This window comes from Pan paniscus, chromosome 2 (genome assembly GCF_029289425.2).
Source record: "Pan paniscus chromosome 2, NHGRI_mPanPan1-v2.0_pri, whole genome shotgun sequence".
Classification (NCBI taxonomy): domain Eukaryota; kingdom Metazoa; phylum Chordata; class Mammalia; order Primates; family Hominidae; genus Pan; species Pan paniscus.
Window position 1 is genome coordinate 75,352,069 of NC_085926.1, and position 71,622 is coordinate 75,423,690.

General features: G+C 48.5%; 2 pseudogenes; one reads left to right on the forward strand and one right to left on the reverse strand.

Annotated features, from left to right (window-relative positions):
* The first annotated feature begins 20,547 nt into the window (after positions 1–20,547).
* On the forward strand, positions 20,548–22,999 carry LOC134729923 (putative glycosyltransferase ALG1-like; annotated as a pseudogene).
* Positions 22,332–35,962, reverse strand: LOC117979691 (protein-lysine N-methyltransferase EEF2KMT-like; annotated as a pseudogene).
* Between the last annotated feature and the right edge of the window lie 35,660 nt (positions 35,963–71,622).

Sequence of the window (71,622 nt, forward strand, 5' to 3'; positions counted from 1 at the left end):
ATCGCACCATTGCACTCCAGCCTGGGTGACAAGAGCAAGACTCCATCTCAGAAAAAAAAAAAAAAAAAAAGAAAGAAACATAATAAAACGGAAATGTTTTATACAGCATCATGCTATGTGGGGAATGCAGGGATGAGATATTCCCAAGGAGGGAGCCTCTTTTCTCCTACGACTGACTCTGGAACAGTGAGGAGCTGCTGGATTCTATCAGCAGTTCGACAATGCCCTATATAACCAGCTCTCAACTCACTCACCCCCAGCTGTTTGGTCTATGGATGACAATTTCAAGGTGAACAAACAACATCCTGTTTGGAGGGCTGCTACCCTGGCTAAAGATGGTAAAAATCAGTCAGCTCAGTGAGTTGAATTGCATGCTGTTTTCCTTGCTGCTGATTTATACTAGAATGATGTCAATAACTGATTTTCAAAGAATCATGATATGTGTTCCAAAGTGTTCTACAGGAGTGTGATATTGTGAAATATATATTTGATCAGTTGAACAGTGGTAGAAACCCCGTGTTTGGGTTTTTACTGACTCCTGGGCAGTGACCAGTGTCTTGGCTGTACACTCAGGCAAGAGGGCAATAGCCACCTGGCTTATTAACGGGATATCCATATGGGGCACAGCCCTGTGGAGATGGGAAAGATGCCTTGAAGTAGAACAGGTTCATGCCCATCAGAAAAACTCCCTTCCAGGCTCAGGAGGTGGCTGGAGTCACCAAGTGAGTTTTTTTTGTGTGTGCTTCTGTGAGGTGGTCACCTGGGTCCATGAAATGAGTGAACAAGGCGGTTCTGCAGCAGCGCAGAGATGGGCTGAATCTAGCCATGACCCTCAGGCTCAAAATGCCAATAACTATTCTGTCGCTGGGTACAGTGGCTCAAGCCGGTAGTTCCAGCACTTTGGGAGGCCAAGGTGGGTGGATCACCTGAGGTTGGGAGTTCGAGACCAGCCTGACCAACATGGAGAAACCCTATCTCTACTAAAAATACACAATTACTGGGGCATGGTGGTGCATGCCTATAATCCCAGCTGAGGCAGGAGAATTGCTTGTACCCAGGAGGTGGAGGTTGCGGTGAGCCGAGATGACGCCATTGGACTCTGGCCTGGGCAACAAAAGTGGAACAACGTCTCAAAAAAAAAAAAAAAAAAAAGAACTGTTCTGTCTGCCAGCAAGAGAAAAGAGACTGCCCATGGCTGTGAGGCACATTCCCTGGTGGAAAAGCTCTTAGTATAACTGGCAAGTGAGATGGATGCTGGCAGCCCTGGGGGGCTACATCTAGGTCTTGACAGGAATAGACACTGTCTCTGGACTGGGCTTTGTTTGCATGGTAGAAGATGCAAATACTCAGAGTGCCATTAAAAAAAAAAAAAAAGGCCAGGCACGGTGGCTCATGCCTGTAATCCCAACACTTTGGGAGGCTGAGGCGGACAGATCACCTGAGGTCAGGAGTTCAAGAGCAGCCTGGCAAACATGATGACACCCTGTCACTACAAAAATAGAAAAAAAGTAGCCAATCCCAGCTACTCGGGAGGCTGAGGTGGAAGAATCACCTGAACCCAGGAGGCGGAGGTTGCAGTGAGCAGAGATTGTGCCATTGCACTCCAGCCTGGGAGACAGAGGGAGACTCTGTCTCAAAAAAAAAAAAAAAAAAAAAAAAAAGAAAAAAGAAAAAAAAAAAGAAAAGAAAAGGGGGAAAAAATACAGAACAGGAGATACTGTATGAATCTTGATGGCCAACGTAATTGCTTCAGAAAAAGGAGCACTCTGTACAGCCCATAATGTCCAACAATGGGCAGAGAGGCATCCTCTTCAGAGTCATAATTTGGCACAGAAGTGGAAGAGGCAATTCAAATGCTGGTTGTCTAAAACGGGGGAGGTGAAAGCAGGAGGGCTAGTGATAGAGTTTGGATCTGTATCTCCGCCCAATTGTTTGTTGAATTGTAATCCCCAGTGTTGGAGCTGGGCCCTGGTGGGAGGCAATTGGATCATGAGGGCAGGTTTCCCATGAATGGTTTAGCACTATTCTCTTTGGTATTGTACTCACGATAGTGAGTGAGTTCTCATGAGATCTGGTGGTTTAAAAGTGTGTGGGGCCGGGCGTGGTGGCTCACGCCTGTAATCCCAGCACTTTGAAAGGTTGAGGTGGGTGGATCACCTGAGGTCAGGAGTTCAAGACCAGCCTGGCCAACATGGCAAAACCCAGTCTCTCGTAAAAATACAAAAAGTAGCCAGCGTGGTGGCGAGTGCCTGTAATCCCAGCTACTTGGGAGGCTGAGGCAGGAGAATCACTTGAGCTCAGGAGGCAGAGGATGCAGTGAGCCAAGATCACACCATTGCACTGCAGCATGGATGACAGAACAAGACTCTGTCTCAGAAAAAAAAAAAAGTGCACGGCACCTCCCCCAGTCATTGTCTCTGGCTCCTGCTCCTGCCCTGTAAGAGGACTGCTCCTCATTCATCTTCTGCCATGATTGGAAGCTTCCTGAGACCTCACCAGAAGCAGAAGCTGCTATGCTTCCCATAGAGTCTGCAGAAGAGTGAGCCAATTCAACCTCTTTCCTTATAAATTACCCAATCCCATTGCTTCTCAGCCTTTTGGCTAAGATCAGGTATAAATTACCCAGTCTCAGATATTTCTTTATAGCAATGCAAGAATGAACTAATATAGCTGGCTTGCACGCTTTGTGAGTGTGCACTCATACTTAGCATTAGTGGTCTAAAGGAGTGGCCTTCCAGATTTTTCTCCATTTTTTTGGTTGATCTGGGGAAGGGGGGGTGGGGAGGATGCTGACATTACCATGCAATTTTTTTTTTTTTTCCCGAGATGGAGTCTTGCTCTGTCACCCAGGCTGGAGTGCAGTGGTGCAATCTCAGCTCACTGAAACCTCTGCCTCCCAGGTTCAAGCAATTCTCCTGTCAGCCTCCTGAGTAGCTGGGATTACAGGTACATGCCATCAGTCCCAGCTAATTTTTGTATTTTTAGTAGAGGTGGGGTTTCACCATGTTGGCCAGGTTGGTCTCAAACTCCTGACCTCATGATCCACCTGCCTCAGCCTCCCAAAGTGTTGGGATTACAGTTGTGAACCACTGCACCCAGCCCAATGAACAGTTCTTGAATGAATGACACAGTGAAGAAGACTACCAGAACAAGAGCAGATCAAAGGTGAATAAGTGAGTAGTAGCTTCTGATTAATCCTCATCAGCAACCAACATAACCCAGGGCTTATAGATTTCTCTATGTAATATGCTACACACATGTCTACGGAAAGAGAGAGAGAAGCACATCAGTCAACCAATTTTAAAAAGTTACTCTAAATGTGCTGTGTTGATCTTGTATACAATCTTTAGATTACACTATTATCTTATTTCAAACAGGACTGGTAGAAACTTCTTCATGCCTTTTCAACCAAAGACCTTCAATACGGTGAAACCCCTAAAAATACAAAAAAATTAGCCGGGTGTGGTGGCGGGTGCCCATAGTCCCAGCTACTTGGGAGGCTGAGGCAGGAGAATGGCATGAACCCGGGAGGCGCATCTTGCAGTGAGCCGAAATTGCGCCACTGCACTCGGGTCTGGGCGACAGAGCGAGACTCCGTCTCAAAAAAAAAAAAAAAAAAAAATTCACACTTTGTTCTTTGACCAAGTACCAACCTTAGAAAGTTATACAGTGAACACCATCTGACTTAGATTAATTGAAAAGTAACTGGACCAATCCCCCTTTACCCCAAGCTTCTAAACGGAACAATTTTCTTTTCTTTTCTTCGGGATGCAGCGTAATCCTCAAACTGCAGAGCCACTTGGCGATGAAGCCAGGATCACAGCGCATTTGATAACTTAATGCAACTTTTTACTAGCACTTAAAACTCAGATATGAAATCTATACTTGATCTTTTCTGCTTGGAATTGGCCAGATTAGTGGTTCTGCCCCGGCATACAACAAAAGGCTCTCAGAAACACTCAGGGTCGCTAACCAATCAGAAGGACCAACAGAGCTCGACAAACAGACAGGAGGGTGGAAGTGCACTGCCTTCCATCCCACCCACTTAGACAGCCTTGCAACTCTGCCCATTTTGAGGATGTGTAGGATGATCAAGGTAAGCATGATACCTATCTTAACTTCAAGGTAGAAATTAAGGCTTAAGGGCACTTATTTGGTGCCTTATTCATTTAATTGGAAGATTATATGGTAATTTCACTGCTCATAATAATTAAACTTTTTTTTTTTCACTTTAGGGATGATAATGACATTTGGAGAGTAGCATTATAAACCTCAAACATCTATTTTGAAGATGACTGGATTTAGGAGCAGGACAGGTTTGCTGTACACTTGACTGAACATGCTTTGTTCCCCAAAGCAGCAAAAAAGCCAGAGTCTGGAAGTTTCTAAAACTTGAAGCAGATGCAAGTGGCAAATCCAAAAAGCTGTGCCTAGAGAACAACAGGACAGTTGACCGGCTGTATCTATTCCAGGCTCCCCAGTGGCTCGGTGGAGGATTTCGGACAGGTCTCAGTTTTCCCTCCTTTGGTTTCAACTTAGAGTGAGGGGAAGTCACAGCATTTCTTCCTTTGTATTTCACAGAAACACAGGAGGCTGGATTGACAGTCAGCAACTGTAAAGAAATGCAGGCGCCCACGCGGCACTTATGCTGGCCTGGCCTCAAGCTTCATATTCATCCTTAATTGATTCCCTGGCACACTCGCCAGTGAACTGGCTCCACTTCACCGAATGGACCCAAGGGCCCACACTTTCTTAATTCTCCTGTAGACCCTTTATTCACTCCCCCTCATCCTTCCTTTGCTGACGGTGGTCGCTTCTGACTGCCCCAATCTTTTTTTTTTTTTTTTTTGAGATGTAGTCTCGCTCTGTTGCCCAGGCTGGAATGCTGTGGTGAGACCTCAGCTCACTGCAACCTCCGCCTCCCCAGTTCAAGTGATTCTCCTGCCTTGGCCTCCCGAGTAGCTGGGATTACAGGCATGTGCCACCACACCTGGTTAATTTTTTTTGTATTTTTAGTAGAGACGGAGTTTCACCATGTTGGCCAGGCTGGTCTCTAACTCCCAACCTCAGATGATCCACCTGCCTTGGCCTCCCAAAGTGCTGGGATTACAGGCATGAGCTACCGAGCCTGGCCTCAATCTTATGCTTACTATTCTTAATCTGTTGCCTCATTTTATAGCCACAGCTCAGGTGGCAGCTGAGGGATTACATTCATCTGTCTCTGAGCCTCTGAGACTTCTATTTTCTTCACCACCCTCCAGGAATCCTTTTTTCTAGCTCTTGGGTGCTGGCCATCTCCTGGACGGTTAAGTTGAAAATCTGACCTCCAGTTCATTGGTGCGTCTACAATCAATCCTCATTACCTGCAGATTCCGTAGCTGCAAATTCACCTACTTGATAATGTTTACTTATAGCCCCTAAATCAATCCCAGTGGGGCTTTTCTGGATGTGCGCAGGGTGGTGAAGAGGTTGAATGGCTGATAAGCATGATCCCAGCAGAGTTCCATCGAGGAACCACTGCCTTTTTGTTTCCGCTCTTATACCATAAATGAATGCCCTTTTCTTGGTCGTTTTGGGGTTTTTTTTGAGACAGAGTCTCACTCTGTCACCCAAGCTGGAGTGCAGTGGTGTGATTGCAACCTCTGCCTCTCAGGTTCAAGTGATTCTCCTGCCTCAGCCTCCCGAGTAGCTGGGACTACAGGCATGTGCCACCACACACAGCTAATTTTTGTTTTTTAGTAGAGATAGGGTTTCACCATATTGGCCAGGCTGTTCTCAAACTCCTGACCTCAAGTAATCCACCTGCCCTGGCCTTTCAAAGTGCTGGGATTACAGGTGTGAGCCACAATGCCCAGCCTGGGTCCTCTTAAATGTAATGGAAACAGGTGAATTGGAATGGTCGAGAGAGAGAACTAGGACCCTGCATGAATGAATCAAGTTGACTTGGAGAGAAACTGTATTTATAGTAAAGTTAAAGTTCTGAGTTTGGAGGCCAAGCAGGGTGGGGGTGAGCAAAGCCGTGGGAAGGAAAGCAGGGCTTCAAAAAACAGCTGCTCCTTCCTGATAGATGCAGGGAGGAAACAGGAAAGACCGGGGGCCGTGCGGTGTTATTTGTAGCACTTGAATAGCTTGGCTCTTAGAGTCCCAAGGCCTCCAGCTAGTGATCCACAGATGCCATTAGAGGGCAAAAGTGCTCGCTGCTCTCTCATTTGTCAACAAGAAGACCCAGTATGGCCCTGGCCTTAAGGACAAGTTTGTCAATTGCTTATTGTACGTCACGAGATGAATGCTGGGAGAGAGGAAACACAGGGTGTGTAAGGAGTGGGCAAAAACGGCTACATCTGACCCACCCCAGAGATGGGGAAGGCTTCCAAGTGGGAGGTGACACCAGGAGGTAACCAGGTGGAAATCACCCTCAAGTAGCAGAGACAGGTGTGCAAAGGGTCACAGGGAGCTTCTCCAGGATCAGCAGAGCTCGATTGTAGGGTGTGAGGCTGTCACAGAGGCTGGAGAAATAAGCAGTGCCTTGCTAAGAAGTCTGAATTTTAACCTGAAGGGACATGGGAGCTACTGCAGGCTGGTAAGCAGGGGGGTGATGCTAGTTGGATTGCAATGCAGAGAAACCCTGGGTTGGTCTGTGTCTGATAGACTGGAGAGACCCTTGAAGAAATCAGGGTACAGGCAGTCCTCTGGAGTAGAAATGAGGAAGGTGTCAACTGAGACCACAGCAGTGGGGAAGAGTGTGAGAGGGATGGAAATTGAGATGAATTCATAGGTGTTTGGCCTGTGCAGTCACACAGGGCCCCATGCTGAGAGGGACCTCAAGCTTGGCTTAATGCTCTGCTGTCACTGTCTTAAAATTCCTCCTCATTTTATGTTTGAATGTATGTTTTGTTTTGTTTTGAGAAAGAGTCTCACTCTGTCGCCCAGGCTGGAGTGCACTGGCACCATCTCGGCTCACTGCGACCTCCACCTCCCAGGCTCAAGTGATTCTCCTGCCTCAGCCTCCCAAGTAGCTGGGACTACAGCCACCTGCCACCATGCCCGGCTAATTTTTGTATTTTCAGTAGAGAGTGCATTTCATCATATTGGCCAGGCTGGTCTTGAACTCCTGATCTCAAGTGATCTGCCCACCTCAGCCTCCCAAAGTGCTGGGATTACAGGCATGAGCCACTGCACCCAGTCTGAATCTATGTTTTATCAGTGAAATCCAACGGGGCAATAGAACATGTGCGTGGGCAGATGAGACACCAACAATATGAGTTACCCCCATCCCTTGCCACCGCACTCCCCATGACATGTCTGCCGTGCCCTGATCATAGAATCTTGGGGGGTCCGCAGTGCATGGGAGCCCAGGAAGGCTCCAAGTGAGCATAAGGGAAGCCTACTATGTCCACAGTGGAGTCTGCGAGAGATGCTGACAGCACCAAGAGGTCGCACTTTCTCTTATTATAGAATCAGAATTGAAAACCAAGTCAATGGCATTCTAAGAAACAGGAACAAACAAGGAACCCTCTTCCAGCCTTTTCTACTCAAATGATTCCCTGTAGTAGCCGACCACTTCCACTGGAAATGATGACATAGGAGAGGGAAAGATAGCAGAGTCATAGTTATTTTTCCTTTCAATTCTTCCTTACACATCAGTAAGCCAAAGGTAGAGTGGTGGTAGGTTGTATAGGTGTGAAAAAGTAAAATAAAAACAGCTGAATGGCCGGGTGTGGTGGTTCATGTCTGTAATCCCAGCATTTTGGGGGGCCGAGGTGGGTGGATCACAAGGTCAGGAGTTCGAGACCAGCCTGGCCAACATGGCAAAACCCCGTCTCTATTAAAAATACAAAAATTAGGCGGGTGTGGTGGCAGGCTCCTGTAATCCCAGCTACTCAGGAGACTAAGGCACGAGAATTGCCTGAACCCAGGAGGTAGAGGTTGCAGTGAGCCGAGATCTCACCACTGCACTCCAGCCTGGGCAAGAGAGCAAGACTCTGTCTCGGGAAAAAAACAAAAACAAAAACAAACAAACAAACAAACAAACAAAAACAGCTGAATTAGTTTCCTGCAACGTCTCACTCTTTCTGTGAGGCAAAAAAATCCCACATGCAAAGTACAAATTATGTCATTTATGTGATTCCACATTTGAGTCCAATGTTCCTATTTAAATCTGGCATTGCACAATGTAAAGAGGAACAGTATAATCTATGCTAGTAATTTAAAATGTTAATTTTTTTTTTTTACTTAGAAGGACATTAAATAACAAATGAAGGCATCATGATGAATTGAGACACAGAGACCACAGAAGAAAGAAAATGCTTTATATGTTAATACTTCAGCAGTGCTTTTCCTCTGATTTTTGAATAAGGGGGTCCATGCTTTCATCTTGCACTGGGTCTTGCAAATTCTGCAGCTGGTCCTGACTGTCAAGAGAGGGATTTAGCCATAAAATCAGCAAAGGCTGGTCATGGGGATGTGGGGTACAGGAAGATAGAGGATTTAGGCATGGCTGCAGGGTTTTAAGCTGGTGGTACTGTTTGCTGGGAAATCTAGGAAATCCAGCATTGAAGGACCAGCTTTGTGAATCTGTTGTGGATGGGCTTAGCCTGTAGTGGCCATGGGGCATCCTGCCTGGGAGGAGGGCGAGCAGCAATTCATCAGCACAGGTGGTGACTGAGGCTCAGGAGGGGCTACCGAGGCAGGAACTGTGGGCAGGGATGCTGGGGAAGGCAGACATTTAGGAGATGGGACAACAGCTGTGTATGGTGGCTCACACCTGTAATCCCAGCTACTCAGGCTGAGACAGTAGGATAACTCGAGGCCAGGAGCTCAAGATCAGCCTTCACGACATAGCGAGACCCCATTTCCCCCCCGACAAAAAAAATTAATAAAAAGTAAAAATACAAAGAAGAGATGGGATAGCAAAGAAGGCCTCATAAAGGAGATGGAGAGGAAGGGGACAGGAAGAAAGGGGAGAAGGAAGGTGACAGCCAGAAGCAGGCATGAGACGTTCCCTAGAGTGGGGTTTTATTATCTCAAGTGACCATGAGCATATTACTGAACCTGTCTGTGCTGCAGACATCATGGATAAAACGAAGATGAAATGAAGACAATAACAACAGCACTTATGGGAGGGGCAGTTGTGGTGAAGATTAAATGAAGAGTTTATATGGGAAGGGCTCAGAATGCTGCTGTATTAAATGTCTCAGGCTGCTATAACAAGGTACCACAAGCTGGATGGCTTAGAACTGCAGAAATGCATCGTCTCACACCTGCAGGCCAGAAGGCTGAGATGAAGGCATTGTCAGGGCCACGATCACTCTGAAGATGCTAGGGAAGGATCTCCCTCCCAGCTTCCGCCAGCTCCTTAGCTTGTGGCAGCAGAAGTCCAATCTTCACGTGGCCTTCTCCCTGTGTGCATCTGTGTCCAAAATTTCCCCTTTCCATATATCTATATCTATGTCTATATCTACACACAAATATACACATATATGTAGTGTGTGTGTATATATATAGATATATATAATTTTATTTATTTATTTATTTAGAGACAGAATCCTGCTCTGTCACCCAGGCTGGAGTGCAGTGGTGCAATCTTGGCTCACTGCCACTTCCGCCTCCCGGGTTCAAGCAATTATCCTGCCTCAGCCTCCCGAGTAGCTGGGATTACAGTTGCCCACCACTGTGCCCAGCTAATTTTTTTGTATTTTTTGTAGAGACAGATTTCACTATGTTGGCCAGGCTGGTCTTGAACTCCTGACCTCAAGTGATCCACTCGCCTCGGCCTCCCAAACTGCTAAGGTTACAGGCGTGAGCCACCGTGCCTGGCCTCTTTTATTATTTTTTAATAGAGATGGGGGTCTTGCTATGTTGGCCAGGTTTTTCTTGAACCTTGGCCTCAAGTGATCCTCCTGCCTCAGTCTCCCAAAGTACTAGGATTACAGGCATGAGTCACTGTGCCTGGCCTATTTTATTTATTATCTTTTTAATAGAGATAGGAGTCTCCCTATGTTGGCCAGGTTGGTCTTGAACCTTGGCCTCAAGTGATCCTCTTGCCTCAGCCTCCCAAAGTGCTAGGATTACAGGCATGAGCCACTGCACCTGGCCAATTTCCCCTTTCCATAAGGACACCCATTATACTGGATAAAGTCCACTCTATCAACCTGATTTTAACTTGACTACCTTTGTAATGACTATCTCCAAATATGTCACATTTTGAGTTACTGGGTGTCAGGACTCCAAGAAGTCTTTTGCGGGAGAGGGGATGCAATTCAACCCACAACAGTGCCCTGCTCTGTGAAATGTTCACCTTTATGAATAAGACGACCTCCACGAGTTGTTTTCTTCAAAGGTATGAGGAAGAGACCAGTGAGGGACAACCTGAGGGTGGGGAACCTAAATTTGTTGTGGCCACAATCTCCGCAACGACCCGATGTTTCTCCCGCAGCACTTAGCAGCCCAGGTGAAGGTAAATACAAGAAGGAGAGGGAACAAAGATGAGGGAGTGACACATCCTGATAATGTGCCAAAGACAACCACAGGCAGAAATACTGATGGCAGTGAGGCAGACGGGGAACACTGCTCATTGCTCTGCCTGCCTCACTTTTGTTCAGGGGCCACCAGGAGGCCTGAGGTCCCAGATGGACAGAAATCACCACGATCCCCTCTTGGCCCCAACCAACATACGCACAGGAGGCAAACCAACTTTTGATCATTTATTAAAACAAATAAGAGGTTAATCTGTGGGTAAAAAGGCCTTGTTTGCCGGCAGCTCAGGGGATGCCTTCAAGCTAACAGGTGCTAGTGCACTTTGAAGTAGGAAGCATCAAATGGGTTCTGGAGATAAGCAATAGATAAACAACGGGAGTTACCAGAAGTGTCAAGCCAGGCATCATCTTAACAGAAATTATTCCTGGGGCTAATGTGGAAGTCATTAATCCCAAGAGAAAAGACAGAGGTAGGCATGGTGGCTCATGCCTGTCATCTCAACACTTTGGGAGGCTGAGGCAGGAGGATCCCTTGAAGCCAAGAGTCCAAGATCAGCCTGGGCAACAAAGTGAGACCCCGTCTCTACAATAACTAAACTAAATAAAATAAATTAGCCAGGTGCAGTGGTGCACACCTGTAGTCCCAGCTACCCAAGAGGCTAAGACAGGAGGATTGCTTGAGCCCAGGAGGTCAAGGCTGCAGTGACCTATGATCACATCACTGCACTCCTGCCTCGGCAACAGAGCAAGGCCCTGTCTCTAAAAATAAGAGAAGAGAAGACAGATGAAGCAAAGTGGGCCAAAACTTAGAAAAAGGGAATTTCTCTGTTTTAGATGAAGGATTGTGAAACAAAATTTTCAAGAGCAGCAATGAAAGACCTGTCTACCACAGTGTAGCCCTCAGCAAAACCACAAGTGGGCAGACTCTGACTCTCCCACATCCCTCTGGCTAACCCCTAACCCCTTCTAGATAGAATGTTCTCCTTCCTCTTCATCCTAATGCCAGGAGCAACTTTGGTGGTGCCTTCCCCACACCTGCCCACTTTGCCAAAGCTCCAGGTTCCAGAGCCTTCCTTTCTTTCTTCTCTTCTGCTTTAAGGCTTGCTTACCCTGAGTTCAAGACCCTTACAGCCTTGTTAGATAAATGGCTACGTAAGATGATCGGTTAATCAGAGCGAGTATGGCTGATGATGGCTTCTGCAATATAATGCAATGAACCTGTGCCCACCTTCACTGAACGATCAACATTCACTTTGGTGTAATGGGGTAAACCATCAACATGTCCCTCCTGATGCAAAGCACAGAGAACATGACACCATTGCTGTGATAGTCCCACCCCAAATGCATAAGAATATCACCGCCAAGAAACATCAGCCAAATCCAAAGTAAGGGACATTCTATCAAATAACCGTCTTGCGTTCTTCAAGAATGCCAATACCATGAAAGATAAAGAAAAACTCAGGATCTGTTCCAGGCTAAAAGGGACCTACAGAGACACAACAACTGAAAATAATGCATGATCTTGGATGATCGTTTGCTCCAATGTACATCATTGGGTTAACTGGCAAAATCTGAATGAGGTCCACACATTAGAAAACCGTATTGTAGCAGGGTTAGTTTCCTGATTTTGATCATTGCCTTGGTTATATAAGAGAAAGTCCTTGTTATTAAGGAATGCACAGGAATATTTAGGGGTAAAGGATAACTCATCTGCCACTTGGAAAATAATAAAGCAAATGGGGTAAAATGGTAGCACTGAGGAATCACAGCGAAGGGTATAAAGGATGTCTTTGTACTATTCTTGCAACACTTCCGTGTCTGGAAAAATAATAATAAATATTACATATTTAATAACTAAATGAATGAAAAAGTGTGCAATGTTTCTGCAGATGTCGACCTTGGCAATGCAATAAGATCATCTCAGAAGCTCTGCATGAATATCAGTGCCCAGGCCCCAACCCAGAGATTCATAGTCAGTTAGCTGGGGGTGAAACTCCAGACTTTGGCATGTGTAAAACACACCCCAAGGTCATTCTAGTGTGAATCCAGAAGAATAAGCAGCCAGCTTAGCCTTTAGTGTCATTGGGTTGACAGGAAAGTTCTAGGCTGGGGACTTTCTGAGCCCCCATGTCTGCTTGTTTTAAGATCTGATCTTGGGGGCCGCATGGTGACTCAAAACAGGAGCAGGAGCACAGTTGTGGGTCCAGTCTTGGTCCTTCCACTAATAAGATGGGAGACATTGTGTCAGATCCCTTGCCTGTGCCAAGCCTGGGTTTTCTCAGCTGTGGAATGAGGTTAACCAGGAAGTGCCTCAGTGGCCAATATGCATTCAAGGAAGAAGATGCCCAGCTCAGTAAGTGATATGGTGTGGCTGTGTCCCCACCAAAATCTCTAATTGTAGTTCCCATAATCACCACATCCTGTGGGAGGGACCTAGTGGGAGGTAACTAAATCATGGAGTGGGTCTTTCCCCTGCTGTTCCCATGACATTGAATAAGTCTCACAAGATCTAATTCTTTTTTTCTTTTTTTGAGACCGAGTCTCACTCTGTTGCCCAGGCTGGAGTGCAGTGGCGTGATCTCAGCTCACTGCAACCTCTGCCTCCTGGATTTAAGCAATTTTCATGCCTTGGCCTCCCAAGAATCTGGGAAAACAGGCATGAGCCATTACGCCTGGCTAATTTTTGTATTTTTATTAGAAATGGGGTTTCAACATTTTGGCCAGGCTGGTCTCAAACTCCTGATCTCAGGTGATCCACCAACCTTGGCTTCCCAAAGTGCTGTGATTAGAGATGTGAGTCACTGTTCCCTGCCTGATCTAATGGTTTTATAAAGGGGAGCTCCCCCTGCACAACTCTCTTGCCTGCTACCATGTAAGATGTGACTTTGCTCCTCCTCCACCTTCTGCCATAATCATGAGGCCTCCCCTGTCATGTGGCTCTGTGAGTCCATTAAACCTCTTTTTCTTTATAAATTACCCAGCCTCAGGTATGTCTTTATTAGCAGAGTGAGAATGGACTAATACAGTAACCCTTACATCCCCAGACCCCAAAATGGAGTTGTCACAGCATGGCAGTCTGAAATCCTTGTGATGTCCAGCTGGCAGAAAGGAATTTGGATGAGTAGGGCTGGCCAACTTCTGGTATTGCTGGTGGGTCCTGTCATTGTGTGGGTGACTCCTTGCACCCCTGGCCCTTCATAGGACTAAATTCTTGGCGGATTCTTGGGAAAGGGGCTAGAGAAGGCAAGAGGACACTAATCTTCTTCCAGGCAGTAGGAGGGCAAGCTGGAGAGGCCAAGCTCCCAAGTAAACTGAGGCACCTCCACTGGTCCATTTGTGAGGCACGCTTGACCTGGGTTTTATGGAAAGAAAATGCCCTCACCAAAGGGTGCTAAACAAGGCCCCAGGCTCCACACCTGATCCCAGGTGCCCCCCTCTGCCCTGCCCTAGACTCACCTAAAGCTGTACTGCCCAGAGTCATGGCCTCAGGCCACACGTGGCTACTGGGCACTTGAGATGTGGCCATCTCAATTGAGATATGCTGTTAGTGTAAAATATACACTAGATTTCCAAGCCTTCATAAGCAAAAAAAAAAAAAAAAAGAACATAAAAGATCCATTAAGAATTTTTAATGGATAATAATTAAATTTAATTCAAAATAATAATATTTTGAATATATTGGTTAAAGTTTACTAGGAGAATTCATTTCACCCCTTTTACTTTTTCTAATGTGGTGACTAAATTATTTAATATTACACATGTGGATTACATTATGTTTCTATTGGACAGCTCTGTTCTAAAGTCTGCACATTGTTCTTTTGTGGCTTATTTCCTTGATAATTTTATTAAAATTAAATTGAAGGGCCAGGTGCAGTGACTAACACCTGTAATCTCAGCATTTCGGGAGGCCGAGCCAGGTGGATCACCTGAGGTCAGGAGTTCGATACCAGCCCAGCTAACATGGTGAAACCCTGTCTCTACTTAAAAATACAAAAATTAGCCAGGCTTATGGATGCGTGACTATAATCCCAGCTACGCGGGAGGCTGAGGTAGGAGAATCGCTTGATTCCTAGAGGCAGAAGTAGCAGTGAGCCGAGATCATGCCACTGCACTCCAGCCTGGGGGACAAGAGTGAAAATCCATCTCTAAATAAATAAATAGAAAAACAAACTGAGGGCCTGGCACGGTGGCTTATGCCTGTAATCTCAGCATTTTGGGAGGCCGAGGCAGGAGGATTACCTGAGGTCAGCAGTTCGAGACCAGCCTGGCCAACATGGTGAAATCCCGTCTCTACTAAAAATACAAAAATTAGCTGGGCTTTGTGGTGGGTGCCTGAAATCCCAGCTACTCCGGAGGCTGAGGCAGGAGAATCACTTGAACCCGGGAGGCGAGGTTGCAGTGAGCTGAGATTGCACCAAGGCGCTCCAGCCTGGGCGACAGAGGGAGACCCTGTCTCAATAAATAAAGAAAGAAATACAAATAAATTGAGGAAGGATTTAGCATGCAAAATAGAATCAGCTTTGGACACTGAATACCCTGCAGTGAGAATTCCCCTGTGGTTCTCAGGCTTCTGTAATTCCAGCAAATACACTCTTCCTTCAGGTTCACTAAAATTCAGATATTGTGAGATAATGCTCATTTCTCACAGCTTGCTTAAATAATAATGATCATCATAGTAATTTACAACTTAATAGTCAACACTGCCTTTTTAACCCAGTCTGTGAGACTGAATCGTAAACGTGACATTCTTTGAAGTAAAGTTCTCTATTAATATACCAGACTGCATAAACTCTAATAACTTACCTTTCCACAGAAAGATAATATGTGGGTATTCTCTTTGAAGACAAATGGTGGAGAGTAGACTCTCATCAAAGACCCTCTGGCAGTAATGAGTTGCATTCCAGAAGGTTCCAGAAGGTTCTGTGGAAGGCTGCAGTTTGGGATTGGTTCTCAGGTGTCTTTCTAACTGCTTTCTAAGGATGAGGACTCCTGGTTCGTGCTTTAGCTACACCCACAGGAGCAACAGACTAAGACATTCCTCCACATAATAACAGACCCAGGCAGTGCAGAGGCATGTGGGTCTTATCTGTCCTGTTGTCCACAGTCTGGTTTTATCTTAGATCTAGCCTGGTGCAATCCATGTTGTGTATTGGCACTCCACTTAAGTTTCCTGTTTGTAAAAAGCCCCTTTCATTTGGTGATTCCTCAGGTCTTTAGGGGAAATTTCTGGAAACCAGGAAGAAGGAAATAAAGGTTGTTTTGCTGAGGATGGGTGACGTTGGGCGCGGAACCCAAATGAGTGGTTTGAACAGAAAGTAGCCTCCACATTGGACTAATGCAATAGCCCTGCCATGATTTCATTGCAGGGCTGTGACCGACTACGACAAGCCGGCATGTTTCTTTAAAGAGGCACCTCTGGACCTGCAGCACCAGCTCTTCATGAAGCTGGGCAGCACGAACTCTCCGTTCAGGGCCCGGTAGGCCTCCCACCCTCGGCTGCCTTCTCTCCTGCTCGCCACTGCCCTGGCCTCTCCTCTTCTCACTGCAGACCTGGGAACCCACTCATCCAGGGATTGGCAAACTAAGGCTACAGGCCAGTCTCCTGCTTTTGTAAATCAAGTTTCATTGGGACACAACACACTCATTAACTTCTGAGTTGTCTATAGCCACCTTTGAGCTACAATAGCAGAATTGCGTTTTGCAACAGAGAACCTGTGGCCCACAAAGCCTGAAGTATTTACTCTCTGACCCTTTAAGGAATGTTTGTTGACCCCTGCACTGTCTTACTCTCCTGCCAATGGGTTCCCAGGCCTGTGGCAGGATCTGTGGACCTGTGTGTCCCCTGGGGTGTCTCATGGGGCTAAGGAAGGGACTTTTGTGCAGGTCCACATACCCTGAGGTGTGCCCCTGGGTAAGCTGGGGTGGTGTGGGAGGGCGTCCTAGCACCCTCATCTTGAGTCCAGGGGATGACAAGACAGTGAGTCCCATGGAGAAAAGGAATTAGTCAGTCTTGTTTGCTGTTGTAACCTTAGCACCCAGCAACAATATTAGAGAAAGCAAGCCCAGGCCTCGATTGGCAGGGGTGGCCTGGTGCTGCTGATGCGGCCGGGCACCCCAACCGTTGGGAGCCTGCAGGCCTCACCATGGCAGGAGATGCCCGTTCTGGGTCCTGGGCCTGCTCTGTGGCCTCTCACAGGGTTTTCTTCTGCTCCTTCAGCTCAGAACTTGAGGACCCAGACACAGAGCGGTCGGCCTTCACGGAGCGGGATGCTGGGAGCAGGCTGGTGATGCGTCTCCACGAGCGGCCAGCCCTGCTGGTCAGCAGCACAAGCTGGACAGGTCTGCACGACCCCTGGGGCACTTGGGGTTGGTGTGAAGGGCACCTGGCCAACCTGTATTCTCCTCACCCCTGCCAGTCCTGCATGCCCCCACCCCGCCACGGTCTCAATGAGAAGGGGAGGGCGTGTGAGCTGGAAGAGTGCTGTCTAGAAACAGGCCCCTGACATTCAATTCTCTTCTCATAGAGGACGAAGACTTCTCTATCTTGCTGGCAGCTTTAGAAAGTAGGTGTGTGGCTGCGGTGAGGAGCTCTGGACTTGTCAGGGCCACTTAGCTGTGAGCTGCTTGCCTGGTCTGCAGCATGTTCCGGTCCTGGGCTACTGGGTGGGGCAGCCTGGGGACAGTAGGGGTGGTGGAGGTGGGCCGCCCTGAATCCCCATTTGGGTCATTGAGTGACCAGGCCCTCAGGCTGAAATGCCCCCTCCAGGAGAGTATCTCACAGAGGCTGGGAGACTCCCTGCCAGAGCAGTGCACTTTCTCCACCTGACCAGGGGACTCTGGCTACTGTTTATTTAAAAATTTTTTTCTGAATGGGCATGGTGGTTCACACCTGTAATCCTAGAACTCTGGGAGGCCGAGGCAAGCAGATCACCTGAGGTCAGGAGTTCGAGACCAACCTGGCCAACATGGCGAAACCTGTCTCTACTAAAAATACAAAAATTAGCTAGGTATGGTGGTGGGCGCTTGTAATCCCGACTACTTGGGAGGCTGATGCACGAGAATTACTTGATCCTGGGAGGCAGAGGTTGCAGTGAGCTGAGATCACGCCATTGCATTCCAGCCTGGGTGACACAGCGAGAGTCTGTCAGAAAAAAAAAAAAAAAAAAAAAAAAAAAAAAAAAAATTCTATCAGAAATTCCGTGTACAATTGTTTCTTTTTTTAAACACAGGGTTTGAACAACTGACTCTTGACGGACAGAACCTTCCTTCTGTCGTCTGTGTGATAACAGGTACCGCCTGGGACCCTGGGTGTCTGGTTGGGGGATGGTGGAGGGGGAGGGGCACACAGCCTTTACCCTGTGCTTCCCACGATCTTGTCTCCTTAATCCTCACTGCAGCTCTCTGCCATAGGGTCTTACACTACTTGACATGCGGGAAACTGAGGCTCAGAGGGTTTCACAGCAGGGCAGGGAGCCCAGATTTGAATCTGTAGATACCAGGCTTTCTACTTTTTCAGTAGTTTCTAAGCATCTTTTTTTTGTTGTTACGTCATTGGTGTCTTTTTATTTTATTTTATTTTATTTTGAGACAAAGTCTCTGTCGCCCAGGCTGGGATGCAGTAGTGCAATCTCAGCTCACTGCAACCTCCGCCTGTCACATTCAAGCAATTCTCATGCCTCAGCCTCCCGAGTAGCTGGGACTAAAAGTGCCCATCACACACAGCTTATTTTTGTATTTTTAGTAGAAACAGGGTTTCACCATGTTGGCCAGGCTAGTCTTGAACTCCTGACCTCAGGTGATCCACCCGCCTTGGCCTCCCAATATGCTGAAATTATAGATATGAACCACTGTGCCCGGCCATGTCATTGGTGCCTTAACCAAGCCTCTTTTAATTTTTCAAACAGAAGAGCCCCTGTCCCACAGTTACTGCTGCTGAGCCCTTTCAAGATGACTCAGTGAAGAGGGAGAAAAGCGGAAGCAATGTGGGAAGAGGCGGGGTCTGGGCCAGCTGCTGGTCCTGCTCTCCTCCCTCCTCTGGCCTCTAGGCTCCCAGGAGTGGTTTGGAACCCGCGCCATGTGCTCTGGAGGCTGTGGCAGGGCAGGCGCGGCTTGGAACCCGCGCCATGTGCTCTGGGGGCTGTGGCAGGGCAGGGGGAGTCCTCTTGTCCCCTGTGCACAACACAGACAGAAGGCTGGGTCCACCCAGTGGGCGGTCGCGTGCCAGGCCAGTGCTTATCCCGCCTTGTTTGCAGCCCGAGGCCAGCTGGTTGCAGGTGCAGGGCTATGCGTCAGGGGTCAGGGTGCACACACCCCTGCAGGTCTTGGGGCTCCTGAGTTGCTTCTGGAAGGGCCCAGATAGGGCCTGACTGGAGCTGCCGAGGGGTGGAGCTTCTGGGAAAAGGATCCCTCCTAGGGGGGAGTGTCTTGGGCCTGGGGCCATGTGGCAGGGACAGAGACGGGTTCATGGCAGTGTCTGCTCTTCTCTGTGAAGGCAAAGGGCCTCTGAGGGAGTATTACAGCCGCCTCATCCACCAGAAGCATTTCCAGCACATCCAGGTCTGCACCCCCTGGCTGGAGGGTGGAGGACTACCCCTGCTTCTAGGTGAGAGGCCAGCAGGAGGCTCAGGGAGGAGGCGGGGCCTTATGCAGGGGTAAGAGGGGTGGGCGGGGTGTACTTTTTCTGAAAAGGTGGCTCTGGAGGCCACTTGGGGACAGGACCTGGGCTTTGGCTGAACTCCCGGGAGAAGGCTACTTCCTGGTGTGCCAGCCCCTCCCTGCCAGGTGGCCCCAGAGGCCCTTTACCAAGGGGTTTGAGGAAGCCACGTCCTTTCAGCCTGCCACGCCTTCCATTCAGTCCTCTTCCTTCCTGCAAGAGGGCTGGGCCTGGGGTTGGGGCCACTGTTGCCCAGGTGTGGGAGGGCAGTGGCTTTGGGAGGTACAGGGACGATGAGTCAAACAGCGTCGCCTCCCCACTGAGATGGTTCTCCTTTGCCTCCATCTCTTTCCCCGTTGATTTCTCCAAGTGGGGAGTAGTGGCTTCTTCCTGATGCGTCTCTAGAGCCACATCTTCCAGCTTCGAGTGAGCAGAGCTGTTGGAGGCTGAGGGCCTTTTCCTGGCAGGATTCTCCAGCTAGTCTTTGTTTTAGACAGTCTTGCTCCATTGCCTAGGTTGGAGTGCATGATCTCAGTTCATGCAACCTCTGCCTCCTGGGTTCAAGCCATTTTCCCACCTCAGCCTCCCGAGTAGATTACAGGGTTACAGGAGCTCTCCACAACACCTGGCTTATTTTTGTATTTTTAGTAGAGACAGGGTTTCACCATGTTGGCCAGGCTGGTCTTGAACTCCTGACCTCAAGTGATCCTCTCGCCTTGGCCTCCCTAAGTGTGGGATTCCAGGTGTGACCCATCATGCCTGGCCCCAGCTAGTCTTTACAAATGTTTAGCTATTTGGCTTTATTTTCACACTGACAGCTGGTTTGTGGTTGGGTGTGCTGTGGTTTATTATTATTATTATTATTATTATTATTATTATTATTATTATTTTGAGACAGAGTTTCGCTCTTGTAGCACAGGCTGGAGTGCAATGGCGCGATCTTGGCTCACTGCAACCTCTTCTTTCCCAGGTTCAAGCGATTCTCCTGCCTCAGCCTCCTGAGTAGCGGGGATTACAGGCACCTGCCACGACGCTTCGCTAATTTTGCATTTTTTTTTTAGCAGAGATGGGGTTTCACCATGTTGACCAGGCTGGTCTTGAACTCCTGACCTCAGGTGATCCACATGCCTTGGCCTCCCAAAATGCTGGTATTACAGGCGGGAGGTGAACCTGGGAGGTGGAGGTTGCAGTGAGCTGAGATTGTGCCACTGCACTCCAGCCTGAGTGACAGAGTGAGACTCTGTCTCAAAACAAAACAAAACAAAACAACAACAAAAAAATCAAATTGTGGTTACGTAGAAAAAGTGTCAACTTACATTTTCAGATGTCCCAGCCAGGCCATGTGGCTGCTTGGTTAGCTTAAGCCACTTGTGGTTGGGGATGTCGGGGGCCTTATCCAATTTTCACTCCCCTCGGGGGATGTTGCCTCACTGTGCTGGGAGGATTTGTGTTCCCAGGGCACAGATCAGCGCTCTGACCCACCCCTCTTGCCTAGCAGGGTCGGTGGACCTGGATGTCTGTCTGGACACGTCCTCCAGTGGCCTGGACCTGCCCATGAAGGTGGTGGACATGTTCAGGTGCTGTTTGCCTGCGTGTGCCGTGAACTTCAAGTGGTAGGAGCAGAACCCGAATCTTTCTGGGGATAGCTTCACAGATCCACCGCTGAGGGGGAAGCAGTGCAGAGGGAGCTGCCCACAGTGAGGCCCTGCCCCTCGGTCAGTCTAGCACACACTGGAGGCCATGAGGAGGAGCCCTGCAGTTACTGTGGCTGGGCTGAGCCTCACTGAAGTAGTTGCTTCCATTTAGAGCTCGTTATATTTAGGTTGGTACAAAAGTAATCACGGTTTTTGCCATTAAAAATGGCAATCAATTTGCACCAACCCAGTATGAAAAAAAAGCACCTTAAATACCAGAACTCCACTCGGGGCTTTTGCTCCTAGAGTAGAATTGGCGGGAATTGCCTGCAGGCTTACATGGTTTTCTTTCTTTCTCTCCCACCATGTCCCTTTTGGTCAAGCTCACGTGCTGGGTTTGAATCAGTTAAATGAGTGTCATGTTGTGGCCTCACTCCACCCAGCATAGATGGGTGTTTGGAAGGGTGGAGTTAGAGGAGATTCTAGAAGCGGTAGCCCCAGCAAAAGTTGAGCCCTTGGCCCCTGCTCAGGAGCCGGCCCCTGGATGGGATTCAGGGATGCGAGCCTCTCGTGTGAGCTGAGCTCAGGGAATGTCGGGATCAAATCTGGTGTCCTAGAAAAGTCATCTTTTATGTGCTGAACCAGTCCCCAGGGGGCTGCCTTTACTTTTTCCATGGCCATGAAATTAAGAAAAACATGAAAAAATAATTATTCAGTCCTTGAAGAGCATCCAGCACAGAAGGTACAAACCTCCTCAAATCGGTTTGACCATTTTGATGTGCACCCCCCCAGGTCTTTATACCCTTCAGATGCCAAATCTAAGAACCACCTCCCAGAAGCCACACACCCTGTTCCAACCCCCAGCCTGGCTTGAGCGTGGGGTGGTTGGGAGCCCAGCTGGGCACCCCAGGGGTCTGGTGTCTTCTCCAGGAAGCTCTCGGGCTCCCTTTGTTCTCTCTGCAGTTTACATGAGCTGGTGAATCATGAAGAAAATGGCCTGGTCTTTGAGGACTCAGAGGAACTGGCAGCTCAGCTGCAGGTAGCCATGTCTGCTACCACGCCAGGATGGGCAGGGTTCTGGAGACTGGCACCGAGCCACGCTTCCTGATCCCTGCTTCACACAGCCAGGGTGGGACCATGGGGAGTCTGGTGGAAAGGCTAGGGAGGAGGCAGAAGTCACAGAGGCTGGCCTACTCTGCTGTCCCGTTTTGGTACAGTAGGCTCGGGAAAGTTAGGACACAATCCCACCTGCCCTCTGGATTTATGGAGCTGAGACTCCACAAATGATGCTGGAGCCGGGTGGGCCAGGCTGCAGTTTAGGAAGTGATCAGGATCAGGTAGGTGCGTGGGCTAAGGGAACTTCTGGGACCAGCCTTGAAAGATGGGTGGAATTCTGCAAAGGTTACTTGTTTCTTATTGCAAAAAGTAATACATCATTCTTGTCAACAGAATGATTGGGAGGATTTTCAGTAAAGGTCCAGGTCAGAAGTCATTTAGACTGGGTCCCCCAGTCTGTCAGAACCATGGTACTCTGTTGTGGTGTGAAAGTAGCCACAGATCATCTGTAGATTAAGGGATGTGGCTTTCTTCCAATAAAGCTTTATTTACAAACACAGGCTGTGGGCTGGATTTGGCCTGCAGGCTGTAGTTTGTGATCCTTGACTCAGAGAGTTTAGCAAGGCTGAAAAGAACACCCACACCCCCTTGTTACCCACAGATGGGTGGGACTGTGTTGGCCAGAGGCCAAGAGGAGGGTGCTCACAGGGGAACGTACAGCATGTAGAGGCCGGAAGGTGCTCCAGGGCACCAAGTGTGGGAAAGTGGGGCATATGGGGAAGTTTCCAGAAAGCATGATGTCAAGTAGGAGGCGGAGCGCTGCTGGGGTGTGAAGGGTCTCAAGTCCAAGTGAGGGAGTTAGGGACTTGGGAGGGGTTGTTGTTGGGTCGGGGACCTGGGGTCAGCCAGGTGGTGACCTGGGATGGGGTTGGGACAGGCAATGAGGTAAGCTCTGCTCTTCAGTATTTTGCAGATGCTTTTCTCAAACTTTCCTGATCCTGCAGGCAAGCTAAACCAGTTCCAGAAGAACCTGCGGGAGTCGCAGCAGCTCTGATGGGATGAGAGCTGGGTGCAGACTGTGCTCCCTTTGGTTATGGACACATAACTCCTGGGCCAGAGGCTAAAACCCCAGGGCCCCTGCTGTCCTTCCCGCAGCTTCTTCTTGGAGTCTCAGGGCAAACCCTTTCGAGCAGCGCCTCCCAGTGGCCAGAAGCTGAAATGACGGCAGTGGTGCCACCTAGTGAATGACCCGGGAAGCTGTGGTTGGCCCTGATTTCTTCTTTGGAGTCTCCAAAACGCTTCCTGTCTTCTTCTGTTCTTCACGCCCCATGCCCCTGCTAGCGTATTACTGTTCTGTGACTTCCTTGTGACCTCTGCAGTACTCCTCATCCTGCATTTGGTCTCCAGGTGTCACCTTTCTTCCATGTTCCTAACACTTTGATTCCTGTCTTGAAAAAAGCACCTGCTGCACCATAAGCCCAGGGATGTGGCAGCTGCAGCGGGCTTGGCTTTGTGAGGAACCGAGTGTGTCCAGGGATGTGGCAGCTGCAGAGGGCTTGGCTTTGTGAGGAACCGAGTGTGTCCAGGGATGTGGCAGCTGCAGCGGGCTTGGCTTTGTGAGGAACCGAGTGTGTCCACGTTGGGGGAACGTCATATTAGATACACACGTTTTTATTTGCACAAAGAAAATGCTGTTTTTGGAGCCAGAATTTTCATGTCTGATTTATGGTGATTTTCTTAAGAACCAGAACTTCTGGCAGAAAGGGGGCACCCACACGCTTAGATAGCCGATGTCTTATTAGAGGGCAGTTTGTGGTTCCTGATTTGGAATTTAACATTCTCCAAACATTCCAGTCCAATGAAAGTTTTATCCGCTTTCCCATATAAAAATTCTTCCCACGAGAGTGACTTGATTCTCACAATCCCATTGGAGTCGTGTGTGAGTCCTACAGTGTGAGGTTCAGCATTGCCATCTCCAAGTGCTCTCCATAGGGAAACAGTTTCTGGTCATGATGAGCTTCCGCTTCCCATCTGATCCCAGCCCAGCCTGGAAACAGAGCACGTGTTTGAGGATGGCGGCGTCTGGGGACAGGACATGAGCGTATTGTGTGGGGCTGCTAGGACAGGCCTGGCGGGGTGAGGGGTGTCTAAGTCAGTTTACTTGGTTCACAGGTTCCCAGGCCCACCCAAGTACCTAGAATTGGCCTCCAGGAAGGGACCAGTAATCTGGTTTTCCATAGAAATGGCTAGCAGCAGGCACCATGCAGCTGTCCACTCTCTGCCCGCGTCTGCCCCAGCACTTGGCACAGCAGGACAGAAGCAGAGATCTGAACCCACATCTACCTGGCTGCTCCATCAACCTACTCTTCACAAAGCTTAGAAAGTGGCCGGGCACAGTGGCTCATGCCTTTAATCCCAACATTTTGGGAGGCCAATGCCGGTGGATCACTTGAGGTCAGGTGTTCGAGACCAGCCTGGCCAACATGGTGAAACCCCATCTCTACAAAAATATAAAAATTAGCCAGGCACGATGGCGGGTGCCTGTAATCCTATCTACTTGGGAGGCTGAGGCGGGAGAATTGCTTGAACCCAGGAGGCGGAGGTTGCAGTGAGCCGAGATTGTGCCACTGCACTCCAGCCTGAGTGATAGAGTGAGACTCCATCTCAAAACACACACACACACACACACACACACACACACACACACCAAAAAAAAGAAAAAGCTTAGAAGGGGCTGGTGTTCTCATAAGCACAGATGTCTGAAGAGCCATTAGCCAGAATGATTCTTTTTATTTTTTTTTTTATTTTTGAGATACGATCTTGTTCTGTCACCCAGGCTGGAGTGCAGTGGCACAGTCATTGCTCACCACAGCCTCAATTCTTGAGCTCTAGCAATCTTCCCACTTCCTGAGTAGCTGGGATGACAGGTGCATGCCACCATGCCAGTATTTTTTTTATTTTGTAGAGATGGGGTCCTGAACGCATGGCCTTAAGTGATGCTCCTGCCTCAGCCTCTTTTATTATTATTTTTTAGATGGAGTTTTACTCTGTTCCCCAGGCTGGAGTGCAGTGGCGCAATCTCAGCTCACTGCAACGCCTCCCAGGTTCAAGTGATTCTCCTGCCTCAGCCTCCCGAGTAGCTGGGATTATAGGCGTGCACCACCACGCTTGGCTAATTTTTGTGTTTTCAGTAGAGATGGGGTTTCACCGTGTTGGCCAGGCTGGTCTTGAACTTTTGACCTCAGGTGATCTGCTCACCTCAGCCTCCCAAAGCCTCAGCCTCTTACAGTGTTGGGATTACAGGCATGAGACATTGTGACCCGGGATGATTTTCCATCATGGTTTTTTGTTACGAGTGGAAAATGCGTCTTTATAAAAATGAAGTAGTACAGACATGAACGTGTAGCAATCTCTATAATCCTGCCATCCAAGGATGGCACCTATTAACGTGTATATCAGGGATGTCCAATCTTTTGGCCTACCTGCGCTACATTGGAAGAAGAAGAATCGCCTTGGGCCACACATAAAATACACTAAAGCTAGCAATAGCTGATGAGCTAAAAGAAAAAAAATTCACAAAAAAACCTCATATTGTTTTAAGAAAGTTTACAGATTTGTGTTGGGCCACAGGTTGGACAAGCCTGCTATATATATGTTCTAGGTTTTCCCCTACAGGTATACCTATGTGAAAATGATTATTTTGATACTTTTTTTTTTTTTGAGATGAAGTCTTGCTATGTTGCTCAAGGTGGCCACAAACTCCTGGGCTTAAGCCATCCTCCCGCCTCAGCATCCTGAGTAGTTGGAATATAGGTACTCATAACCACGTGTGGGTGATTATTATTAGTTTTTAAACAAAAATGGGGCTGGGCGCAGTAGCTCACGCCCGTATTCCTAACACTTTGGGAGGCTGAGACAGCAGATCACTTGAGGTCAGGAGTTCAAGATCAGCCTGGCCAACATGGCGAAACCTCGAATCTACAAAAAATACAAAAATTAGCCAGGCGTGGTAGCACACACCTGTAGTTCCAGCTACTCAGGAGGCTGAGATGGGAGGATAGCTTGAACCTACCTGGGAGGTGGGAGGTTGCAGTGGGCCGAGATGGCACCACTGCACTCCAGCCTGGGCAATACAAAGCCACTGCACTCCAGCCTGGGCAATACAAAGCCAGACTCTGTCTCAAAAAAAAAAAAAAAAAAAGGTTGGTGGGGGCTTATACTATGTGTGCTGCTTGGCACTGTTTTTTTCACTTAGAAGATATTGCAGGTTTTTTTTCACGTAAGCATCGGAAGAAAGACTTCTTTTTTTTTTTTTTTTGCTTTTTTGCTTTTTTGAGACAAGGTCTTGCTCTGTTGCCCACGCTGGAGTGCAGTGGTGAGATCAGGGCTCACTGCAGCCTCCACCTCGTGGGCTCAAGCCATCCTCCCACCTCAGCTTCCCGAGTAGCTGGGACTATAGGAGTGTGCAACCACATCTGGCTAGTTTCTGTATGTTTTGTGAAGATGGGGTCCCACTAAGTGGCCCAGGTTGGTCTTGAACACCTGGTGTCAAGTAGTCCTCCTGCCTTAGCCTCCTAAAGTGCTGGGATGACAGGCCTGAGCCCCGCGCCCGGCCAGCCTCCTGTGCGAGGTTGTGCGGGACTCTGTCATGGAACCCAGTATGTCTTCGTGTGCTGGCTTGTTTGTTGGCTCTGTAGTTAACGGGTTGCCCCACGTGGACAGGCACTGGGTCGTCTGTGTCTCTGTGTGCAGGCAGAGGCTGCTGCGGGTGCATCTGTGCACATGGCTGCCAGGAGGGGCTGTGCTCAGGGGGAGCTGGTGCAGAGGCTGGTGGCAATGGGGGGCTTGGGTGTAGTGTGGAGGCACAAGAGCCAGGTGGCCGGGCTGCAGTCTGCAGGAGCTCGGGGGTCGCTTGGCCTCTGTGTGTCCTAGAGTTTTTGTCGATGAGATGGGACAATGACAGAACACCCTCACAGGTGCTGGGGGCTGACCAATGTCAGGTCTCAAGACAGTGGCTGGCCCACTACGGGGCCAGTTCCCCTTCTCTATTGTCACCCTGCTCATCTTCCATCAACTGGGTGCTCAGGACAGTGGCGTGGTGGATCCGCCAGTACAGCCTGTGCTCCAGCATCCTGCAGGCCACAGCTGTGTCCAGCCCTGACCCCGACTGCCCCTCCCGCCACCTCCATTTTATAGATGAGGAAACCGAGGCCCAAGGGCTTAGGGAACCCTGCTCTGAAGCACATAGTAGGGCTGCTGGGCTCAGACCCTCCCTCCCGGTGCTGAGCTGCCCTCCTCCTGCCGCAAGACCCCCACGCCCCAAGCCCACCCTGCTCACCGGCCTCTGCCCGAGTTCCCCGCATGATGTGGGAATGTGGGGCATCCTAGCTTTTCGCTGGCGCCCAGTTCTTTCACTTCCACTGGAGTCCTGCAGGGACAGCTCGGGGACCATGCAGGCCCGGGTGGGCGTGGGGGCTCACCTAGCTCGGTGGTGAACAGCTGGCACGTCTCTGGGTTGTGGACAGTAAAGGCCATGTAGACCTCAGGAGCCCGCTGGTGCTCCCGGCAGGCAGCCAGCCTCCGCAGGACCCCGACCAGTGACACGATGGCTTCTGGGCAATACAGCACGTCTACGATGAAAGCTTCAGGTTACTGAAAGGGACAAGTGGAAAGTTCCAGTTCATGCTGACCTCAGCAGCAGGGCGAGGCCAGAGAGGCAGCGGTCATATGAGACTATTAGATGCCATTTGACCATTTGGGCCATTAGATGGAATGGCAATTACTTGGGTGAAAAAGGAGAACCCTTAGTAGAGAAATCTGCAAAAGACCGAAGCAAAAGAAAAAAATCTCCAGACTCATTGGTGTTCCTTAAAAAACCAGCTCTGGTTCTCGACCTATCTAGAGGGCTTTGAATGACAGAAAGCCTGACCCTGCCATGAACTTCGTGTTTCAGGTGTCTGCCGATTGGTCTGCTGGCTTGCAGGGGTTGGCCTATGTCCCTGGCCACCGCTGGACCTGTGGGTTTCAGGGCTGGGACCCAGGACCACAGGTAGAGCTCTGTTCCACCAGAGAGGGGACTGAGTGTGCTGGCAGGGGTGAGGGGTTTTCGGTGGCCCAGCCAAACACCACCTTCTCTCAAGGGCCCTGTCTTCATCCCAGAAGTGGTTGTTTTCCTCCTGTGGTCTCTGAAGGACACAGGGCATGGCTCTGGAACAGAGTCAAGTGGTGACGACTGTAACGGGAGTATGCCTGTCTCCAACAAGAGGGCTGTGGCTTGAAGGTCACCTTAAGAGGCACCCCTGTCCTTTGATGTCATCCTGGAGGCCCAGAGTAACTCTTCTGGAAGCCCCATCATGTCCATGCCCGACAGCGTCCATTGTTCCCTTTTCCCAGAGCCAAAAGCGGGGTAGAGCTGCAAGGACACCGCCTGCACAGGATGCCCGGGGCTGGGCAGTACCTGCTGCAATGACAACATCTGGCTGGAAGGCAGAGAGCTGATGGACCGTCGCTACGTCCCAGTCCAGCTGGGTCACTGTCACCCTGGGGCTAAGTTGGCAGTGATGTCTGCCTCTAATGAGAGGCCATTGAGAAGGACATTCCCTCGGAGCTGCTCTAGGACCCGGCTGTGACTGTCACTGAAGATGTATGCCCAGGGGTGGCACATCTTGCAGAGGGACAGGCCTGTGAGGCCGGTGCCACTGCCAAGCTCTAGGACATTCCTGATGGGAGGAAAGGGGACCGTGTCTTCGACTGCACCAGGGTAAGCCTGCCTCGGTGCCCTGCCCTGTGCCCCGAGGTCACCTGTTAGTGAAGGCTGCTGGGTTCTCGATGGCCCATTCTGCAAGGTAGCGGGTGGCATCCCATGTGACCAGGCCTGTGGTACCGTGGGAGATGATGGCTGTGCTCTCGGAGAGTGTGACCGAGCCTTCCGAGGGCTGCACCAAGAGAGCGTGAGACAGTAAGTCCAGCAATAAGAAAACAAGTGGCTTAGAAGACAAGTAGCCATCCACCACATGGCTGAATAAACCATGACAGGACCAATCGCCACTCAGCAATGAGAAGCAGCTGACTGTTTACATACCAACAGCTTGCACGGGCCTCAAGGGTGTCACGCGGCATGAAAGACACTCATCTCAGGCCACACAGGATTCCATTCATCGAACATTCCTGAGACAATGGAATTCTGGCGATGGAGCACAGGTCAGTGGTGGCCAGGGGCCAGGTGTGGCTATGAAGGGGTGGCTGCCTTGTGATGATTCAATATGCTATGCTTTTCCTTTGTGGTTTTCTGTATCTATGTTTTATCTTATTTTTTTTTTTAGCTCTGTCACCCAGGCTGGAGTCAGTGGCATGATCTTGGCTCACTGCAACCTCTGCCTCCTGGGTTCAAGCAATTCTCCTGCCTCAGCTGCCCAAGTAGCTGCGACTACAGGCGTGTGCCACCATGTCCGGCTAATTTTTGTACTTTTTTTTGAGACAAAGATACGCTCTCGTTGTGGAGGCCGGAGTGCAATAGCACAATCTCGGCTCACTACAACCTCCACCTCCCGGGTTCAAGAGATTCTCTTGCCTCAGCCTCCCAAGTAGCTGGGATTACAGGTGCCCACTACCACAACCCGCTAATTTTTGTATTTTTAGTAAAGATGGAGTTTCACCATGTTGGCCAAGCTGGTCTCAAACTCCTGACCTCAGGTGATTCCCCCGCCTCAGCCTCCCAAAATGCTGGGATTACAGGCATGAGCCACCACGCCTGACCTAATTTTTGTATTTTTAGTAGAGATAGGGTTTCACCATATTGGCCAGGCTGGTCTCGAACTGTTGACCTCAGATCCACCCGCCTCGGCCTCCCAAAGTGCTGGGATTACAGGCGTGAGCCACCATGTCCAGCCCTGTCAAATATTCTTTGAGGACTGGGCACCAGGTCCTTGTGAAGCACGTAGTGTGTGTCACCTATTGGACAAATGCCCAACACCACCACGAGACATGCTGTTGTTGTTGAAGTGCTTGATTTACAGACAGGGAAACTGAGGCTAAAGAAGGTTAATGGACCTCATGTCTAAGACTGCAGAATGGGTGAGTCAGGATTTGAACCCACACCCACGTTTTCACTTTGTCTGTGCAGGAAGGGTATCTGGGCTGAGAGGGGGAGGAGGGTGCCCTTCTCATACCATCAAATAGCTCCAGTGGCCCTGGGTGGACTCCTTGGCCATCAGAGGCTCCGCCAGCGCCTCGTACAGCTCGTCCAAAGGCTCCGTGTGGACAGCCTCGTGCTGGGGGCAGACAGAGCGAGAGCTTGTTTGCTTTCGTTCTAATCTGTAAAAATGGCCAGATGATTTTCACCAAGTTTGGAGGGGAGATTTGGGATGGAATGGTGTAATACCAGCCAGCTGGCATATAAAATATTCACTTCATTGGGTGTGGTGTGTGCCGAATAGTCCCAGCTAATCTAGAGGCTGACATGGGAGGACTGCTTGAGCCCAGGAGTTCGAGGACAGCCTGGGCAAGAGACATTGTCTCTAAAAAAATATTTCACTTGGTAGGGTAACCTGGATGGGAGGGCCTTCAACAAGAGGTGTTGAGAGGGTAGGGTTAGGTGTAGTCTAGGGCAGGAAACAAGGATTCCATGAGAGCTGCCACGTGACCATGACAGAGAGCTCTGTGTTTGGATCAAACACAGAGAGGAGGAAAACAAAAGGTGCTTTTAAGTGAGCCCAGGCAGAACTGTGAGGGCGGCCCATGCTGCAGGCTGTGGTTGTCAGCAGGCTGCGGCTGTCAGCAGGCTGCTTCTCCATAGCTGGCCCCGTCCTAGGATTCACAGGGCAGCAGCAGGGTACACTGGGTGACTGCTGCCCTCTCCTGGTGGCACAGGGAAGACCTGCTGGTGAACACAGATGCACGCTTTTGGGGAGGACTAGGGAGAAAGCAGGTATTGGAGAAGCAGGGGGATTGTTTATTTCCTAAAAGTGTGGCCCTTTCACTCAGCAGGTCTGCTACTGCCTACTAAGGAACGGCCTCTCGACATCCTCATGTCAAACCCTGCATGTTCGGGCCCATCTTTAAAATCCATCCTAGGCCAGGTGTGGTGGCTCATGCCTGTAATCCCAGCACTTTGGGAGGCCGAGGCAGGCAGATCACCTGAGGTCAGGAGTTCGAGACCAGCCTGGCCAACATGGTGAAACTCTGTCTCTACTAAAAATACAAAAATTAGCCAGGCATAGTGGCGTGTGCCTGTAGTCCCAGCTTCTTAGGCACGAGAGTTGCTTGAACTCAGGAGGTAGAGGTTTCAGTGAGCCGAGATTGTGCCACGGTAATCCAGCCTGGGCACCACAGTGAGACTGTCTCAAAAAACTAAATAAATAAGTAAAAAATAAAATCCATCCTGTATCAGTCAGGAAAGAGCTCATTCCAGCAGGATCAATGCAGATAATTCACCAGAGGAATTAGTTCCAAAGGTATGGCAAGAGCTAAATCTTCCAACATGGGCCTGTGGGGCAACCCAGAGACAGACAAGAGCAGGAAACTCCAAACCCTTTGGCGGGCAGGACAGAGGGTGTGGGTGAGGGTTCCAGTGCTGTGGGCCGGACCAGCCTGGTAGGAATGAGAATTCATATGCTAGGAGCTGGGGCCCCAGAGAAGCAGCTGCTGTGGAAACCCCAGGAGGCAGAGTGAGGGAGAGACGCTGCCCTCCCTTTCTTCCCGCCCTGCACTGTCTCCCATGGGTCACACTCAGCTGCAGCCAGTTGCCTGGGGAGGCCCCTGCCATGCTGGGGTTTGCAAAGCAGGCCCAGGGCCTGGGAAGGATGGGGGCTCCAACACTCAGGCGGCTATGCTGTCCGGCTACTGGGCGGACACTGCCCATTGCTGACCTTTTTGATGAGTTCTGAGAGAAAGCACCGGGCATACTTGACTGATGGCAGGTGCTTCACACACACAGGATGCTTCACAGTCTACAGCAAAGGACAGAACATTGGTTGCTCGAGAGCCCGTCTTAAGTCTCCTATGAGCTTCAAGCCAACACAGCAGAGGGCAAACTCCAGGCTACCCGATCCCTCAGCAAAGATGTAGATGGACACGGCGTTCTGGCCCCACACATCTGAAGTTTGTCTTAAGATATAAGCTGTTTCCTAAAAATGCTTCCACTGCAGTGGCACAGGGTATGGCAGCATTTCTAATGCTCATTCTGAGCAGGAACACAGGGCATGTGGGCCCAAACCACCTCCCTCCCAGGGGAGCCAGTGTGAACCAGGGTTTGCAGTAAGGACAGTCGCCAACTGTCTAGCTCTATGGAAGAGGCAGGAAGGCCCACTCGGCAACTGCTCTCTTGGAGCGTGTGTCCCTGGGGACAGGAAGGAGGGGAGGGGACACTCAGGGTGACACTCCAGCTAAAGCCGAGAGAAGCCAAGTGTAGGATGAGCAAGTTCCAGGCAGTGGGAACAGCCTGTGCAAGCTCTGAGGTGGCCACGGGCTGGCACTTGGAAAGGAGGGCAGAGGGACTGGTGCAACAGGAGTGGGGACGGTGGGAAAACAGGAGCCTGGAGGGAGAGGGAGGAGACAGTCCACAGCACCTGCTGGCTAGGAGGGATGCAGATTCTGCCCAAGGGCAGCAAAGTACCCCACGCAATACACAGGCTCTTCATGCTGGTGCTGGTTTTTCATTTTTTTCTGACACAGTCTCGCTCTGTTGTCCAGGCTGGAGTGCAGTGGCCCGATCTTGGCTGACCACAGCCTCCGCCTCCTGGGTTCAAGTGATTCTCCTGCCTCAGCCTCCTGAGTAGCTGGGACTATAGGCGTGCACCACCATGCCCAGCTATTTTTTTTTGTTTTTAGTAGAGATGGGTTTTTGCCGTGTTGGCTAGGCTGGTCTTGAACTCCTGACCTTAGGTGATCCGTCCACCTCAGCCTCCCAATGTCCTGGGATTACAGGTGTGAACCAGTGCACCCAGCCTTGTGCTGGGTTTTAAAGCAGCTCTCCCTACATTTCATGCTTCACCACTTACGAGAGTGAGGCTCAGGGTGAAACTTAGAGCAGGGTATGAGATAACTTCAGGTATCTCCATGCTCGAAGCCCTGACCTACTGTATTGCCCCAAAAGTCTTCCCTGCTGTGGCTGCATCTTTTCCAAGTGGATAATCTTGGTTCACCTCTAGCACAGGAATTCTTCACCGGGGCTCCTAGGATGGGCTGGGTGGGTCGGGGTGAAGGATGTCTGCCTCCCCTGAGTTTGTATGGAAAATGTATTCTTCTGGTGCACTTCTTTCTGGGAGGGAGTCTATTGCTTTGTCTTTTCTGAAGGGCTCATGGCCCTTCGAAGGTGAAGACCCAGGATGCAGGGGGTTCTGCACTTGGCCCTCAAGGCCAAGGTCAGGCTGTGGCTGGGCCTGGTGGTGATCCTGGCTCTCACCTGCATGCAGATGCACTTGAGTCCAAACCCCACCCTGGGCAAAGCAAGGGCCCATTTAGGTCTAGAGGAGACAGGAGTGGGCAGGACAGGCCTCATGAATGCAAAAAAGAAAGTCTCTGAGCATCTACCAAATGCTAGAAGCTGTTTTGCACCTGTCATCTCTGTTTTTGCTGAGGATGGTTTAAAAAACATTCCCTAGATTTCACCCCTCTTGCAGATTTTTGTATATTCTGATGTCTTTGTCTAAGTCTTAGAAAACGAAAGCACAGGAGCTGTCGGAGGTGCTGACACCCACCTGCAGTGCTGACTCAATGGTTTTGTTCTTTGAACAGGGGTGTTTTTAAAGGGTACAAGCACACCTGTAGTTCTTCTCTCAGGTCTTCCGGAGAGATTCAGGAGGCAGGGTCATGAGTCCCAGGGACTCTGGAATTCTTACCTTCTGCAAAATATCCCACAGCAGCTCAGAATATTATGAGTCTCTTAACTTTGCTTCTAAGCTCTGTGTGGACGGGAGAGAGAGAAATCTCAAGGGCGCATTCACAAGAACATTAAAACACGCAATAGAATGTGTTGGCAAAGCACTATGTGATCCCTCCCTGGGGACGTGGAGCCAGTTGGAAGTGGAAGCCACAGCGGCTGAAAGCCTGACCTTCAGATGTCGCAGGGTGCACCTGGATGAGTCACAGGAAGAAGGATGACTCTTGGCCGCATTAGTACTGGCTACTTAGCGGCCACCCAGGTCATGGGCCAGCTCCCTGGTTGCACTGGTCAGCCAGGAATTACCAGGGCAGCCATGGCACCAAGGTTTGATGGGCTTGCCATTTGAGTTTAAGTGGAAATGCAGAATGTGCCCATACCAGCCTGGGTTACATTGTCCTCTTACAGGGGCCTCAAGCCCAGCAGGAAGCTTTGGCTCCCGAGTTAGGCAGACTGTCTCGGCTGGTACGTGACACACGGCAAGGCACTTCATTGCTTCAGAGCTCCTTCCATGCCATAAAAGGCCCTATAAGACCTGGTCCTAATCCCTCTCTCTGGCCTGTTCTCCCTCACCCCTGACCCACCCTGCTCACTCCACTCTAGCCACACTGGCTGCCTTGCTGTTGTTCCTCAACCACAGCTGGCTTGTTTCCACCACAGGGCCTTTGCATATCCTGTTCCCCAAGCCCTTCCCATGCCTGGCTGCTTCACCACTCAGGCCCCAGTTCACATGCCACCTCTTTGCGGAAGGCTTCCCTGATTCCCCGACTTTGGTGACTCTTCTCCCCAGTTGCTCCATTCACCATTTCCCTGTTTTATTGGCTTTAAAGCCACTCTCATCTGGTCTTTTCTTGTTTATTCATTTATTTGTTTATTCTCTGGCTCTCCCATGCAAGCAGAGCCTCATCTATCATGGGTACTGCTGATCCATGGTGCCTGGCTCACGGAAGGCATTTATTAAACATTTTGAGACTGAATAAAAACACTAGCTAATACCGACATGCATTTACCATGAGCCAGGCACTGATCCACAGGCTTTTTTACTCAACGCTGACAACAACCCTAAGAGGTAGGTATCATTATATCCCCCATTTTATTAATAAGAAAACAATAACACAGAGAGATGCAGTCACTTGCCCAAGGTCACACAGGGCCAGGGGTTGGGCCAGGATTCGAAGCAGGCAGGCTGTCTCCTGCGTCTGAACTCTCAACTACTGCACCCTAATCAAACAATCCCTCTGGTCAAATGTGAGTGATAATAATAGTACCCACCTCGTGGGTGTTGAGGGTGAGCCCAAGTTAGCATTCAGTGTGGGCATGTGAACAATTATAGTCAATATTGAATGGAGACCTATGATACTTTTATGAAGGTTTCTATTTTGGGTTAAAAATGCACAAATTTCTCCTGACCAGAAATGATCTCTGAGTGCTCAATATTTCATGTCAATGGAATAACACAAATGATTAAGCAACACCTCATAAAATGGGGCAGACCCAGGAAGGAATATATATCCAAACTGACTCATCCTAGTGAGCTCACTGCACATGAATTACAAATGGAGCGGGGTGCATTAAGCCCCTCTGCTGGCAGAAGGGAGGCTGCTGCCTGCAATGTGCCTGTGCTGAGAATGGTAGGTCCCCAGGGAGAGGAGAGACCACCCCCTTCTCTGTGTCTTCCATCACAGGCGTGAAAGCCTCAGCGCATGAGCCGATTCTGTGCAGTGCTCGACATACAGATGAGAACACTGAGGCATGAGGGACAGCCTGCGACCTGGTCACCGCGCTCAGGAGGAGGTGGTTGCCCGCGGGCCTGAGGGCGCTGACTTTTTAGAATGGACGAGGGCAGCTGTGTCCCAGTGGCCAGAAGGATTACTGCCTTTAAAAAGTCGTAAAAGTGATCCTGAACTGTACCCCACACCGAGCGCGCGTCCGCCCTCCAAGGCGGTGGGGATGCCCCCAGCTTCCGCCGCCAGCTCGCAGGGCAGGAGGGGTGCGAGCGACTCTGGCCAGGCCCCAGGGACGGGGACCCAGTATCGCGGCCCTGACCCGGGAGAGCCCAGGAACTCACGTGGCAGGAGCGCCGGGGGTTTCAGCACGGAGACCCATCCCGTCTGCCCCTGGACTCCCGCGAGCCCCGCGGGCCTCTCCGCTCGCCCGCCGCCCACCTGCCAGGGGAAGAAGCGCAGCGTGCGCGCCGCCAGGAAGCGGCGCTCGAAACTCTGCAGCAAGAGTTCGGTCCCCGCGTTCTCCTCTGGCGCCATGACGTGGGCGGGGCCGCAGCGTTGCCGGGAGACCGGGCGGAAGCCGGGCCTGGACTGAAGAGGGGGCGGGCCCAGGGCAGTGCGCGGGGGCAGAGAGGGCGCAGGGCCTGGGGGTAGGGTCAGGAGGAGCGTCCTGGGGGCGGACTCTAGGGCGGGGCCAAGAAGATCGCTAGGTGGGCGGGGCCTGGCGTGGGGCCAGGATGAGCGTCATGAGGGCGAGGCCTGTGGTAGGGCCAGGATAAGCATCATTGGGGCAGGTCCTGGGTAGAGTCCAGGTTGGCGGGTCCTGGGGCAGGGCCAGGATAGGGGGATCCTGGAAGCTGGGCTTTGGAAGCGTCCAGGTTGGTGGCGTCCTGGAGGCGGTGCCTTGCGTGGGGGCAGGATAAGCGTCCTGGAGGCGGGCATTAGGGCGGGGATAAACGCCATTGGGTTCAGGAGGCGGGACTCGGAGCAGAGCCCAGGAGACGGGTCTTAGGGCGGGGCTAAGGCCAGACCCAGAGAAGGGCTCAGGAGGCGGGGCCAGGGCGGGGCGTTGACTATGTCGTAGCACATGGCCAGGCGGTGCGCGGACTCTGGGAGGCGGAGCTTAGGACGCGCCGACGTAGGGAGGAGCCCAGGGTCCGGGAGGCGGGGCCGAGTCCGGGCTGCGGGCTGCGCTCAGGAGGCGGGCCCTGGGAGGCGGAGCTTGGGGGGAGCCGGTGTCGGGAGGGACCCAGGGACTGGGAGGCCGGACGGGGCTGGGCTCAGGGGCCGAGACTTAGCTAGGCTTGGGGCGGGGCCGAGACGGAGCGAGGGGTCTAGGGTGTGGGAAACGGGGAGGGGTTTGAGGAGGGGATCGGAATGTGGCTCAAGTTTGGGAGGCGTTACCTGCGGAGGGTTTGAGGCAGGCCCAGGAACGAGCCCACGGTCTGCCGACGCATGGCCAGGGGCGGGCCCCAGGATCCGGAGTTTCAGGAGGGGCCGAGTCCGGGTTTGGGGCCCGGGAGGCGGGGCCAGTTAGGGCGAGGGTCCCTGGGATCGTCGGGTCAGGCCTTGGGCTAACGGAGGCACTCTCGCAGTTCCTCCGCTTTCAGGAAATTCTTTTTAGCAGGGGCCTTACGGGTGCGCGCTTCGGTCCTGGAGGACTTATCCTAGCCTCCTCTCCATCAGTGCCACCCGTCTGGGGACCGAAAGGAGGGAGCTTTCCCTCTGTCCCCCAGCCTTTGGACTGTCAACAAACAAGCCATTCGTTCACCAAATACTTATTAAGCGTCTACCATGTGCCTGACAAGGGAGATGTAACGGGAGAAAAACTAGGTGTGGTCCAGGCCCTCCAGGGGCTGAGGGGCTCGTGGAAGAAGTGGACATTGAAGTACTTATCACACAAATGAGTATAAAAGTACAATAGCGATATCTGCCACGAAGGTGAGCAGACAGAGCTAGCGGGGCTTGCAGGAGGAGTTTTGATCTTGCAGGGACAGGAAGGAGGAGTTAGCTCCTGCGGGGTGGGATTGGGGGTGGTGGTGATATAGACTTGGGGACAGAGTGGAAAACAAAAATATAATTATTTTAGTTCAAAGTTATTGTGTCTTGAGTTGAAAGGCAGGGCAGTTAGCAACACAGTTCAGATTTCAGTACTGCCCCTGAAATCTGAACTGGGTTCAAAGTTTAAAACGTTTACCCTAGCAAATCCCTCAAAACTCCATTTGGAAGAGTCCCGAGAGCTAATTTGTTAAGTATAATTGCAGAAGGTAGATGAGGAGACAGATAAAATCTTATTACCTCTTTCAGATGAGAGGCACTTGAGCCCTGCTCAGCTATGAGAATGAGGAGAATTAACTCTAATTGAATACACTTGTTCTCTTATAGCTGTTGTTCCCCACCAGAACCAAATGAGCGCAAGTTCTGACAAAGAAAAAAAAAAGGGTTCATCTTTTATTCCCCCAAACACTTTCATTTAAATCGAGAGGGTGGGATGTGGTTATTGATGTGTTTTTAGACAGAATCAACGGTTTCTGGATCTGAGATGTTGCATATACCCTCTCAGTCCCTGTATCCTGAGATGGAGTCACCTGAGAATCCACAGCAAGTCCTAACCAGGGATGGGTCTGAGTGTTTAAGGAAGGTTGGCTTCAGAACTGGGCCAGGGGCACTGCTTTGCTTTTGCTGTTTTGATCAGCTCTCTGCCTGCAGGAGACAAGGAAAACCAATGGGAACAGGTTAGTTATACTCATAAATCCTGGGCTTATTTTATTAACTCACATAACAGCTATTAATTGTCTTTCCTCCAAGGAGCAAAAGGGCATGTATGGTCAATGCCATAGCAAGTAACTCTGTATTATGTTATACTAAAATATTAATAAATCTAGGTTGGTTCAGTCTTTCCTGATTCCATAGATTGGAAGCAGATTGAGGAAGGACGCTAGCGGACCACAGAGCTGAACAATTCACACAGAAGAAATCTTTTTTTCTTTTTTTTTGGAGACGGAGTTTTGCTCTCTTGTTGCCCAGGCTGGAGTGCAATGGCGCGATCTCGACTCACTGCAACCTCCACCTCCCAGGTTCAAGCGATTCTCCTGCCTCAGCCTCCAGAGTAGCTGGGATTACAGGTGTGAGCCACCATGCCGAGCCATTTTTGTATTTTTAGTAGAGACAGGGTTTGAACACGTTGGCCAGGCTGGTCTCAAATTCCTGACCTCAGGTGATCCACCTGCCTCTGCCTCCCAAAGTGCTGGGATTAAAGGCGTGAGCCACCGCACCTGGCCAGAAGAAATCTTTATCTTAGTGTGCAGTTTCTGGTGAGGGACAAATGTCATCTCTCTTGGATCTGAATCTGGAAGGATCAAGGCACTGAAGGGATTTTTTTGTTTCAGACAGTCTCCTTCTGTTGCCAGGCTGGAATGCAGTGGCACGATCTCAGCTCACTGCAACCTCTGCCTCCCGGGCTCAAGCAATTCTCCTGCCTCAGCCTCCCGAGTAGCTGGGACTACAGGCACGCGTCACCACGCCCAGCTAATTTTTGTATTTTTACTAGAGACAGAGTTTTACCATGTTGGCCAGGATGGTCTCAATCTCTTGACATCATGATCCATCTGCCTTGGCCTCCCAAAGGGTTGGGATTACAGGCGTGAGCCACCATGCCCAGCCTCACTGAAGGGATTTTTTTTTAATGTCACGTGGCTCTCACAGGTGCGGTGTGTTCGGGGGCAAGTGAAGATTACGACTGATGCTTAAAAACAAACGTAAAGTTCCAGGTGGTGTTGCTATGGGGAGCAGCATTAGGACAATCTGAGTGGTTTCAGTTGCAAGAGTTTGCGTGTACATGCAAGAACTACAGTCAAGATTCAACTTCTGGCTTTGAGGGTCTCTTTAATAACAGTAACAACAACCTAAGGCAGTTTAACAGTATGGAATGGTTGCCTTTTAGAAGTTAAGCTATGGGCATGGAAGTTCAATCAGTACATTGAAATTTTTCCTTTATCTCTCCTATGGTTAATGGTTTCTGCAGAAAAGGACCAATTGATTTCTTTCTAAAATGTTGCTTCAGGCTGTAGAGACCTTTATAGGTCATGTTTCAACTTACAGAAAATTTTTATAGTTCAAATATAAATTACGTTCAATGTGGACTTTGTAATAGGATTTAAGGTTAAGTAAAGTTTCCACTTTCCTTAGGCTGTTTGCAGTGCCCAGCAGGCCCCATGATATCGAGGTGGAAGTTATGTTAAAGGAGGACATTTGTCAGGGATGGGCAGAATAAGGAATATGGGCAGCTCAGGCTAATGATACAATGATTGAGATGTAGAAAGAGGGCCAGGCATGGGATAACGCCTGTAATCCCAGTGCTTTGGGAGGCCAAGGCAAGAGGATCGCTTGAGTTCAGGAGACCAGACTAGTCAACAGAGTGAGACCTAATCTGTACCAAAAAAAAAAAACAAAACACAAAAAAACAAAAAAATTAGTTGGGCATGATGATGTGCGCCTGTAGTCTCAGCCACTTGGAAGGCTGACGTCAGGGGATCCCTTGAGCCCAGCAGTTTGAGGCTGCAGTGAGCTATAATCACATAACTCTACTCCAGCCTGGGTGACAGGGTGAGGCCCTGACTCAAAAAAAAATTGAGTCAGGGAAAAAATTGGAAATCTGAATCCCCGGTACCCAGGAATGTGACCTTATTTGGAAATAGGGTCTTTCTAGATGTAATCAAGTAATGATGACTCATCCTGGATTGGAGGCTGCTGGTGAGGGGGCAGATGCAATGACTGGTGTCTTTATAAAAGAAGAGAATGAGGGCCGGGCATGGTGGCTCATGCCTGTAATCTCAGCACACTTTTGGAGGGTAAGGTGCGGGGGATCACTTGAAGTCAGGAGTTCGAGACCAGCCTGGCCAATAATAACAATAAAAAAGCCATTTTAGATTCCAATCCACTGAGAGAAAACTGTCTGTCCCTTAGTTAATGTCATGCTTATTGGATCCATGAAGTCTTTGAAAATTTAAACGACAAGGACACTGCTCTCTGTGGTGGTGGAGAGAATACCAAGGATTTAAAGGTCATTAAGAAAGAGAATGTAGAAAGCGTACCCATTGGAAACAGCAAGATGATGATAATCGTACTGACAGTAATAATAAGTTCAAATACATAGAGCTTACAATGTATCATGAATTGTTCTGAAGGCCTTATAAATATATGTTACCTCCTTTACCCTCATGGCAGCCCAGTAAAGGCGCCATTCCCCATTTTACAGCTGGGGAAACTGAGTTACAGAGCTTTTCTGCACTGAGTCATTAGGAGCAAATGCTAGATCAGGTAATTGAACCCAAGCAATCTGGTTCCAGAGCCAAATAGATGTATTTTTTATGGTATAAAAACATATACATACATTTTAAGGGGAAGGGTGGGGGTAGGATGGGATGAGGATTCTGGGTAATTGCTTGGTAAATGCCAAATACCTTTCTTGTCTGTCCCTCTTTTCAAATGATAAAGTAATGTCAATTGCAACAGTTTTTTTTTTTTTTTTTTTTTTTTTGAGACAAGGTCTAGCTGGAGTACAGTGATGCACTAATAGCCCACTGCAGCCTCAAATTCCTGGGCTCAAGTGATCCACCCACATCAGCTTCCTAAGTAGTTGGGACTACAGACCCACACTACTGTGCCCAGCTAATTATTTTAATTTTTGCAGAGATGGAAGGTGGCGGTGGTGGGAGGATGTCTCTCTATGTTGCCCAGGCTGGTCTCAAATATTTGACCTCAAGTTAACCTCCTGCCTCAGCCCCACAAAGCTCTGGAATTATAGGTGTGAGCCACTGTGGCTAGCTACAATACTATTTATTTATATTTTAGACCAACAGATATTCTAGCATATAAGAAATGTGATGTTGTCTGTACCTTGAAGAGTTGGTCTAATATTTGGCCTGGTGGATACAGAAATTGCCTGTCTCCTCCGCTCTGGTTGAAGAAACCAGTCCGACTGTCTCTGAGGCTATGGAGCAGTCCATCAAGAATGAAAGCCCTCTGCCAGGCACGTTGGCTCACACCTGTAATACCAGCACTTTGGGAGGCCGAGGCAGGTGGATCACTTGAAGTCAGGAGTTCGACACCAGCATGGCCAACATGGTGCAACCCTCTCTCTACAAAAAATAGAAAAATTAGCTGGGCCTGATGATGCGTGCCTGTAATCCCAGCTACTCAGGAGGCTGAGGCAGGAGAATCACTTGAACTTGGGAGGCAGAGGTTGCAGTGGGGAGCTGAGATCACACCACTGCATTCCAGCCTGGGCGACAGAGTGAGACTCTCTCAGGAAAAAAAAAAAAAAAAATGAATGTCCTCATGATGGCCTCAAGCACATTTGTCCCTGAAGAGAGTCAAGGAAGGCCCATTTACTCTGCACTGCAAAGCAGGCAGGTGGACAGGAATCTGAGAAGTGGATTCAGTGAGAGGCATTGACCCAAAGGATTTTCTGCCTAATGGTCGGTCCAGCAGAATATTAAACTGAGCACAGCATCCTGTTCCCTGAAACCATCTGGTTGGTCAGTGGGGAATGTTCTTGTCTCGTTAAATGTCCTCACGCTACTGTCAAGATATCCTGTTACAAAACGTCATAAACCAGGTTTACAAATAGGCCAGGTGACTGTGGAATTTCTCCTTGGCAAGGCCTTAGCTATGGGCGTGCGATTGGTGTGCAGTAATCACAGTGTTCCGGGCCACTTGAGGGATAAAATATACCTTAGGTGATTAACTGTTGTATTTTAATGTGAATATTTCCACCAAAATTAAACAGTAACCCCATGAGCTTTCTCATACCTGTTACAATCTGGAGTTGCAACAAGCTGACATGAAGCAAGTTGCAAACATAATTATCGCATTTGGCTCCTATTCACAGCAAGGGTTCTTCAAACTGTACGTGGGGCAGTCTTCCCTCACATGAGGTTTATAGCATCATTTATTTAATTATTTATTTATTTTTTGAGACGGAGTTTCCCTCTGTCGCCCAGGCTGGAGTGCAATGGTGCGATCTTGGCTCACTGCAACCTCCACCCCCCCGGGGTTCAAGCGATTCTCCTGTCTCAGCCTACCGAGTAGCTGTGATTATAGGCATCCGCCACCACACCTAGCTAATTTGTGTATTTTTAGTAGAGACGGGGTTTCACCATGTTGATCGGGCTGGTCTCAAACTCCTGACTTCAGGTGATCCACCCGCCTCAGCCTCCCAAAGTGTTGGGATTACTGGTTTGAGCCACAGCGCCCGGCTATAGCATCATTTAAACTTTGTTTCTCCCATGAATTGTTAGTTGGTAGTTAATAAAAAATAGACCACCTCATTTATGTCTCACAGTTAGCATTGGTTTTTGTGCTTTCTTTAGGCTTGTTTTTTAGTTGTTTTTAAAATTGTGAAACAGGGTCTTGTTCTGTTGCTGAGGCCAGAGTGCAGCGACACAGTCTTGGCTCACTGCAGCCTCAACCTCCTGGGCTCAAGCAATTCTCCCACTTTAGCCTCCTGAGTAGCTGGGACTACAAACACGAGCCACCACCGCTGGCTAATTTTTAATTTTTAATTTTTTTTTTTAAATGGAGTTTCGCTCTGTCGCCCAGCAGATTAGAGTGCAGTGGCATAATCTCAGCTCACTGTAACCTCCACCTCTCAGGTTCAAGCTATTCTTCTGCCTCAGCCTCGGCACTCACCACCATGCCTGGCTAATTTTTTAAAAATATTTTTAGTAGCGACAGGGTTTCACCATGTTGGCCAGCGTGGTCTTGAACTCCTGACCTCAAGTGATCCCCCTACCTCAGCCTCCCAAAGTGCTGGGATTACAGGCGTGAGCCACCACACCAAGCCTAATTTTTAAATTTTTTGTAGAAACCAGGTATTTCCATGTTTTCTAGGCTGGGCTTGAACTCCTGGGCTCAAGTGATCCTCCTGCCTTGGCCTCTCAAAATGCTGGGATTACAGGCATGGCCCTTATGCCTGGCCCTTAAAGCTGCTTTTTAACAACAGCTTTATTGAAAGATAATTCATATACCATACAATTTACCCATTTAAAGTGTATCATTTGGCCGGGAATGGTGGCTCACACTTGTAATCCCAGCACTTTGGGAGGCTGATGTGGGAGGATAGCTTGAACCCAAGAGTTTGAGATGAGCCCGAGCAACATGGCAAAACCCTGTCTCGACCAAAAATACAAAAAAATTAGCTGGGCATGGTGGTGTGTGTCTGTAGTCCCAGCTACTCAGGAGGCTGAAGTGGGAGGATGGTTAGAGCCGGGGAGGTGAATGGTGCAGTGAGTTGAGATTACACCACTGCACTCCAGCCTGGGTAACAGAGCCAGACCCTGTCTCTAAATAAATAAATAAAATGTATAATTCAGTGGTTTTTAATATATTCAGAGTTTTGCAGCCATCATCACCATCAATTTTAGAAATTTTAATTACCCCAGAAGAAACCCTGTATCCATTAGCAGTCACCCCTTATTTCCCCCCAACTATCCCCACCCCTGGCTCCTGGCAACCATTAATCTACTTTCTGTTTCTTTGGATTTTCATATTCTGGGCATATATATATAAAATCATCTACTATTTTTCTGGCTTCTCTCACTTAGCCTAATGGTTTCAAGGTGTATCCAGGTTGTAGCATGAATCAGCCCTTCATTCCATATTTTGGCTGATTAATGTTCCATCGCATGAGGAGACTGTACTTGTTTGTCCATTCATCTGTTGTTGATAGGCATTTGTGTTGTTGCCACCTTTTGACAATTATGAATAATTTTGCTACGAGCATCTCTGTGTGTCTTTGTATGAACAGGCTTGCATATTTTTTGATATGGGCAAATGAGAACCAGCGGCGGGGGTCCTCTGTAGTGATTTTTTTGGTGATCTTTGTGTACTCTGTATAATGATCAGCCACTCAGGCTTGGGGGCAGCACTTAACCTTACATTTCTTTCTTTTTTTTAAGATAGGGCCTCTCTCTCTGCCACCCAGACCAGAGTGCAGTTGACGCAGGGCAGAGGAGCCCCGAAGTGGAGCATAGTGTGTCCGGAACTGGTGGGTTCTTGGTCTCACTGACTTCAAGAATGAAGCCACGGACCCAGGAGGTGAGTGTCACAGTTCTTAAAGGCGGCGTGTCTGGAGTTTGTTCCTTCTGATGCTCGGATGTGTCAGAGTTTCTTCCTTCTGATGGGTTTGCGATCTCGCTGGCTTCAGGAGTGAAGCTGCAGACCTTCAAAGTGAGTGTTACAGCTCTTAAGGCGGCGCGTCTGGAGTTGTTTGTTCCTCCTTTTGGGTTCATAGTCTCACTGGCTTCAGGAGTGAAGCTGCAGACCTTCGAGGTGAGTGTTACAGCTCATAAAGGCAATGTGGACCCAAAGAGTGAGCAGCAGCAAGATTTATTGCAAAGAGCAAAAGAACAAAGCTTCCACAGTGTGGAAAGGGACCCCAGTGGGTTGCCACTGCTGGCTGGGGCAGCCTGCTTTTATTCCCGTATCTGGCCCCACCCACATCCTGCTGATTGGTCCATTTTACAGAGAGCCGATTGGTCTGTTTTACAGAGAGCTGATTGGTCTGTTTTGACAGGGTGCTGATTGGTGCATTTACAATCCCTGAGCTAGATACAAAAGTTCTCCAAGTCCCTACTAGATTAGCTAGACACAGAGTGTCGATTGGTGCATTCAAAAACCCTGAGCTGGACACAGGGTGCTGATTGGTGTGTTTACAAACCTTGAGCTAGATACAGAGTGCCGATTGGTGTATTTACAATCCCTTAGCTAGACATCAAGGTTCTCAAAGTCCCCACCAGACTCTGTAGCCCAGCTGGCTTCACCAAGCAGATCCCACACAGGGGCTGCAGGTGGAGCTGCCTGCCAGTCCTGTGCCCTGCGCTGGCACCCCTCAGCCCTTGGGTGATCGATGGGACTGGGTGCCCTGGAGCAGGGGGCGGTGCTCATTGGGGAGGCTTGGCTCTCATCGGGGAGGCTCAGGCCGCGCAGGAGCCCATGGAGGGTTGGGGGGAGGCTCAGGCGTGGCGGGCTGCATGCCCTGAGCCCTGACCTGCAGGGAAGAAGCTAAGGCCCTGCGAGAAATTGAGCAAAGCAGCTGCTGGCCCAGGTGCTAAGCCCCTCACTGCCTGGGTCCAGCGGGGCTGGCAGGCCACTCTGAGTGCGGGGCCCAGTGAGCCCATGCCCACCCAGAACTCACGCTGGCCCGCAAGCACCATGCCCAGCCCTGGTTCCTGCCTGTGCCTCTCCCTCTACACCTCCCTGCAAGCTGAGAGAGCCGGCTTCAGCCTCGGCCAGCCCAGGAAGGGGCTCCCACAGTGCAGCGGCAGGCTGAAGGGCTCCTCAAGTGCCGCCAAAGTGGGAGCCCAGACAGAGGAGGCACCAAGAGTGAGCTCGAGGGCTGCCAACATGCTGTCACCTCTCAATAGCACGTGAGGGTTCTTGTCTTTACCCAGGAAAGAATTCAAGGGCAAGCCAGAGGTATAGAAGAAAACAGCTTTATTGAAGAGGCAGCATTACAGCCCTGTGACTGCTCCTGTAGGGCAGGGTTACCCTGGAGGCAAAGAGTAGCGGCAGAGAGTTTGCAATCACATTTATACCCACTTTTAATTGCATGCAGATTAAAGGGCAGTTTATGCAGGAATTTCTAGAAAATGGGTAGTAACTTTTGAGTCATTGGGTCATTGCCACGGAAAGGGGCAGTAACTCCCGGGTGTTGCCTTGGCAATCAATAGTAAACTCACATGGCACACGGGTGGGCATGTCTGATGGAAAGCTGCTTCTGCCCCAGCCCTGTTTTAGCTAGTCCTCAATTTGGTCTGGTGTCCAAGCCCTGCCTGTGGAGTCAACTCCTGCCTCCTATCTCACAGTGGCGTGATCATGGCTGACTGCAGCCTCAACAATCCCGGGCTCAAGCAATTCTCCCACCTCAGCCTCCTGAGTTGCTGGGACCACAGGCACGTGCCACTACGCCCAGCTACATTTTTGCATTTTTTGTAGAGATGGTGTTTCACTGTGTTGCCTAGGCTGGTCTCAAACTCCTGGGCTCAAGAAATATACCTATGTTAGCCTTCTAAAGTGCTGGGATTACAGGTGTGAGCCACTGCACCCAGTCCAACCTTACATTTTTAATCTCAAGTCACTTCTCTCTAGGTTTTGATTTCTTCTTTAAAATAGTAGAACTAAGAGCATCTATTTTACAGGGTTGTTGGGAAGACAAAAATGAAAGAACTGCTATTCAATGTTTAGTGAAGCGCTATGCACAATTTTGAATAATGAAGTTGGTGTTTATTTTTTATTATTGGTTTATTTATTTTTTAGAGATGGGGTCTTGTCTGTTACTCAAGCTGGAGTGCAGTAGTGCGGTCACAGCTTTGTGCAGCCTTGACCTCCTGGGCTCAAGAAATCCTGCCACCTCAGCCTCCTGAGTAGCTGGGACTACAGGCATGCATCGCCATGTCTGGCTATTTATTTATTTGTTTGTTTTTTGTAGAGATAGGGGTCTCCCTATGTTGCCCAGGCTGGTCTGGAACTCCTGGCCTTAAGCAATCCTCCTGTCTTGGCCTCCCAAAACACTGAGATTACAGGTGTGAACCACCATGGCCAGCCTTATTTTTATTTTTAAATGAGCCTTGTCAAGTTGAATTGGTCATTAATATTGTATAACGGTAATTTGGGGCAGCACTGGTTGGGCGGGGGGTGGGGAACATTTAGGACCCTGTGGGCTACAACTTGTAGTGTGTGCACTTATTTTATTTTGTTTTGTTTTGTTTTATTAATTATATTATATTATATTATATTATATTAATTTTTTTGAGACAGGGTCTCACTCTGTTGCCCAGACTGGAGTTCAGTAGAAAGATCTTGGCTCACTGCAACCTCTGCCTCCCAGGTTCAAGCAATTCTCCTGCCTCAGCCTCCAGAGTAGCTGGAAATACAGATGCGCACCACCACGCCCAGCTAATTTTTATATTTTTAGTAGAGATGGGGTTTCACCATGTTGGCCAGGCTGGTCTCAAACTACTGACCTCAGGTGATACACCTGCCTTAGCCTCCCAAAGTGCTGGGATTATAGGCGTGAGCCACCGTGCCTGGTTGTGCTCTTATGTTTGATTTTTGCAGAACCACCCTTCCCTAATGGTTATCTCCTAGATCCAAGGTGACGTTATTCATTTTAGAATGAAACTTACCCCACTGATACTGTAACCAGAGTTGCCATACATCATGATTGGCAGAACCCGGTCATGTTTAGCGAGATGGAAGTGTTCTGAAAACTCCTCCTTCTTGTAGAGGTGGAGGTGAGGGTATGCATTCTTCAGTGCCTGGTAAAGGGCTTCCTCTTGCCCCAATTTGGGCAGGGGCACCCCAAATCCACCGTAGCCCACAATATCAAACTTGACCAAGTCCCTGAACTTGATGTAGTTGGACAAGGGATCTTGTTGACATTGGGTCTCTTCTTCATGGTGGTCATCTCATGGTCTCATGTGATGATGACGCTGAGGTGCTCTGCAGGCTGTGCTTCTCAGTGGCTCCCACCAGATACCCGATGGTCCTGTCGATTTGCTGAATCATCAACTTCCTGTTCTCTGCCTCTGGCCCGAATCGATGTCCCACGTTATCTGGCTCTCTGTTGCACAGAGTCACAAAGTCAAAGTCTTCCTTGGTGAACCAGTTCATGACGGTATCGATGTTCTCCCTCCGCTCTGTCTCGTTGCTGTTTGGTTGAGTGTAGGACTCCACCAGGGACCGCTTGACAGCCTCACCCTCGTATTTAGAACCTCCACTGTTATAGTGGAATGATGCCGCTTTGTTCCCCTGCAAGAACAAGAAGAAAATTCCATCAGGGCTATTTCTCATACCTTTCTCACAATCATCAAATCTCGAGTTGTCTACATCTGTGCCCCACTACAAAGGCATAGGAAATATGTGGTCTTTGGAGTCAGACAGGGTGGAGTTAGATTCCGGGCTTCCCCAGGGCCTCATAGCATCTACAACACTGTTAGTTACAAGATGTGCTATTATTTTATGGGCTACTAAGCAGAAAAATGCTGCCAACGAGACCGTGACTTACCAGTGATTGGAAGGTGTATTCCAACTTCAGAGATGGCAAAATGAAAAATAATTCCTTAGAATAGAGGGAGACAGTAATTTCTGTGTTGTTGGTGGTGAATTTGTGCATGTGTGTTTTATATATATATATACACACACATATACATGTATATATGTGTATATATAGACATACCTATATACATATACATATATATGTGTATATATAGTGCTGCAGTGGTACAATCATAGCTCGTTGCACCCTTGAACTCCTGGGTTTAAGCGATTCTCCCACCTCAGCCTCTTGAGTAGCTGGGGCCACAGGCATGTACCACCATACCTATATATATATATATATTTTTTGAGACACGGTGTCACTCTCTCACCTAGGCTGGAGTGTAGTGGCATGATCTCAGCTCACTGCAACTTCTGACTCCTGGGTTCAAGCAATTCTCCTGCCTCAGTCTCCCAAGTAGCTGGGATTATAGACACCTGCCACTATGCCCAGCTAAGTTTTGTATTTTTAGTTGAGATAGAGTTTTGTCGTGTTGGCCAGGCTGGTTTCGAGCCCCTGGGCTGAAGTGATACACCTGCCTTGGCCTCCCAAAGTGCTGGGATTACATGTGTGAGCCACCGCGCCTAGCCCTAATTTTTTTTTTTTTTTTTTTTTTGTAGAGATGAGGTCTCGCTAATTTGCCCAGGCTGGTCCTGAACTCCTGGGTTCAAGTAATTCTCCTGCCTCAGCCTCTCAAAGTGCTGGGATTACAGGCATGAGACACCATGCCAGGCTGGTGGTGAGTTTTAAAATTTTCCAGTGTCTCAGTGTTTCTACCTGTAGAATGCCAAAAAGTAGATGACATCTTTGCGAGGATTAAGCCGACTAGCTTTTTTTAATTTTTTTTTGAGACAGAATTTCTCTCTTGTCACCCAGGCTGGAGTGCAATGGCGTGATCTTGGCTCACTGCAACCTCTGCCTCCTGGATTCAAGTGATTCTCCTCTCTCAGCCTCCAAGTAGCTGGGATTACAAAGCCAGCTAGCTTTAAGATACAGTGTTCGGCATCACATTTTGGCACGGAGCAGGCACTCTTTTCTTTGCCCTCAGGTGGGACTAAGCCACCACAAGCCTTCCCTGGTGTGTGCAGTGGGTGATGAATGCTTGCCTGCTCAGCACCCACTACATGGTGGGCTGGGTCACATTACTCTGACTCCCCCTTGAGCTTCAGTCCGTGCCTGGTTCAAGATGTATTGACTCAACTCGAGGATCCAGAGGTGGGATGTGGCTCTGGCCTGGCCAGAGGACCGAAGATGCTGCATGCCATGGCTACAGCAACTGGTTCAGCTTTGGGCTCATATCCTTGTCAGAGCCAATGAGATGTAATCTTGGGATATCTGCTGGGCTGTTGGGAAGGGGACAGGCTGCCCTGCTCATCCCCATTCCTGATGCTTAGGGATCTGAGAAAATCACTTGTAAAATTTGGGTGTTTGGAAGACGGGGAGACTGATGTCTCCTTCTCTCTATAGACATCTGATCAGCTACAGAGCTTGACTGACCTACCCAGAGACAGAATGATATGGTGGTTAAAAGTGTGCCCCGGGCTGAGATCTTGCCACTGCACTCCAGCCTGGGTGACAGAGTGAGACTCCGTCTCAAAAGAAAAAAAAAAAAAGTGTGCTCTGGGCTGGGCGTGGGAGCTTATGACTGTAATCCCAGCACTTTGGGAGGCTGAGGCAGGAGGATCCCTTGAAGTCAGGAGTTTGGGATCAGACCCTATCTCTAGAAAAATGTTTTAAAAATTAGCTGGGTTGGTGGTGAATGCCTGTAGTCCCAGCTACTCAGGAGGCTGAGGCGGGAAGATTGCTGGAGCCTGGGAGTTCAAGGCTGCAGTGAGCCATGATCAGGCCACTGCACTCCAGTTTGAGGGACAGAGAGAGACCCCATCTCCCTAAAGCACAAAAAAGTATGCTCTGGTGCCACACTGCCTGGTTAGATCCTTTGTCCACCACTTAGATGCATGTTATATAAATGCTCTCCTCAGTTTCCTCATCTGTAACTTGGGGATGATAATGCTGCCCCATTAAGTGGTTATGGGGACTAAATGCATGTGGGCACATTGGTAAGTATTCAACAAGCTTGATTTTTCCTGGAGAGGGAGAAAGAGCATACAGTGAAGTGGCATGGTCAGGTGCATTGGGGCAAGAATTATTTCCTCTGGCTTCTGCCTCCTGGGAGGTACTAAGGATGGATCTGAAATGTGTCTGCAGACCCCAGAGTTGGGGACTGCAGAGGGAAATTGAGATCAGGGACCCCAGTCTGGCAGAAATGGGTGCAGCATGGGGCATTGGGTTCCTTCCATCAGAGGCATGGGGTGTGTTGGAGACAGTCATGAGATGTGGCTGAATCTTGCAAGGGAGCTGCAGTCCTAGGGTTGCTGCTTGAGACAATGACCACTGTCAGTGGAACCTGGTGACCTTCACCCTTCTGTGTCAGGCTGCAGACAGCAAGAGATGGCAGGAGATTACACTCAACAGGAAAAGGGCCATTGCTATCCCACAGGTTGCCATAGGAGGAGATGACATCTCTTCCCTCTCCTCCTCCAGCAGTGTCAGCTGGGGAAGAGGTGGGTGGGGGTGCACAAAAGAGTAGACCACAGACCATGCTCCTTCTCCTCCAGTCTGCTGGGGCCCCAAGAGAGTCTGCAGCCCTTGACCAGGGACCAGCTGATACAGGAGAACAAAAGATCTCAGTCTGGGATAACATGGTGGTGCAGCTGATCCTCTGGAACTCCCTGTGAGATCAGACTGGAGCCAGTCTCCAACTGAGACCACATCTCACTTAGCTCCTTCCCTGCCATATCCTGTTTTCCTTACTCCTATCTACTGAGAGTCCTGAATGAATTACATGCACTCAATCCCTGCCTCAGGCTCTTCTTTTAGGGAACTTGACCTAAGACAGATATCTTAGTACTAAATACTTTGCAAGGCCTCAGAAGCTCTGCTATTCACAGACAGGTGAGATATTACCTTCCCTACCACCTGGCAGTCATAGTCTATGATGTGATTCAGCTTTGTGGAAGTGCTTCTGTAAAGAACTTCCCCTAACTTAAGATGATCTTAATTTGCTTACTTGTTTACTGTCCATTTAGCTGCTCTAAAATGTGAGCTCCAAATCAGGGGCCATGTCTGGTTGGTTACCCATTTCCTGGGACCTAGAATGGGCCTAGCTCAGAGCATGTGCTCACTATTGATGGAATGCATGTTGAAAGAATGCATGAATCTCATCTCCTTTTGTGGGTGAAAAACTCATCCTATTCTCACTCCTGATTAACTTTCCTCCTTTTTTTTTTTTTTTTTTTCAAAACGGAGCCATGATCTGTCACCCAGCTGGAGTGCAATGGTGCGATCTCGTCTCGCTGCAACCTCTGCCTTCTGGATTAAAGCAATTCTCCTGCCTCAGCCTCCCGGGTAGCTGGGATTACAGTTGCATGCCACCACGCCAGGCTAATTTTTTGTATTTTTAATAGAGACAGGGTTTCACCGTGTTGGCCAGGCTTGTCTTGAACTCCTGACCTCGTGATCTGCCTGCTTTGGCCTCCCAAAGTCCTGGGATTACAGGCATGAGCCACCATACCCAGCCACTCTTGATTAACTTAATGGAAATATTTACAGAGATTCTTTCTCTTCTGGGTTCTAGAGTCTTATCTGTAACCTCTGCAGGTAATACATTTTCCTTCCTGATAAAATTATTTCTATGGTTGCTTTTACTTGCAAATCCTCTAATACTTATTTATTCCATTTCTGATTGGCATTAGACATAATTCTCAATTTTTAGTGACAGCACTTTTGTTAACTTACATATCAATCGACTTTGCCTTGAAATGTGACATTGACTAGAAGGATGAAACTTCTAACATGCTGTAGAACATAGTTTCACTGGCTAACTTATTATTTAGAAGAAGCTAATATTGCCATTATGAGGGACTTAGGTGGCTCTGAAGAACCAGTTGTATTTCTGATGTTTGCAATGTTAAATCACAGATATTGCCAATGTGAAATAGTTTCCTTATGCTGTGTTCTCAATACACCTTTTCCAAAGATATCCCAAGCTGTAGTCTTAGGAAACTGTGATTTTTCTTATTTGGTCTCATAGGAATTTGGGGAGATATGCGGGATCTCCATAAAATGAGCTCCAGAAAGACACGTGTGTACATGCACACACACTCACACACACACTCACACATGTACCACACCACACTTGACTCTGTTTATTTGGGACCCACGATTATCAGAAGTGCTATTTTCAACAAACACTTCTGAGAAATAATCTGAACACTTAATTGGATGCAAAAGAGTGAGTATTTACTATTCTACCCTTTAATTAGCATAATCAGTGTTTCCAGTAGCAAAAGCAATTGGAAAATCGCTAGTTTTATTAGGTTCATTATTCTCCCTTATCGTAGTGTGGCATCAGCATGGCTATTATTCTTAAATTGCCTCTTTAAAACAAGGGCTGGTGCTTCTTACAGGCAATTACTAACTCTTGGGTTTTGTAGAGAGCCCAAAACTCTTTAGACCCTATAATTCAAGGAAAGGCTCCACTTTGGTTTTGCATTTTGTCTGGTGTCTTTGGCTGACAGAATTTATGTCACAAGGTGCACATGTTTGGGGGAGGCTCATGGACAGCCCATCGTGCTTGTGCTTTGGTAGGAAGTACGTGCCGTTAAGGGGAAGGAGTTAGTTACTGATTCTAGGGAACAATTGGGTAGAAAGAGATGGACTCCCTGTGTTTGAAATTCAAAACTCAAGCTTGGCTCTAAGTGTTTCCTTGCTTTGCTTTGCTCCAGGGGAGTCACTGAGCAGAAGGAAGTGAGTTGCCTGAGATTCTTCAAAGCCCCAGCCCTTTTGGAGGTTACATTGTTATTCTCAGAGCCTTTATGATGCATAATAAAGACCTAGATTGGACCAATATTAGGATGAGTTATCTTGCTATTAACATTCTTTTAGGTAGAAGTTGCTGGTCCCATCTTGCTCACAATCCTCCAAAGTTTGAAAGTTATTTTCCAGGAGACTTGGCTTGCACTGAGAGCTGCCCTCCCACCCTCTCTCCAAATTTCCACTTCGGGGTAGCCTAACAAGGTGCTGTCACAGACCCTTGTCAGCCACGATGACCCCACCCAGACCATCCCTCTGCTGTTTCACTCTTTGATACTCTCTGGAGCTCTCTGGGGAGGGGTGAGACCTGCCGTCTTCTTTGTACGGTTTGCCCAGGTCTTACGGTCATGGCTGTCTGCTTCTCTCTGAGAACTGGGACTCCTGAACTTGGTGAAATACCTCAGCCATCGATCATGTTGAATTATTGGGGACACTCATTTAAAATCCGAGCCTGTTCCAGATAGACTCTCTCTCTTTCTGCCCTGACCGTGAGAGAAGCCCTGCTGGATGGTGGAGATGCTAGTGGGCTGTGAGCAAGGGATGCAAAGGCTGCCGGGAATCCCATCTTTCCAGCATCATCTGCTAAAGCACATTAGTTCCTGGGTATCTGGATGGGTTCTAGCAGCATTACTGTCATTGAAGGAAAAATGATAGCCATATTAAAGGTTAATGCAGCAATCTCCAAATAGGCTGCCTCGAAGGGACGCAGGACAAGGGTAGGTTTTCCTTGTGATGGACAGGAGGCAGGCGGCCCTCCCACGGCCCTGCCTGGCAATGCAGGTGTGTCCCCAAAAGACACTGGGGGCCAGCTGGAGTGCTATGCCGAGGCGGGCTGACCTGGGCCGTGGGTTCGCTGATTGCAGCGGTTTCCTGCCAGCTCCTTGGAGAGCTGGCAGATGGCCCAGCCCCACAGCAGGATCCGCGAATGGCAGAGCGAGATACAACAATTTGATATCCACTTGCCAGAGGAGCCCGGTGTCGTCAGTCGCCTGGCTCTGTGCCCAACTTCTTTTTGCATAAACACTTATAAATTCAGCCAAGAGGAAAAGCACTCTGATTATTAATTGAGCAGAAGGAAACAAAGTTCTGCAGATAAACACCAATGAGACAAAAAACCACGAATAAGAAAAATGACAGAAAAGAAGAACCTTCCCAGAAGCCTCCTGCCAGTGAGCGGCCACCATAGCAAGAGCATGGAGGCCCTGGGTTTTGAACTGTGAGATAAGGAAGATGATGAAAACCTCCCTAGCAGCCAGGCAAGCACAAGATTCCTGTGAAATCCAGGTCTAAGTGTTTTGACTACAGAAGTAATATTATGTCATAGGTGAGAGCTGTGAGTTGCTGAACCCAAAGTGAGTTCAAATCCAAGTTCTGCCTCCTGCAACCTTTGTGACTTTGAGAAGTTCCAACACCACTTTGTGCCTCAGTTTTCTCATCTGTTAAATGGGCATAATCACAGCTCTTGCCTCAGAGTTGTTGTAAATTAATACATGTAAAGCACTGAAATCAGCCTGGTATACACTAAGTGTTATGAACGTTATTTTCTTGGAAGGACAGAACTTATTTTCATGGTCTAAGCCAGAAAATCTAAAAAATGTGAGAGAAGAGGAAAGAATCTAGAGTGTCACCATGAGGGGGAAAAGTCAACTTGAAGCAGGACAGGGTCATTGACAATTTCCTGTGATTCTACAGCTGCCTTGTAAACTATGGTAGCTCCTAGCCACTTGTCGTTTAGATTTTGTGCTTTAGAAATGAATTAAGGCCGGACATGGTGGCTCACACCTGTAATCCCAGCACTTTGGGAGGCCAAGGTGGGCAGATCACCTGAGGTCAGGAGTTCAAGATCAGCCTGGCCAACATGGTGAAATCCTGTCTCTACAAAAATACAAAAATTAGCCGGGCATGATGGTGGGTTCCTGTAATCCTAGGTACTCAGGAGGCTGAGGCAGGAGAATTGCTTGAACCTGGGAGATGGAGGTTGCAGTGAGACAAGGTTGTGCCACTGCACTCCAGCCTGGGGAATAGAGTGAGATTCTGTCTCAAAAAAAAAAAAAAAAAAAATTAGTTAAAATAAGAGAAAATTGAAAATTCAGCTCTTCATTCTCACCAGCCACATTTCAAGGGCTCAACAGCCCATGTGGGTGGCTAGCAGCTCCCATATTGGACAGTGCAGAGTAGAGCAAGTCTGCCATTGCAGAATGTTTGATTGGACCATGACCGAATAGTCTAATGCAGTGGTCCCCAATTTTTTTTAGCACCAAGGACCAGTTTCCATGGATTTGTGGGGGGAAGTTTCGGGATGATTCAAGTGCATTAAATTTATTGTGTACTTTATTTCTATTGTTATGAACATTATAATATATAATGAAATCATTATACAACTCACCATAATGTAGAATCAGTGGGAGCCCTGAGCTTGTTTTCCTGCAACTAGATAATCCCATCTCAGGGTGGTGGGAGACAGTGACAGATCATCAGGCATTAGATTCTCATAAGGAGCACACAACCTGGATCCCTTCCACATGCAGTTCACAATAGGGTTGTTGCTCCTATGAGAATCTAATGCCACTGCTGATCTGATAGGAGACAGAGCTCAGCCAGGGGGATCAGCTGTAAATACAGATGAAGATTCACTCGCTAGCCTGCTGCTCACCTCCTTCTGTGCATCCCAGTTCCTAACAGGCCACAGACCACTACTGGTCCGTGGTCTGGGGACTAGGGACCTCTGGTCTATTGGATAACACTGGCTTGGAGCATACTGATCAGCCAAAGAAGCACTGAGATGATTTGGCCTCCATTAGTAAGAATGATGGACCTTTTTTTTTTTTTTCTTTTCGAGTCAGAGTTTCACTCTTGTTGCCCAGGCTGGAGTGCAGTGGCACCATCTCGGCTCACTGCAACCTCTGCCTCCCAGGTTCAAGTGATTCTCATGCCTCAGCCTCCCAAGTAGCTGGAATTACAGGTGCCTGCCACCATGCCTGGCTAATTTTTGTATTTTTAGTAGAGTCGGGGTTTTGCCATGTTGACCAGGCTGGTCTTGAATTCCTGACCTCAAGTGATCCGCCTGCCTTGGTCTACTGAAGTGCTGGGATTACAGGCATGAGACACCGCACCTGGCCAGATGGACTTTTTTTGAGCATTTAGTTCCAAGCACTTTCCCTGCACTTTCTCAGTTAATCCTCTCAGTGACTCTTTGAAGCAGGGAGTATGATAATCTTAACTTCCTAGATGGAGCAACTCAGGCAGAGAGAGCAAGTCATTGGCCACGGTCGCCCAGCTGAGGAAGGATGGAGCCGGCTGAGATCCTCTTCTAGGGAGCTAACACTGCAGCCTGCATTCTCGGCTGTTGTATTCTCCCATGTTGCTATCTGACGAGCACAGCATGGGCTCAGAGTACAGAGAGGAGGAACCAGGTAATAAGGATAGGTCTGGGGCGAAGGCTGGTGCCTTGGGGAAGAAGAGAGAGGCCCCATTCTAAAAGGATGCCATTGGAAGCTCATAGTGATAAAGCAAAGCCGACAGGTTTTGGGGCTGGGAGTTAAGCACACAGTTCTGGTTTCTGCCTTTTCACAGTGGTGATGAATGGGCACTGAGACCCTCTCAAGCTAAAGTTGTCATCATTGCTCTTCATAGTCTGAAGGTGCATGAAATGGTCAACTTTCTTCCAAAGGGCTTTTATGCCTAAGTCTGTGGACAGTGTATAAACAGATATTTACTGAATTCCTGCTGGGTGCAGACACTGTGGCCAGCCTTGAGGTTACAATTGAGATGAAGCCAGTCTCTGTCCTCATGGAGACCTGTCTATTGATAAGAAAAGAGAAAGCTCACTGAGCATTGACCCTGTGCCCACTGCTTTTGATGCATCTCTCATTTAATCCTTCTATCAAATCGGTGAAATAAACACATCACCATCATCCCTATTTCACATTTAGGGAAACATATGCTTAGAGAGGGTAAGTAACTTGGTCAAGGTCGCACAGCTTCGAACTCTCATCCCACAGGTGCAGGAATGAGAGGCAGCAGCTGGGGAAGCCAGGGTCTCCGGAAGTCCTTGTCTCTGGGCGGTGATCCAGAGAGAGAGAGAACACGATTGTCTCAGCAATGGGTCTTCTTCTGAGTCTTGAAGGAGCACTTCCAGAACCTCTCGGTGTTAAACATCGTGTTGTGAATGACTCCGTGAGCTCTGACCCAGTGACCTTGGGGATAAAGGAGGGGAGGTACGGATAAGCTCTTCGAATGGATGTTGCCGGGGTGTCAGTGTTCTTTGAGGGCACAGACTATGTGTCACTAAAGAAAGAGCCCAGTGCCTTTTCTCATTGCTCAAGAGATTGAAGGGGTAGTAAGAAAAGATGTTAAGTTATAAACACGTTTCAGTTTTGGTACCAGTTGAACCAATTTACGTTTTGAAGAGGAAAGAGTCTTGCCTACAAAGTCAGTCCCCGGGTTTTCCTTCTGCTTATGGAATCCAGGCAATGGGCAAAGAGAAAAAGAAAACTAAGGAATCAGCCAGGTGCAGTGGCTCATGCTTGTGATCTTGGCACTTTGGGAAGCTGAGGCAGGTGGACTTCTTGAGTCCAGCAGTTCAAGACCAGCCTGGCCAACATAGTGAGACCCCGTTTCTACAAAAAATACAAAAAGTTGCTGAGCATGGTGGCATGCACCTGTAGTCCCAGTTACTTGGGAGGCTGAGGTGGGAGTACTACTTCATCCCAGGAGGCTGAGGCTGCAGTGAGCCATGATCGTGCCACTATACTCCTGCCTGAGTGGCAGAGTGAGGCCCTGTCTCAAAAGAAAACAAAAAAGATAAAAATAAAACTAGGGAATCTAGACAGAATAAGTTTATATATATAATAAAGAACTGAGATAGAACTGGGTTGACTGAGTAATTATTTGAATTGCTTTTGACTGAATTTTTCCTATTGGAGTCAACCTTTGTGTGTGTGTGTGTGTGTGTGTGTGTGTGTGTGTGTGTGTGTGTGTGTGTGTTTGGTTTAGTTTTGTCTTTGTGTTTTTTTGAGACTGGGCCTTCTTCTGTTGTCTAGGCTGCTGGAGTGCAGTGGCATGATCTCAGCTCACTGAAACCTCTGCCTCCTGGGTTCCAGCAATTCTTCTGCCTCAGCCTCCCCATTAGCTAGGACTACTGGGCATGTACCACCAAGCCCAGCTAATTTTTGTGTTTTTACTAGAGATGGGGTTTCACCATGTTGGCCAGGCCTGGTCTTGAACTCCTGGGCTCAAGTGATCCGCCTGCCTCGGCCTCCCAAAGTGCTGGGATTACAGGTGTGAGTCCCTGCGCCCAGCTAGAGTCTACCATTCTTTGAATTCACTGCAGTGCAAAGACTGGGACATGTGGAACTCCAGGTGTGTATGGGTTACATAGAGATGCTAGGGGCTGATTAAGGAAGGAAATATATGAGAAGCCTGCAGAGCATGCTTTCCCAGACTGCATGGGCCCTGGGAAAGGAGAAGTGGACAGAAAGGGAACACTGGATGACCTGGAAGAGAAGATTCATCCAGGTCATCAGGGAAGTTACTAATGCAAGGGAAGAAATGCAGAGTCAGGGCAAAACACGCTTCTTCCAAGTCCTTTCTGTCCGCTCAGTCACCTCTATGCTTATTTTTCTTCTTTCCTGTAAGTAGTGTCACGTGTTTTCTCCCCATTCCTAGTCACTCCTAGTCAACTAACTCCTTTCTTTACAATCTTTTCATCAGAACTTGAAACCTCCTCTCCTTCATGTATTAGTGATCATGTTTCTCCATAATACTGCTAGAAACAAGAATTGAAACCTGGAAAACCTGCATTTGAATACCAGATCTGCCTCTGCTAACTATTTGAGAATTTATTTTGTTCAATTCTTTTTGTTGTTGTTGAAACAGGGAGTCACTCTGTCGCCCAGGCTGGAATGCAGTGGTTCAATCTTGGCTCGCTGCAGCCTCAACCTCCTGGGCTCAAGCAGTCCTTCCACATCAGCCTCCTGAGTAGCTGGGACTAAAGGTGTGTGTCACCACACCTGGCTAATTTTTAATGTTTATTTTTTTTGTTGTTTACTTATTTGTTTTTGTAGAGATGGGGTCTTGCTATGTTGCGCAGGCTGGTCTCAAACTCGTGGGCTCAAGCGATCCTCCTGCCTTGGCCTCTCAGATAAAATGGGAAAAGTTCCCTTGTCCCCCTCGAAGGGCATGCGATGGAGGTGTGGTTCGCTTCATCAGTGCCCCACTGCTCAAACCTCTAGGGGAGCATGAAGACAGGCAGGGAGCCCCATGGCAGTGTCTAGGGGTGAATGTTTATAGTTGAAGCCCCAGTGGGCGTGTGTTACAGGGTGCTCTTTTAGTTTAGCCATCCGTAGGTAGCTTGTGTTAGTCGGCTCAATTAGACCCCCGCCTTATTGCAAAGACAGAGGGCTCTCTTTGTCCCGGGGTTCTTGCCTTGGTGTACCGGAAGTGGTGCGATCTCAACTCACTGCAAGCTCCGCCTCCCGGGTTCACACCATTCTCCTGCCTCAGCCTCCCGAGTGACTGGGGCTACAGGCACCCACCACCACGCCCAGCTAATTTTTTTGTCTTTTTAGTAGAGGTGGGGTTTCACCGTGTTAGCCAGGATGGTCTCGATCTCCTGACCTCGTGATCCACCCGCCTTGGCCTCCCAAAGTGCTGGGATTACAGGCGTGAGAGTGCAAGGTTTTACTGAGTGGAAGTAGCTCTCAGCAGATGGGGGAGCCAGAAGGAAGATGGTTTTCCCCTGGAGTCAGGCGAGTGGCCCAACTCTTCTCTGACTGTCCCAGCCAAACTCTGCTTGTTGTGCCAGTCAGTGGCCTGCAGTGTGCCAGTGCCCATTGGTGCGTTCCTCTTGACGTGCAGCGCCCATGTGTTCCTCTGCTGATGTGCTCCTCTCAAAGTCTAGCTGCCTGTGTGTCTGCCTTCTAGGGTCTCAGGGTTTTTATAGGCACAGAATGAGGGTGTGGCATCCAGGGTGGTCTTCGGAAATGCAACATTTGGTCAGGAAAACAAAAATGCCTGTCCTCACCTAGGTCCTTGGGCACAGGCCCTGGGGTGGAGCACTAGCCAGCGACCACACCCTCCTCTACCCAGTACTTCCCTTCCTCACTTCCATATCATTTAAAGGGACCACATTCTTCCCTTCCGAGCACTTCCCTTCTGTATCACAAAGTGCTGGGATTACAGGCATGAGCCACTGGTCCCAGCCAATTCCATTCTTTTAATGCAAACTAGAAAATAGGTGTTCAGAAAGGCCTGCCTTATCCACCTCAGGGAGTTCCTATGAAGATCAAATTAGATCATATGCAACAGAAGTTTAGAAAAGATTCCAAAAGCACTGCACAATGGGAATGTATTTTTAAACTCTACTGAGTGGACTTAAAAGTATGTTTTTTACTTTCTTTTTTGTGTTTGAGACAGAGTTTCACTCTTGTTGCCTAGGCTGGAGTGCAATGACGCCATCTTGGCTCACTGCAACCTCCGCCTCCCAGGTTCAAGTGACTCTCTGCCTCAGCCTCCCGAGTAGCTGGGATTACAGGCGCCCACCACCATGCCCGACTAATTGCTTTCTTTTTCTTTTTGTCTTTTTAGTAGAGATGGGGTTTCACAGTGTTGGCCAGGCTGGTCTCGAACACCTGACCTTAGGTGATCCACCCACCTTGGCATCCCAGAGTGCTGGGATTAAGGCTTGAGCCACCGCACCCAACCTGTGTTTCTTTTTTAAGCAAGAAAACAAATGCCTCTCCCCAGTTCTCACTAAACCAATCCCTCTTTTTTTTTTTTTTTTTCCATAGGATTCTTATCCTTCTTGCCCCAGTGCAAACAATCTATTTTCTTTTGGCCCTTCTGTCCATCTGTGAAAGGGTCAGGCTTTCTAGCTAACCCTTAATCAAATATTTTTGATGACCACAGTCAAGACAGTACTTATTATTTTTTTTGAGATGGAGTTTCGCTCTTGTTGCCCAGGCTGGAGTGCAATGGTGCAATCTCAGCTCACTGCAACTTCTGCCTCCAGGGTTCAAGTGATTCTTTTGCCTCAGCCTCCCAAGTAGCTGGGATTACAGGTGCGCAACACCACGCCCAGCTAATTTTTGTATTTTTAGTAGAGATGGGGGTCTCTCCATGTTGGTCAGGCTGATCTTGAGCTCCTGACCTCAGGTGATCTACCCACCTCAGCCTCCCAAGGTGCTGGGATTACAGGGGTGAGTCACCCTGCCCGGCCAAGACAGTACTTATTAATGCCTGAAATACATTCAGGAGCACATGAGCTGGCTGTGGCTGTTCTAACAAAGTTCCCCAAATGGGTGGCTCAGGACAACAGAAAGTCATTCTCTCCAGTTCTGGAAGCTTGATGTGTGAAACGGGCAGGGCCGTTCTCCCTCTGAAGTCTCCAGGGATGAATCCTTCCTCGCCTCTTCTGGCTTCTGGTGGTTGCTGGCAATCCTTGGCTTGTGGCCACATCATTCCATTCTCTTCCTTCATTCTCATGTGGCCTTCTCCCCTGTGTGTCTCTGTCTCTTCTTCTCTTCCCATGAGGAAGCCATTATTACTCCATTTAAGGTCCACACTATTCCAGTATGACCTCTTTGTAATTAGATCTGCAGTGACCCTATATTCTTTTCTTTTTCTGAGATGGAGTCTTGCTCTGTTGCCCAGGCTGGAGTTTGGTGGCACAATCTCAGCTTGCTGCAACTCTGCCTCCTGGGTTCAAGTGATTCTTCAGCCTCAGCCTCTGAAGTAGCTAGGATTACAGGTTCATGTCACCATGCCTAGCTAATTTTTGTGTTTTTAGTAGAGACAGGGTTTGGCCATGCTAGCCAGGCTGGTCTCAAACTCCTGACCTCAAGTGATCCTTCTGCCTCAGCCTCCCAAAGTGCTAAGATTACAGGCATGAGCCACCATGCCCCATCCCTATTTTCTAATAAGGTCACATTCTGGTATTCCTGGTGAATGTGAATTTTTGGAGGACAGTATTCAGTCTAGCAAAAGGCAGGGCATCCTCATTTTCTTCCCTACTTCAGAAATAAGGAAGTTAACTTCAACCCCTCGGAGAGAGAGAGAGAGGCTTCCTGAGCTTCCAACAATCAATTACCCAAATATTAGTCACAGAAGAGCACTAAGGGTTGTGCACAGCACGTGGCCAGCCCGTTCTCAGAGTCTGTCAAGTTTAAGGTGAACGCTAATCCTGAATGAGTTTTAAAATGTATTTGGCATTTTCTGGTCATTGTAACAGGTTCTCACATCGTGATGGCTGGGGCTTCCCTCTCAGGCGTAATCTGCGAAGTCAGACGTGACACAGCCTGGGTGAGGTGGGCCAAGCTGGGAACTGGGTTAGGAGGGAAGCTGGGGAATGAGCGCCAAGGTCTCAGATCCCAAACTGGCTTTAGCCTGATTCACCCAGAGGGACCTGGTAAAAAATACACATTCCAGGGCCCACCCCAGACCTAATGAATCAGAATTACCTGGGAAGGAGCCTGGGGAGCTCTGTTTTCAGAAGCATCCCAGCAGAATCCTACCGTCAGACAGGGCTAGGAAACTGAGCTCAGTCTAGGGCAGTAGTTCCCAAACTCGTCTGTGCTTCAAAAAATACAGATGCTGATGGCCAGTCATGGTGGCTCACACCTGTGATCCCAGCAATTTGGGAGGCTGAGGCGGCAGGATCACTTGAGCCCAGGAGTTTGAGACCAGCCTGGAGAACATAGAGAGATACTGTCTCTATAAAAAATTAAAAAATTAGCCAGGCTTAGTGGTGCCCACCTGTGATCCCAGCTACCCTGGAGGTTGAAGTGGGAGGGTTGCTTGAGTCCAGGAGTTGGAGGCTGTAGTGAGCTATGATTGTGCCACTGCACTCCAGCCTGGGTAGCAGAGTGAGGCTCTGTCTCAAAAACCAAACAGAACAAAAAACAAAAAACAGATGCTATGTCCCATTCCAGAGGTTGAGGTTTAATTATTCTGGGGTGGGGTGTGGCCTGGGTTTTGGAACACTTAGAAAATCCCATGTGACCCTAAAGTGTAGATGAGTTTGGAAACCACACATCTAAGGCACACTTGAATTGGGGAGCAGTGAGGTGGTGTGGGCTAGCCGGCCAGAACCCAGGGGTGGGGCGGTAGGAACCAGTATTGCAGAGGCCATGAAGGCTGGGAAGCATAGTGTCTGGGGCCCATAACAATGCTTGGACATGAATGCTTTAGACCTAAGACAATTGGCTCCTAAATGTGAAAACTGCAAAGCTGAAATGAATGCAGGTTTAATGCTTTGCAACATTGTCAAGTGGTCAGGTGCAACTCCGTTCTGAGGGCATGATGCCTGAGATATTCCTGTAATGGGGGTTGATTTTAATGAATTTAATATGGTGTGGAGTGGGGCCTTCAAAAGTAAAAATGTCAGCTCTAAGTTGGTTGCGGGGGGTCTGGGCAAAGGTCTTAAAACCCCGTGGTAAACACCCCAATTTTAAAACTGGGCCTTTTTCCCAAGAGACTTTTTGAAAATAGCTCTTATTTTGAGGGGAGGAACCCTGGCGGGAGAGAGCCAGAGTTAAGCCCAGCTGAGAGGGGGTTGGCAGGCAGGGGTCTGCCTGGTCCTCACTGAGGCTTGCTACTCAGGGTGAGCTTCCTAAACCAATGCAGATTTGCTGGCCCACTGAGCCTCCCAGATGAGAACCTGCATTTCAACAAGGTCCTCAGTGCAGCAAAGTTTGAGATATACTGGGCTAGAACACCCAGGGGACCTAAAGGTTCTTTGAAAACTAAGGAAAATAGGCAGGGTGTGGTGGCTTATGCCTGTAATCCTTGTATTTTGGGAGGCCAAGGTGGGTGGATCACTTGAGGTCAGGAGTTGGAGACCAGCCTGGACCAACATGGTGAAACACCATCTCTACAAAAGATACAAAAATTAGCCAGGTGCAGTGGCAGGTACCTGTAGTCCCAGCTACATGGGGACAGGAGAATCGATTGAACGTGGGAGGCAGAAGTTGCAGTGGCCCGAGATTGCACCACTGCACTCCAGTCTGGTGACAGAGTGAGACTCCATCTAAAAAAATAAATAAATAAATAAAATAAATAAAAATAAATACTGGGCTAGAAGACCCAGGAGACCCGAAGATTCTCTCAAAACTAAGGAAAATAATCTAGGTCACATATATATTCTCTTTCTCCTTCTCCTCATTGCCCCTCTCCACCCGTAATCTTTATAGAATTAAATAGAGTTGATGTTCTATAATCAATTCTAGTCACTTTTATTTATATTTATTTATTTTAGAGATGGGGGTCTCACTATGTTGCTCAGGCTGGTCTCAAATTCCTGGGCTCAAGTGATCCACCCACCTCGGTCTCCCAAAATGCTGGGATTACAGGCATCAGCCACTGCACTTGGCCTTTACTTTTATTTTTGATGTTCAAATTATAAGCTAATGTCTGTGAGACCATAGATTCTTTTTATGCACTCAATACATTTTTGTGTTTACCTTACATTTTTATTATGGAAAAGATTCTGTTTTTTCCACTTGTTTCTATTTGATAATGAAGCCCTCTGTGCCTATCGCCAGCCTCAGCTGCCATCATCTCATTACCAAGCTGGGTTATTTTGAAGCAAATATCTTCAATATTTAGCCGGTGTTCAAATTTACCAAACCATCCTAAATGAGTGTTTAGAATAGTTGTCTCATTGGAAACAAGGTCAAAACAAGTACATTTAACATTTTTAGGCCAGTCTTGAAAGTAAGCGTAAAACCATGTGTGGGGTAGGAGGTGGAACTAGCCTCTCAAGGTGGGACCTGGATACCAGACCCAATTGAGGACTAGCTAAGACAGATTCCACAATGAATAACACCAGGAGGTGGGAATATTAAGGTCCATTGCAAAGACTGGCTACCACAATTATTTGATCAACTAGTTATCAACCCTGACTGCAGCTGAGAGAGATTTGTTTTTGCTTTTTTTTTTTTTTCAGAGACAGGGTCTTGCTATGTTGCCCAGGCTGGACTCAAACTCCTGGGCTCAAGTGATTCTTCTGCCTCAGTATCCCAAGTAGCTGAGACTACAGGTGTGTGCCACTGTGCCCAGCAAGATATTAAAAAATACATATGCCTGGACACCACTCTAAACCAACTAAATCAGAATCAGATATAGTGAAGTCATTAATCATTTTGCTCCTGGGTCTTTATGACAGTTTTGCTCCTGGGAAACTCCTGGGAATGTGGTAGAGAGAGAGAGGAAGAGATGGGAAAATAAGATTTTAAGAAGTGTTGCTATGCATTTTGAAAATAATATTTCTTTGGTGTTTGTCTTGAGGGACGGCGATAAACATTTCAATTGCCTTTAAGTATGCTTGCATGCTGGAATGATGGTTCTATGAATGCAGCATCGAACTGGGATTGGGCCACATGGCAGCCAGCATGAGACTTTATGCCACATTTATAAAACATGAATGTCATGAGCCCACTCTCAGGGACCTTACAATTTGGAGGGTTAGGTCAGATCCACAAATCTCTTCTATCTCATGGTAAAGGAAGCCTGGCATGTAGCAGGAGATGGTGTGAAACAATATCATATTGCATGATCAATATTTGTATTCTTCTTAGCAGTATTAAACTTTTTGACCCCCTCCATTGTGTCATCAATTTGCTTAATACAGTTTCTGCTTCAGCGTCGGTTTTTAAGCCTGGCGTAAGCTGTTTGAAACCCAGGTACGTACCCCGCCCATCATCTTTGGCCTAGTTAACACCTCCCCTCCCTGCGTGGTGGTTTGGAGAACCTGCTTGTTCCTCATCCCACTGATCCCAAACCCAGGACACCCCACAGCTGCCGACCATGACTAAACCTAATGGAGATTTAATGCCTTTCTTCTGATTCTCAGGGACTGACATTAATTCACTTAAATACTTGCAGAGTCAGCCAGGTGTGGTGGCTCACACCTGTAATCCCAGCACTTTGGGAGGCAGAGGTGGGTGGATCACGAGGTCAAGAGTTCAAGACCAGCCTGGCCAACATGGTGAAACCCCATCTCTACTAAAAATACAAAACTTAACTGGTGTAGCAGTGCGTGTCTGTAATCCCAGCTACTCAGGAGGCTGAGGTAGGGGATTTGCTTGAACCTGGGAGGTGGAGGTTGCAGTGAGCCAAGATTATGCCATTGCACTCCAGCCTGGGCAGCAGAGCGAGACTCTGTCTCAAAAATCAAAAATCAGAAATCCCAAAAACTTGCAGAGTGAATTTAGGAAACCATGAAGTCTAGAGTTTGATCCAATCCCTTCCTTTTTCTCTTTCTCAAATATTTTGAGCCAGGTACTATTCTAGATTGTCTTGTGATATTTACAATCTAGGAGAAGGCAGGAGAGAGAACTAAGAACAGAGAGCATGTTCTGAGATGTCTGCTGTGTTTGCATGTACCTTCCCTCAATTTCCCTACTCATTGGCCATGCTAGAAAGCAGGTCTTGGTGCCATATTTGTACCATGGTACTTCCCCTCCCTATACTCAATAGGTTGGCCAGAAGCCCAATTGTCATTCTCTCTCTCTCTCTCTCTCTCCCTCTCTCCCTCTCTCCCTCTCCCTCTCCCTCTCCCTCTCCCTCTCCCTCTCTCCCTCCCTCCCTCTCCAAGATATCCAGTAACTGACTGATCAGCTGGTGGTGGGCTCTGCTGGCTGCCATGATGGGTCACGAGCAAAAGGGGAAAATTGTTTGTGAGTGAGAGAAGCAGAGATAAGAAAGTCCACAGGGCTGATTAGAAAGACCATGGGCTGCCAGACGTGGTGGCTCACGCCTGTAATCCCAGCACTTTGGGAGGCCAAGACGGGCGGATCACGAGGTCAGGAGATCGAGACCATCCTGGCTCACACGGTGAAATACCATCTCTACTAAAAATACAAAAAATTAGCCAGGTGTGGTGGCGGGTGCCTGTAGTCCCAGCTAATTGGGAGGCTGAGGTGGGAGAATGGCGTGAACCCCGGGAGGTGGAGCTTGCAGTAAGCTGAGATCGCACGACTACACTCCAGCCTGGGCGACAGAGCAAGACTGCGTCTCAAAAAAAAAAAAAAAAGAAAGAAAAAAGAGACCATGGGCTTCTGAGAGCCAGAAAGAGGCATTTTGGTTTCTGTAACTGCAGTTTCCATTCTCTCATGGTCTGTCATTTGTTTCTCGTGCCCATGAGTTTTCCTGTTAGAGATAAAGTGTGCTCCTTTCCCTCCAGCTCATGCAAATGGGTTTCTGTTTCTTACAATCATTGTTCCCAGATATGGGTGGTGACTGATGCTCTACTAAATGCTGAAAAAAAGCAGAGTGGAAGCACAGAAAAGAGGGCTTCTCTGAGGAGGTGACGTTAGAGCCCAGTTGGAAGGCAGGAGTAAATGCGCACCATGATTTTTTAGGATTAAAAGCAAGTATCTCACTGCTTGGGCACATGTAGATAGATGTGATTTAACAGTAAACTGTCCCAGTTGTACCCATTGTCAGTTACCTCACCACAGGGATTATGTAGCCCTGAGTTTGCTTAGTGATTATTTATTTTAGGTTGTTGTTTATCCAAACCTCTTAAATGACACGCGTTTGGAACAAGTGACAGCATCGTTCATTGATGTTGTGGGCAAACCACTATTTTATTACTCAAGACTGGGTAATTTATAAAGAAAAAGAGGTTTAATGGGCTCACAGTTCCATTTGGCTGAAGAAGCCTTAAAATCATGGTGGAAGGCAAAAGGCACATCTTACATGGTGGCAGACAAGAGTGATGAGAGCTATTTTGGTTATTGTTCACTGGCCATAGAATTTACTTCTATATTTTGAACTAAGAAAAGAGCCGGGCACACAAGACGGTTACAGATCTGTCTTTTGTTTTTGATGATGATGATGATGATGATGATGAAATGGCTGACATGGTTCATGATTGCTTTATCTCATCATCTCAGACCTAGATTTTTGGCTGGACTATTGGCTTGAGATAGATGAAAATCATTCCTTGTATCCCCTGATCTTAAAGTCAAGACTGAACCAACCTCCAGACACAAGCCTTCATGGAGCTTCAGATACCATGAGGAGTGGGTGTCCCGCAATATTGTCATGGCTGTCAAAATTGTTATTGGAGCTGAGCAAGTGGGCGCTCTCCTGCCATTCCATCCTGCTTAGATTTCCCATGCAACATCAATCTTATTTTCTTTTTCTTTTTTTTTTTGAGAGAGTCTCACTCTGTCTCCTAGGCTGGAGTGCAGTGGTGGGATCTCAGCTCACTACAGTCTCCACCTCCCAGGTTTAAGCAATTCTTGTGCCTCAGCCTCCCAAGTAGCTGGGATTGCGAGTGCACACCATGAAGCCTGGCTCATTTTTTTTTTTTTTTTTGTATTTTTAGTAGAGACAGGGTTTCACCATGTTGGCCAGGTTGGTCTTGAACTCCTGACCTCAAGTGATCCACCTACCTTGGCCTCCCAAAGTGCTGGGATTACAGGTGTGAGTCACCGTACCTGGCCCCATTTCCTCTTATACCATAAGTCATTGCCTGCAAATGTGTTTTCTCCATTAGTTTGCAAAAGCTTCCTGAGAGTAGGTCTGTGCCTCATTTATTCTGGAATCTTCCTGGCACAAAGCACAGGGCTTTATCCTCAGTAGGCATCCAGCAAATGTTTAATTTCATTCAACAGCTCCTCTTACCACTACCCCCACCTTATTTGCAGGTGGCTAAGTACAATCAGAACAAGTAGGTATCATAAGATTTAGTCCAGAGTCAATCTGGGAAGAAATTACTTTAGTGATATGAAAAGAAACCAAGCTATTTAGTCAGAATACTTCTGAGAGTATCCTCTGTCCAAGCATTTGCTGAATTTCGATCTACTAATTTTCAGGTGGAACAGTATGGTTGCAGAGAGTCCATTTGGACATATATACACTTTCATACATTCATGTCTTTAACAATAATTTGTGGCCCTGCTGTGTTTGTTCACTAACTCCTTCGAACCTACCATATAAGCTATATCTTTATTTTCCTTGTAATTTGGGAGGTCCAATGCTTCATTAAGCTCACATGCCTGAAACTAATGAAGAAAATAGCTCGTTAACCAGCTAGTATAAAAATAGCCACCAAAATAAGTCAATCACCCGCCTTAAATCAGCTCAGTACTCCCATCTTGAGCGGAGAAGCCCATTCTGAATCACAGTCAAGACACTGATGGATAAACAACTCTCTCTGGGTATCAAAACCACGCTCGCCCCAAATCCTTCTCCCCAGAATTCTACTCATTGCTCACCCACTAAACCCAGAACAAACCAGAAGTGCTTGAAATGAGGATGGGTAGCTCCGTGTACCAATCAGAATTTAAAACTGTATCAATTCCTGCTATAGAAATGAGGCTTCTCCCCAGGACCAGCATTCCATGAAGGCAGCCCTTTTCTAGATGGAGAAAACAGAACCTGAAGGCACCCGTTTCCCTAAACTGCTCTCGCTCATGTGTAAGTATAAATGAAAAATGCTGACGCTGCTTCCGTTGGCATTGCTTTTTAATTATGACCATCAATAAATCATTTTATCCTTGGACAAGACTTGAGAATGGCCCGAAGGCAGAGGCATGATTCCTTAGGAATTAGGCCAAAAGAGAATGGGCTGTCTCTCTTCTCACCTCTTCTCTTACTCTGCGGTCAGAAACAGAAACGTTCTCTGTGAGTAGCTGGGAGCCGACAGCCGCACTTGAGTTCCATCTGGGGCTTCTGTTGACACAGTTTTACCCCAGCCTGCCTTGATGGCCACTGCCACACAAGCTGCATCTGTTCTTTCTTCTGCACCTTTTGTTACGTCGTTGTTTTTCCTCTTTCTACTGTAGTGAGCTGAATGGTGGCTTTGCACAAGATATATCCAGATCCTTGTGCCTAGAATCTGTGGAGGTGGCATTATTTGGAAAAAGGTTCTTTGCAGATGTAATTAAGTTAAGGATCTTGAGATTATCCTGGAGTATTTTCGGTAGGCTGTACATCTAAAGACAAGTGTCCTTATAAGAGGACACTTTTGTCCGGGCTCAGTGGCTCATGCCTGTGATCCCAGCACTTTGGTAGGCCGAGGTGGGTGGATCACCTGAGGTCAGGACTTCGAGACCAGCCTGACCAACATGGAGAAACCCCATCTCTACTAAAAATAAAAAATTAGCCGGGCATGGTGGTGTGTACCTGCAATCCCAGCTACTGGGGAGGCTGAGGCAGGAGAGTTGCTTTAACCCAGGAGGAGGAGGTAGCAGTGAGCTGAGGTCATGCCATTGCACTCCAGCCTGGGCAACAAGAGTGAAACTCCATCTCAAAAAAAAAAAAAAAAAAAGACACTGTTTTCCACGTGCATCCGTGTGAAGAGACCACCACCAAACAGACTTTGTGTGAGCAATAAAGCTGTTTATTTCACCAGGGTGCAGGCAGGCTGAGTCCAAAAACAGAGTCAGTGAAGGGAGATAGGGGTGGGGCTGTTTTATAGGATTTGGGTAGGTAAAGGAAAAAGGGGTTGTTCTCTGGCAGGCAGAAGTGGGGGTCACAAGGGGCTCAGTAGGGGAGCTTCTGAGCCAGGATGAGCCAGGAGAAGGAATTTCACAAGATAATGTCATCAGTTAAGGCAGGAACAGGCCATTTTCATTTATTTTGTGGTGGAATGTCATCAGTTAAGGCAGGAACTGGCCATCTGGATGTGTACGTGCAGGTCACAGGGGTTATGATGGCTTAGCTTGGGCTCAGAGGCCTGACGTTCCTGTCTTCTTATATTAATAAGAAAAATAAAATGAAATAGTGGTAAAGTGTTGGGACGGCGAAAATTTTGGGGGATGGTATGGAGAGATAATGGGCGATGTTTCTCAGGGCTGCTTTGAGCGGGATTAGGGGCAGCGTGGGAACCTAGAGTGGGAGAGATTAAGCTGAAGGAAGATTTTGTGGTAATAGGTGATATTGTGGGGTTGTTAGAAGAAACATTTGTCATTTAGAATTATTGGTGATGGCTTGGATACAGTTTTGTATGAATTGAAAAACTAAACAGAATAAGAGAAGGAGAAAAACAGGTATTAAAGGACTAAGAATTGGGAGGACCTAGGATGTCTAATTAGAGAGTGCCTAAAGAGGTTCAGCATAGCCTTGCCAGCAAAGATTATTTATTTAAGAGTTAAGAGTGGCGGTTTGGGGATAGCATCAGGAGATATCAGCTGTGATGGCTTGGAGAAACAGTGTAAATCGGCAGTGTAAACAAGAACAGGGCATGTATGAGTAGTTGAGAATGGTGAATAAAAG